Source organism: Lolium perenne, chromosome 7, assembly GCF_019359855.2.
Source record: "Lolium perenne isolate Kyuss_39 chromosome 7, Kyuss_2.0, whole genome shotgun sequence".
Classification (NCBI taxonomy): domain Eukaryota; kingdom Viridiplantae; phylum Streptophyta; class Magnoliopsida; order Poales; family Poaceae; genus Lolium; species Lolium perenne.
The window spans coordinates 38,050,193-38,122,281 of NC_067250.2; positions in this window are offsets into that span (position 1 = coordinate 38,050,193).

The window sequence follows — 72,089 nt, forward strand, 5'->3', positions numbered from 1 at the left end:
CTTGGGCTTTACTCATAATATTCATGGCAAAGTTTCTTCTTCGTTAAATTGTTGTATGGTTGGAAACGGGAAATGTTGCATGTGGTAGTGTATAATAAAATACTTGTAGAACATTGAGCTTTGATAACTTGATTCTTTGCAAATGTTTTGAGATATTTAGATGGTAAGGCTTGCTGGATAAATGAGTTAAAATTAGTAGTGGATTGTTGTCTTTAAGCTTGTGCCGTACTACAAACTCTATTTAAATAGTTGAAGGCGTAGTTGGACTTGATAGCTTTCCATGTCTGAGAGTTCATCGTAATAACTAAGTTGTGCTGAAGGTCGAGGGAGCTAGCGGGGTACTTGTGCCACCGTGAACGGCCCTCCTTGGAGTAAATTTTAATCATGCTCTTAATGATGAACCTGCTAGTTGTTTGCAATAAGCTTGTGAGTTCTTTTTGACTAATGTTAAGCTACGGTTTTTGGCACTTCCACCATCCAAATTTGCTAGCCTCTTCGGTACTGTGCATTGCCTTTTGCTCACATTGAGAATTGTGCATACTTCGCCGGTACATCCAAACCCGTGGGAGAACTTTCTCTTGTTCTCCTACACATAAGCCCATACATCTCCTCAAAACATCCACCATACCTACCTACCACAGCATTTCCATAGCTGTTCCGAGATATATTGCCATGCAACATCCATTTTTACATTACATGCCATGTTGTCATTTATTATTTATATATTGCTTTGCATGATCATATACAGCTGATGTGTGGTTTACCCATGTTACGCTAGATCATTGCACATCCTGCTACACTGGCAGAGGCATACAGTTTCATACATCATGCTTCATTCATTATGAGTTATTTGTACCAAAAAGTGTGTTGTCATATTAGGATGTTGCCCCTAAAAATGGAAAGAGCCGTGGAGGCCATCAAAAAGAAAAGAAAAAGAGAAGAAAGAAAAAAATGAAAAGAAAGAAAAAAAAAGAAAAAAAAAAAAGGAAAAAAAGAAAAAAAAGAGAATAAAGAAAAAGGGGGCAGCATTACTATCTTTTATCCACACTTGTGCTCATGTTTTAGCACCAGCATTATTCATAGTCATCATTTGTGCTCATGTTCAGCACCTACATTCATATGAGAGAGTTTTCATGTTTTACTAGTATAACTATGTGGGGAATTTACACTATAGAACTTGGGTTGTATATTCCAATGATGAGCCTCCTCAAAAGTGCTCTAGGTCTTCGTGAGCAACCAAGTTGGATGCACCCCCACTAGTTCCATTGGAGAGCTTTCATACACATATAGCTCTATGTGCATCAGTTGCATGGCAATCACTACTCCTTGCATAGCTTCGATCATAAGGTTTCCTCTTGTCTAATGGTCATTTACAGCTTTGCAAGCCTTTCTTCCATTTGGCCTTCCAAACCCCCATTAACGTTCTTTATGCCATAACATCCTGGTGCTAATACCAAATGCTTGCGCTCACCGGTTGAGTAGACTTCGAAACAGTTGATTCATGATGTTCATGTTTATGTTTACTTGACTGAATCCTTCTTATGTTGTGAAAATTTACTTGATGCTTGGAATGAAGGATAGAACTTCTATGCTGAATACTTAATACATCTTTAATGAACTTTGTACGGTTGCATGTCTTTAAAGCAATAGTTCATGAAAACTTTTAGCTTGTCTAACTCTTGCATTATCATCTCTTATGTCAATATAGATACTTGCTTTGAATGATTTGATCTCAGCTCATATGCTTTACAAATAGTATGATCAAGATTATGATGGCATGTCACTCCGAGAAATTATACGTGTTTATCGTTTTACCCGCTCGGGACGAGCGAGAACTAAGCTTGGGGATGCTGATACGTCTCCGACGTATCGATAATTTCTTATGTTCCATGCCACATTATTGATGTTATCTACATGTTTTATGCACACTTTATGTCATATTCGTGCATTTTCTGGAACTAACCTATTAACAAGATGCCGAAGTGCCAGTTGCTGTTTTCTGCTGTTTTTGGTTTCAGAAATCCTAGTAAGGAAATATTCTCGGAATTGGACGAAATCAAAGCCCAGGGGCCTATTTTCTCACGAAGCCTCCAGAAGTCGGCAGGAGAGACGAAGAGGGGCCACGGAGGGGCCACACTATAGGGCGGCGCGGCCCCCCCCTTGGCCGCGCGGCCCTGTGGTGTGGGGCCCCCGTGCCGCCTCTTGACCTGCCCTTTCGCCTATAAAAAGTCTCCGTGACGAAAACCCCAGTACCGAGAACCACGATACGGAAAACCTTCCCGAGACGCCGCCGCCGCCGATCCCATCTCGGGGGATCCAGGAGATCGCCTCCGGCACCCTGCCGGAGAGGGGAATCATCTCCCGGAGGACTCTACGCCGCCATGGTCGCCTCCGGTGTGATGAGTGAGTAGTCTACCCCTGGACTATGGGTCCATAGCAGTAGCTAGATGGTTGTCTTCTCCCCATTGTGCTATCATTGTCGGATCTTGTGAGCTGCCTAACATGATCAAGATCATCTATCTGTAATTCTATATGTTGCGTTTGTTGGGATCCGATGAATAGAGAATACTTGTTATGTTGATTATCAAAGCTATGCTTATGTGTTGTTTATGATCTTGCATGCTTTCCGTTACTAGTAGATGCTCTGGCCAAGTAGATGCTTGTAACTCCAAGAGGGAGTACTTATGCTCGATAGTGGGTTCATGCACATTGACACAGGACGATGTGAGAAAGTTCTAAGGTTGTGTTGTGCTGTTGCCACTAGGGATAAAACATTGATGCTATGTCTAAGGATGTAGTTGTTGATTACATTACGCACCATACTTAATGCAATTGTCTGTTGTTAGCAACTTAATACTGGAGGGGGTTCGGATGATAACCTGAAGGTGGACTTTTTAGGCATAGATGCAGTTGGATGGCGGTCTATGTACTTTGTCGTAATGCCCAATTAAATCTCACTATACTCATCATGATATGTATGTGCATGGTCATGCTCTCTTTATTTGTCAATTGCCCAACTGTAATTTGTTCACCCAACATGCTGTTCGTCTTATGGGAGAGACACCTCTAGTGAACTGTGGACCCCGGTCCAATTCTCTTTACTGAAATACAATCTACTGCAATACTTGTTCTCTTGTTTTCTGCAAACAATCATCTTCCACACAATACGGTTAATCCTTTGTTACGACAAGCCGGTGAGATTGACAACCTCAGCATTTCGTTGGGGCAAAGTACTTTGGTTGTGTTGTGCAGGTTCCACGTTGGCGCCGGAATCTCTGGTGTTGCGCCGCACTACATCCCGCCGCCATCAACCTTCAACGTGCTTCTTGGCTCCTCCTGGTTCGATAAACCTTGGTTTCTTTCTGAGGGAAAACTTGCTGCTGTGCGCATCATACCTTCCTCTTGGGGTTGCCCAACGAACGTGTGAAATACACGCCATCAGTGGGGTCCACCATATAGCAAGTGGGCCGGGCCAAAAACACAGGTGGGTCCCACTTTCCAGTTAAAGGGTCGGCCCATTTAGTATGTGGGGTCCACCATATAGCAAGTGGGCCGGCCCAACAAGATAGTGGGCCGGGCAAAAAACACAGGTGGGTCCCACTTTCCTGTTAAAGGGCCGGCCCATTTGGTGTGTGGGGTCCACCATATAGCAAGTGGGCCGGCCCAACAAGATAGTGTGCCGAGCCAAAAGCACAGGTGGGTCCCACCTTCCTGTTAAAAGGTCGGCCCATTTAGTATGTGGGGTCCACCATATAGCAAGTGGGCCGGCCCAACAAGATAGTGGGCCGGGCCAAAAACACAGGTGGGTCCCACTTTCCAGTTAAAAGGCCGGCCCATTTAGTATGTGGGGTCCACCATATAGCAAGTGGGCCGGCCCAACAAGATAGTGGGCCGGGCCAAAAACACAGGTGGGTCCCACCTTCCTGTTAAAGGGCCGGCCCATTTACCATGTGGGACCACCATATAGCAAATGGGCTGGCCCAACAAGATAGTGGGCCGGCCCAATAAGCATGTGGATCCCACTATCGTGTAACCGGGCCGGCCTACTAAAGAAGTGGGCTCGCCCAAAATGAAAGTGGGTCCCACACTACTGTAAGTGGGCCGGCCCAATCTGTTGTAGTGCCCTACTTGTTTGACTAGTCAACTTGCATTAAATTTCATGAGCCTAAAATCTGATATCAATGATACACACAATTACATACACAAATAAAACAAGTAGGAAAATTACAAGGCAATTAATGTGCCCAAATAAAAAAATTACATAGAATCATTGAGGACTTCTATTAGCATCATCAATAACACGTTGACCTTTGGCAATCGCCTTGATTGAATCTGTGTACTCTTTGTCAACATATCAGCTACAGATCTTAAAGCAGCAATACCATGTCTTTTATAAAGTACAGCCTTGAGATATTTACTGTTTGATGAAAGCAATGGTCTAGGTTGACGGCTATGAGAAGATGCATCAGAAGAAATATCAGAACTTTTTGTGGGCCTCACTTCTAATGAAGATTGCTTCATCACAACTGCATTCTGATAATAATGCAAAAAGAGTTAAACGATGAACTATGCAAACATTTATTATGCAATGTAGATATAAGATAATAACAAGTTGCATAAATAAGACAATGTATGGAACTTGTACTAAGCACAAACTTACATCATAATGTTGCACAGGGTCGCTACAGATACTTTTTTGGCGACTATCTTCTAATGATGACTGCTTCATTAAAACTGCATTCTGGTAACATTGCAAACATAGTTACAACAATTAACTATTCAAACATGTATTACGCAATGTAGAGATTAGATAACAGCATGTAGCAGAAATAAGCACAAGATAAGATCAGATGCATGTACTAAGCACATACTGGCTCGCTGCAGGTCCTTCTCTTGCGTGCACTAGTCGTGGTCAACATGTCTGTCATTTTAGGTTCAGCCATCAAGTGAAATGCTAATCCTCCTGCTCCATTGTCCTTAATCTGTGTTTAGATATCACATTTAAGACCAAGTCAGCTGGTTTCAAATAACAAAAAACTTGAGCTGCCAAATGAATAAGCCAATATTTACCAGATATCAGATTAAAACCAACTAGATGTTGCTTTGCATGAGATACGAATTTTCGACATTCAGATTTAGAGTAGGGTAATGCCAAGGTTTTCCACATAAAGTAAACTGGCATTAAGAATGACCAAATGTCAGGTTCAAATCACCTTCGCAGTTTCTCCAAGACAAGCATATCAAATAGGCAGAAACATAGTAAAGCATGAATGGCATTGCTATGGCAGGGTTCCAAGTGTTAATCTCTTGCATAAGGAACAATGTGTAACATCCCAACCTTGTGTTTATAAATAAATGAGTGATCATGTGCATCTCATGCATGTAGTTTGAATTTGAACAAATTTGCACCTTCATTTTCACTATGCAAATCCCTCTCTATTTCTTTCTTAACTCAAATTATCTCAAGTTTTGAACATTAGGCCACATGGAAATGTTGTTATTCAATAAGGCCATGTGTGTTTAATATCCTCTCTGCAAAATTTGATTTCAAACAAAATTCAAAACAGATTTGAAATTAGAATTTGAGAAGAGAAACAAAAAAATCAAAAAAAGGGGAGAAACCCTCTCTCTCCCTAACCTGGGCTCAGCCCACCCCCTTCTCTCTCTTTTCCCTCACTGGCCGCAGCCCAAACATGGCCCAAGTCGGCCCAGCCAACAGCAACCCACCAGCCCAACCCCACCCACAGGGGGTTTTTCGCAAAAGTGCAAACTGTCTTCAACCTCACGATGGAGGGAAGCAGCTCGCTGTCGAGCTTCGGATGCTCGCCGGCGCCAAGATTCGCGCCACCGCCCGCCGACGCCTACAAAACCCCCTACGCCGCCGCCAAGGAAAACCCTAGCCCGCCACTTCTTCTTCCCCTCTCTCTGGCTCTCTTCTGTGCGCGCGCCTGAAACCCTAGGTCCGGCCAACTCGCCGTCGCTCTCGCTCAGCGCCTCCCCGCGCTCGTCCGACCGGCTCAGGAGCTTCACCGCGCCGCCCTGGTTCTTCCTCGACAAACAGCGCAAGCCGGCGAGCCTTCAATCGTGCGAATCGGGCCATCGTTTCCGTCTCCGGCAACCACCGTTCGCCGCCGATTTCGACCTCGTCGGAGCTCGCCGACCCTTCCACAAGCTTCGGGGTGAGCTCCTTGTCCTTCCAGCGCCCTCGCCCTGTCCGATTTTGCTCTGTAACGCCGCCGCCATGTCCACCTGCCCCGGCCTCCGCCGCTCGTCGCCGGTGGCCGAGCTTCGGCGACCAAACGTGGGCGGCGCCGCCCCCAAATGGCTCCCTGCGCCGAGCCGCTCATTTTCCCCCTCATGCGCGCCCCTGCAACCCGCCCAAACGGCCGATTGAGCTCAGCCCGAGCTCAATTGCGAGCTCATGGCCAGCTGACGTCAGCATGACGTCATGCTGACGCCATAATCCTGTTTTTGTATTTTCTGTATTTCTTTTCTGTAATTTCTTTAAATAGGAAATACTATGACAGGTGGACCCCATCTGTCAGGATTTTATTAATTTAGGAAATGTTTAGAAAATAATAAAATTATGACAAGTGGGTCCAAATTATTAAACTTTTATTATTTTTATTTAATTTTCAGAAATTGTTTTAAAATGAATTAAACTTGGGAAATTCATAAATAATTCATTTTAAATCAGAAAAATATAAAATTATATATCAAAATGATCAGAAAAACGAATCCTAGTTGTTTATCCATGTTTCATACATCTTTGAACCAATTAAATATGAGCCTTAGTAGAAACCCTAATTTGACCCCTCTCATATGTCGGGGTTCGAAGCCGAACCCCTTTAATTTCCATCGATGCACCTAGGGTTACCCAAACCCCTTTAATATGACATGTCATCATATTTTATGTGCATTGCATTGTACCTTGTCTTGATTGTGCTCTTCCTTTCCGGTATTTGGTTCTTCTCGATAGGGACCGAACGCGAGCCTGAGATCAACGCCACCGAAGAGCAGCACCAGAACAACGAGGGACAAGGCAAGCCCTAACCTGGTTCATATATGGTTTCGAAATGCTTTTACTTCTGGTTATTACATATTGCATACGCTTCAAATATGTTTTATCAGCAGATGTAGATATCCTATGTGTGCACAATCTATCCTTGTAGCCTAAAGTTCCTGATCCACCGCTCCCAGCAAAACTAGGTTGAGCTTGATCGCATCGCTAGAGCCTTATATATGATATGCTTAGCCATGCTTAGCTGTTGAAGTCTGATCCATCCGGTTGATGAATCAGAGCTACGAATGAACCTAGTTTGTCAGGATGACGTGGTAAGATCAGAGATGATGTTAATAAACATGCTAAAGGCTTGGATGGGCCGCCACATGGGTATGTGGTGATTTGACTCGTTCTCGCCGATACTAGGACCTGAGTTCTCGCCTTCGGAACCAAGACTGAGCGTACAGCCACACGGGGCCCATGGGAACCCCTTGGCCCGAACTTACCTAGCTTACCCATGAGTCAATTAGTTTGCGAGTTCCATTTGCCATACGCATGGGGAAAGGTGGAAAAGGTTTTCAAAGTGCATCATACAGGGCGTGGCCGGGGTGAAGGATGCTGGAGGCATTGAACTGGATCCCCTGCGCACAATGACCAGGACCGCCTCGGAGAATGGCTACCTACGATGACGGAGCTCCCCAGTTAGTTTGACTCATGGAATAGGCGAAGTAAGGGAAAGGTTTTGGTCGACCACCCTCTGCCGGCACACCAAGGAAGTGTGCTAACGTTCTGGCATTAAGAGTCGGTCGGCGCGTGTGGGTAAAGTTGTACACCCCTGCAGGGTAAATCTTTTCGAAAAGCCGTGTCCACGGTTATGGACGACTTGGTGATGGATTCTGTGATCATAGACAACTTGAACCTGATCGTAAAACTTGATATCTATGTGTGAATAAGGATCCCTTCTCAGGGTGTCGAGGGGTGATCCTAGGTAACAGGTTCAGGTAATGATGAAGATTCGGTGGATTCAACATGATGATATTAGAGCTAGAGTTGATATCGCTCTCTTACCCCTTTTGAAAATGGTCTGAATAGACGAGCTTCTGCTCCCTCCTGTTTACAAAGGAAAACTGGCTTTCTGCAAAATAAGCTCCACATAAAGCCTAGCAAACCCGCTTTGCTAACAGGTTGTACTAAGTCTTGCTGAGTCCCTGTACTCAGCCTTGCATGCTTTGTTTCAGAGGAAATTCTTCCAACGGATGGTGGCTTCTACCTCGACGTCGACGAGTAGTTCGGAGTTCCTCAGGCGGCAGCCTGAGACTTATGGGCTGGGACGTCACCTTATGTTATGGCCTCTTAGGCCCTTTGCAGTCTTGTTATCTAGATAACATAATTTGCTTTCCGTTGCTTGTTGAATTGTGGTCAGTGACCTCTGCGTGTAATAAATTTGGATCTTAACTCTGCTAAGAGTTGTAATATATTTGTCTTCAGTCGTACAGTCACTGTTGTGTTACCGATTCTCACCCTGTAGGCCCTAGAGATCTAGGTTAGGCTTATGCCAGATGTGATATCTGGGTTTGTCTAGCCTTGACCTCCGGGGTTGCCGACACAATGCATATAGGTTATAGATAATAACGGAAGTAAACTGCCAAAATTACCAACCAAGAACTCAGATTCCAACCTTCCCTAGCGTCCCCGCTGTTAATGTTGGATGTTCTAATAAGTGGTTCGCATGATCAATCCCTAGGAAAAATAACATTGACAAGTCAGTCTACGATAATACAAAGACCAGACATGCACGCAACAATAACTATATAAGCTAAAGACGAGGTATAAGAGCAAGCAGATTGGAAATGCACATAGCATGATTATAAAAGCAGTGTGAGAATAGCAGACACGAGAAAATAGCTAGCAGCTAGCGGTGAGCTAATGACGTGGTATAAGAACAAGCAGATTGGAAATGCCCATAGCATGACTATAAAAGCAGTGCGACAATAGCATGCAGTACAAAAACAGTTGGCAGCAAATGAATGGGTATAAGGCTATAAATATGTGGATGCACACAGTGTCGATAGAATGAACAGGCTGGTAGCGACCGGATAATGCTTTTGTACTGTACAATATTTAAACAAACTTCATGCGAAGCAACACATCAAGAAAGTTAACGGCATATGAGATCTGCAAATAACTACACAAAACATGGCTAAAGAAACACCGCGATCTAACGGGCCAGCGTACTAACCAAGCTGCGGCGGGGTGGACGGGGGCGGCAACTTGCATTCCAGCGGCGGCGAACGCGGGAGACGATGAAACGACCCTATTTCAGTAGAAGCGGGCGTTAGTGAAGCAGATCTGGTTGGCTGGCAAGGGATTCGGTGAAGTTGATACAGCCGCTGCGCCGAGGTAGTCGGTGGCGAGGTCGGCGGTGAAGTAGATCCGTCGGTGGCGAGGTCGGCGGTGAAGCAGATCCGTCGGTGGCGAGGTCGGCGGTGAAGCAGATCCGTCGGTGACGAGGGCGGCGGGGGAGCGGATCAGGTGGGTGGACAGCCAACACGATCAAGGCTACGCTGTGGAGGAGTATGCCGGCGGCGAAGCAGATCTAGTACTGTAGAGAGTCAGAGCTTTGGCGTGTGAGAGTATTTTTGAGCTAATGGGGCGAATGGTTGGTGGGTGGGTGTGGGCCTGTGGGGAGGGTTCGGGATCTAGGCAAGATATTTCATTGTTACCGAATGAGCCCTCCATGGTCGGTGGGTTGTAGCTTCCGGACCAGGGTTAAAAGGGTAAAACTGGTCACGGGATTTTCGAATGGATGCGGCGGGATGATTTGGCACGCGGCCAAAATTTTCAGTTTCAAGCTACGAGCAGAACGACAAAAATAATGTTCTTCCCCAGGGAGCTCTCATTTCTTCCTCTTCTCTTTCTCTCTCGAGTCTCTCCCACTCCCCCGGCTCCTCTCCCCCTTCTCTCCGGTGGCCTCGCCGGCCGGAGACGAGGCCGACTTCTCTCTGTATATTGTACACCCTCCGAACTAAATTAATTGATTCAACTTTCCTTAGACGTGTATGTATCTAGAGTAAAAACATGTGTGGATACATCCATATTTAGATAAGCAAAGTTGAGTCATCTAATTTGGATCCGAGGGAGTTAGTGTTGTTGTAAGCTTAGATCCAGTGTTTCCCATGAGCAGAATGGCGCAATGGAGTCGGGGATCTCGTCATCTGCTTCAGATCTGGCCTATGGTGAATCTGGCGGATCTTGCCAGCCAAACCCCGATCTGGTGCCATCAATGTGATGGCGCTAACGGTGAGGCTTGCTTTGGTCAGTGCTTCAGATCTGGCCAATGGGGAAGTCAAGCTGCTAAAGTTCACAAGCTCGGGCATACGACGGCGTCATCCGTCTTGCCCGTGCACATCTTGGCCTTTCAGCGGCCCTTCTCAGAGCCAATATGCCGTTGCTGAGGCCCTTCTTCTCCTTCGTCCTGGCGACTACCGGCGACACCGTCCCAAGTGGTGCGTCCCCGGCGACGGAGTTGCTGGAAAGGATGCGGAGCAGAGATCTGATGTGCGGCCGAGAAGGACTCGATTGATTTTCTTCTATATGTTTTGGGGTCCTTTTTGTAAAGTTGCAGGTTCTGTTAGTTATTGTCTAGTACTTTTGGTCCTCTATGTAATTTTTTGGACTAGTTTCCATTGGCACTGATAAACTTGAATTTTGACAAGTTCACAGGGAAAAAAATTCCTTTGCACATATGGCCTATCATGTATAAACATTCTTGAGATTTAAACTATATGTAATGTGCCATGCATTAACCCTAAACCATATATATGTAACTAACCCTAGCTGATCAAACCCTACTTAATTAAAACAAATAACCCTAAACTATATGCATGCATTTTATGCGCAAAGGCGCGGGTGCCTCTAATAATGTGTGTGCGCACTCGATCGATGATCCCTAAACCTTATACAACCCTGAAACCCTAATCCCTAATCCCTAAACCCTAAACACCCTAAACACTAAACCCTATACCCTAAACCCTAACCCTAACCCTAAACCCTAATTAAACCCTATATATAGGCCAACGACACTTAATTGTGCATCAAGCAGGCCAGGGGTGCCTCGCGGTCCTCTAATTAAATTAAATGTGCCATGCATTAACCCTAAACCATATATTTGTAACTAACCATAGCTAATCAACCCTACTTAATGAAAACACATAACCCTAAAGTATACTAGCTATAACCCGATCTAATAAAAACATGCTCTATATATAGCAGCTAGCTAGCAAACCTTAGATTAACACCAATTAATATATACATGGCCTATATCGATCATGTTGTATAACATATCCCTGAGATTCATTAATTAATTATATAATTATTGTGATAAATTAATTAACTCTAATTTTGACAAGTTCTCTCGAATGAAAACACATTTGATTAAGTTGCCTCATAATATATATATAATTAGTGTGCATGCATGGCCTACCATGCATTCGTGCATATATTTTAATGTATATTTGAACATATTCTTGGGGATTTCAATCTCTCTCTCTCGATCATCTATATATCGTTGGTGGCCAAAAAACACACATATGTATGCATGCAATTTATGCGTAAAGGCGCGGGTGCCTCTAATAATGTGTGTGCGCACTCGATCGATGATCCCTAAACCTTAAACAACCCTAAAACCTTAAATCTCTAATCCCTAATCCCTAAACCTAAACACCCTAAACACTAAACCCTAAACCCTAGACCCTAAACCCTAACCCTAACCCTAACCCTAACCCTAAACCCTAGCTAACCCTAAACCCTAATTAAACCCTATGTATAGGCCAACGACACTTAATTGTGCATCGAGCAGGCCAGGGGTGCCTCGCGGTCCTCTAATTAAATTAAATGTGCCATGCATTAACCCTAAACCATATATATGTAACTAACCCTAGCTAATCAACCCTACTTAATTAAAACACATAACCCTAAACTATACTAGCTAGCTATAACCCGATCTAATAAAAACATGCTCTATATATAGCAGCTAGCTAGCAAACCGTAGATTAACACCAATTAAAATATACATGGCCTATATCGATCATGTTGTATAACATATCCCTGAGATTCATTAATTAATTATATAATTATCGTGATAAATTAATTAACTTGAATTTTGACAAGTTCTCTTGAATGAAAACACAGTTGATTAAGTTGCCTCATAATATATATATATAATTAGTGTGCATGCATGGCCTACAATGCATTCGTGCATATATTTTAATGTATATTTGAACATATTCTTGGGGATTTCAATCTCTCTCTCGATCATCTATATATCGTTGGTGGCCCAAAACACACATATATACGCATGCACTTTATGCGTAAAGGCGCGGGTGCCTCGATCTAATAATGTGTGTGCGCACTCGATCGATGATCCCTAAACCTTAAACAACCCTAAAACCCTAAATCCCTAATCCCTAATCCCTAAACCCTAAACACCCTAAACACTAAACCCTAGACCCTAGACCCTAGACCCTAAACCCTAACCCTAACCCTAACCATCTGCCCTAGCTAACCCTAAACCCTAATTAAACCCTATGTATAGGCCAACGACACTTAATTGTGCATCGAGCAGCCCAGGGGTGCCTCGCGGTCCTCTAATTAAATTAATTAAATGCGCCATGCATTAACCCTAAACCATATATATGTAACTAACCCTAGCTAATCAACCCTACTTAATTAAAACACATAACCCTAAACTATACTAGATATAACCCGATCTAATAAAAACATGCTCTATATATAGCAGCTAGCTAGCAAACCGTAGATTAACACCAATTAAAATATACATGGCCTATATCGATCATGTTGTATAACATATCCCTGAGATTTATTAATTAATTATATAATTATCGTGATAAATTAATTAACTTGAATTTTGACAAGTTCTCTCGAATGAAAACACATTTGACTAAGTTGCCTCATAATATATATATATAATTAGTGTGCATGCATGGCCTACAATGCATTCGTGCATATATTTTAATGTATATTTGAACATATATATTCTTGGGGATTTCAATCTCGATCTCTCTCTCTCGATCATCTATATATCGTTGGTGGCCCAAAAAACACACATATATACGCATGCACTTTATGCGTAAAGGCGTAGCGGGTGCCTCTAATAATGTGTGTGCGCACTCGATCGATGATCCCTAAACCTTAAACAACCCCTAAAACCTTAAATCCCTAATCCCTAATAATCCCTAATCCCTAAACCCTAAACACCCTAAACACTAAACCCTAAACCCTAAACCCTAACCCTAACCCTAACCCTAACCCTAACCCTAAACCCTAGCTAACCCTAAACCCTAAACCCTAGACCCTAAACCCTAGAACCTAAACCCTAACCCTAACCCTAACCCAAACCCTAACCCTAAACCCTAGCTAACCCTAAAACCCTAATTAAACCCTATGTATAGGCCAACGACACTTAATTGTACGTGCATCGAGCAGGCCAGGGGGTGCCTCGCGGTCCTCTAATTAAATTAAATGTGCCATGCATTAACCCTAAACCATATATATGTAACTAACCCTAGCTAGCTAATCAACCCTACTTAATTAAAACACATAACCCTAAACTATACTAGCTAGCTATAACCCGATCTAATAAAAACATGCTCTATATGTAGCAGCTAGCTAGCAAACCGTAGATTAACACCAATTAAAATATACATGGCCTATATCGATCATGTTGTATAACATATCCCTGAGATTCATTAATTAATTATATAATTATCGTGATAAATTAATTAACTTGAATTTTGACAAGTTCTCTCGAATGAAAACACATTTGATTAAGTTGCCTCATAATATATATATAATTAGTGTGCATGCATGGCCTACAATGCATTCGTGCATATATTTTAATGTATATTTGAACATATATATTCTTGGGGATTTCAGTCTCGATCTCTCTCTCTCGATCATCTATATATCGTTGGTGGCCCAAAAAACACACATATATACGCATGCACTTTATGCGTAAAGGCGCGGGTGCCTCTAATAATGTGTGTGCGCACTCGATCGATGATCCCTAAACCTTAAACAACCCCTAAAACCTTAAATCCCTAATCCCTAATAATCCCTAATCCCTAATCCCTAAACCCTAAACACCCTAAACATTAAACCCTAAACCCTAGACCCTAAACCCTAACCCTAACCCTAACCCTAAACCCTAGCTAACCCTAAATCCTAAACCCTAGACCCTAAACCCTAACCCTAACCCTAACCCTAACCCTAACCCTAAACCCTAGCTAACCCTAAACCCTAATTAAACCCTATGTATAGGCCAACGACACTTAATTGTGCATCGAGCAGGCCAGGGGGTGCCTCGCGGTCCTCTAATTAAATTAAATGTGCCATGCATTAACCCTAAACCATATATATGTAACTAACCCTAGCTAATCAACCCTACTTAATTAAAACACATAACCCTAAACTGTACTAGCTAGCTATAACCCGATCTAATAAAAACATGCTCTATATATAGCAGCTAGCTAGCAAACCGTAGATTAACACCAATTAAAATATACATGGCCTATATCAATTTTAATATATATTTGAACATATTCTAGGGGATTTCAATCTCTCTCTGTCGATCATCTATATATCATTGTTGGTGGCAAAAAACACACACGTACATATATACGCATGCACTTTATGCGCAAAGGCGCGGGGTGCCTCTAATAATGTGTGTGCGCACTCGATCGATGATCCCTAAACCTTAAACAACCCTAAAACTCCCCTAAACCCTAAACACCCTAAACACTAAACCCTAGACCCTAAACACCCTAAACACTAAACCCTAAACCCTAGACCCTAAACACCGTAAACACTAAACCCTAAATCCTAAACCCTAAACACCCTAAACACTAATTAAACCCTAAACACCCTAAACTAAACCCTAGACCCTAGCTAAACACCCTAAACACTAAACCCTAAACCCTAGCTAACCCTAAACCCTAATTAAACCCTATATATAGGCCAACGACACTTAATTGTGCATCAAGCAGGCCAGGGGTGCCTAGCTCGCGGTCCTCTAGTTAAATTAAATGTGCCATGCATTAACCCTAAACCATATATATAACTAACCCCTAGCTAATCAAACCCTAGTTCATTAAAACACATAACCCTAAACTATACTAGCTAGCTATAACCCGATCTAATAAAAACATGCTCGATCTATATATAGCAGCTAGCTAGCAAATTAAACGGTAGATTAACACCAATTAATATATACGACATGGCCTATATCGATCATATGTTGTATAACATCTCCCTGAGATTCATTAATTAATTATATAATTATCGATGATAAATTAATTAACTTGAATTTTGACAAGTTCTCTCGAATGAAAACACATTTGATTAAGTTTCCTCATAATATATATATAATTAGTGTGCATGCATGGCCTACCATGCATGCATTCGTGCATATATTTTAATATATATTTGAACATATTCTTGGGGATTTCAATCTCTCTCTCTCTCGATCATCTATATATCGTTGTTGGCCAAAAAAACACACACATATACACATGCACTTTATGCGCAAAGGCGCGTGTGCCTCTAATAATGTGTGTGTGCGCACTCGATCGATGATCCATAAACCTTAAACCCTAATTAAATAAACCCTAATCCCTAATCCCTAAACCCCTAAACACCATAAACATTAAACCCTAGACCCTAGACCCTAAACCCTAACCTCCTAACCCTAAACCCTAAACCCTAATTAAACCCTATATATAGGCCAATGACACTTAATTGTGCATCAAGCGAGGCCGGGGTGCCTTAGCTCGCGGTCCTCTAATTAAATTAAATGTGCCATGCATATATATATGTGTTTAATTTGGGGATTTCAATCGCTCTCTCGTATGTAGATCTCTCTCTACCTCTATCTCTCTGTCTCTCTCTCTCTCTCTCGTTAATTGGTGGCCAACAACACACACATGCACTTTGTGCGCAAAGGCATGCGCCTCTAATAATGTGTGCGCAGTCGATCAATCTAGTTTTGATTAATCATAGCACACAAATAAAGAAGTTGTATTTGAATCCACACAACCTAATCTAAAACACATAACCCCTAACATGGCCTAATTAATTAACCCCTTCTCTCTACCTAATTAGTGGAAATTGCACAAAATCAAAAGGGGTCCCTCACTAATTGTGCATATCTGCTAGATTGTGATAAACTTTTGCCCCATATATATTTGGTGGATGGGTGCATCTTGGCATGTAAAACAATTAGTGTTTGCAAATTGCGTTGTCAAAATTTATGTACAAATGATTTCTTTCCATCCAAAGTGCATAAAATGGGAGTTTTAATGAAGAAAGTACAAATAAAACAGCTCAACATGCTTCCACACCCCGATTTCCACATGAAGTAGAGCATATTTAAAGGATAATTCCAGAGTTTTACTATTTTTCAAGCAACTTTGCTAATTTTCCCCCACTCACATGACTTTATGTCGATTTAACGAAAATATGGCGAATTTAAACTACATGGGCGGGATAGTTTGAATTGTGCGCGCGGCAAAGGGAACCACCTATTCCTCAACCTTGTGCATGGCAAATTACACACGCAACTCCATTAAACTCCACCTACCGACCTTAATTATCACCCCGGCGGCCCGGCCGCATGACCCCCCACCCACCCCTACACAAATTATCCCCGTCCGTGCGAAGAGCTTCCCCTCCCCGTCCCGTCCGTGCGAAGAAGAAGCTTCCCCTCCCCGTCGTTCTTCTCGAGACGCACCGGCGGTCAAGTTGATCCACGGTAGGGCTGCTATCTCTAGCTCAATCATGTATCGGGCAAGACGGCCTAACGATTTATATTTTCTTGATGCTGCTAAAAAAATTCGTCAGTATGCTCGAACTAATTGGCACTTTATAGTTTTCTGCTCGATTTGTCATCGATCAATTTGTTCATTTGCGTGGGCATATAGAGTCAGTTCTGCACTCGATCCGTTAATTTGCTGAAATGCCATGGCAGAGTTTTGTACACGATTTGTTTATGTCGATGGGCATTTTTTGTTTTGTACTCGACATGATTGCTGAAATGCATAATCATGTATTATAGTTTTGTACTCGATGGATATACATTTCCTACTTCGCCTTAAATTAATCACCAACCACTGTATCTCATAATTAAACAGATGGACAGAACTTGGATACTGCATGGACACTTATGTTCCCCTTCATATATAAATGGTGTTCAACCCTTTATGGGGTTTATTAGAGCTCATGAAGGTCACAACCTGGACGTGTATTGCCCGCGCTGCACATGTATGAATGGTGAGAAGAGGCCTCACCCTGTAGTGGCAGATCATTTACACATTTTTGGGATGGACCGCACATATGTTAGGCGGGTTTAGCATGGTGAACCATATAATGATCCTTTAGCAGGAGAAGCAGATCTTGCTCACACTGTATGTGTGCTGGCATATGTAGTTAATTATTTATATTGATGCTGCCGCTGTTTCAATCAATAGTTTGCATTGCTGTGCAAGGTTCTGTACTCAAATTTAACTTGTTGCAGATGAATGGACGGGAAGGAGAGAAAAAGCGCTTGCTTCAGGAAACGGGTTTCAGCTCTGGGACATGTGCTGTGCCAGATGAGAAGGTAAATATGTAAAACGGCATTTGTTCAGGTTGCATCCCTTAGATGTTTGTCTAATCGGTTGATGTACTAATTGCAGAAGCATAGAGTTGAAGAGGTCTCTCAGTTTGATGGGAGATTTGAAGATGAATCTCAGTTTGATGCACCTGTGGATGGTGCCGATGACGAGCCTTTCATAGACGAAGGTCCCGCACCCGAGATTATCCAGCCTACGAAGGAGGCCGTGGACCGAGTACACAGCTTTGCGTTGAAGTGGATGCACGCCGGAGATCATCGGGGCGTCGGGTAGTCTCAAGACCAACCAGCCCTGATGCACCTGTGGATGGTGCGATGACGAGCCTCTCATAGACGAAGGTCCTGCACCTGAGATTATCCAGCCTACGAAGGAGGCCGTGGACCGAGTACACAGCTTTGCGTTGAAGAGGATGCACACCCGGAGATCATCAGGGGCGTCCCGGTAGTCTCAGGACCACCCAGCCCTGATGCAAAATGTTGAGCTACTTTATGATTCGTACTCTTATGTTCTGGTGCTGTAGTATGTTATGATTTGTACGCCTTTGGCGCTAGATTAAGCATTCAGTGGATGATCGCATTGCAAAATTCGACACCCACACAATCAGTTCATCGTATGAGTAGTAGCACAATTACTTCTACAGTGATTCCTGCCAGCGCATTAGTTGGTAGCATGAAACACTTTCAGGTACTCCCCTCTGATTCATATTAATTGACTCAATTCTGTCTAGATATGGATGTATCTAGATGCATTTGTTAACTAGACTAACAAACTTGAGTCAGTTAATATGAATCCGTGTAAACCGCCCAGTCCTCGAGCAGCTAGTTTATTGACTCTGGACTCCAAGCCTCTCGCGGCAAGCCATCGATGAAGCTTTGACCAGATCTTGGCCCGCAATTTTTTGTGTGTGGCGAATAGCAAAGCTTTGACCAGTTTCTCTCGGGATGCAGCACGCCGGTGAGCTTGCACGGTTGCCATGAGCACTTTCCGGCGGAACTTCCTCTTCAGCGCCCTCAAGCCGCTGCTGCGAGACAGCACGCAGTGCCTCGAGGTGGACGGAATTCTGGATCTCAGGGCGGGGGGTCTGCATCATCCGGGAACGATCTCCAGCGGGTTAACGAGGACATGCATGGCGGCCAGGGGATTTGTTTTTTTTTTTTTTGGTTTGAGCTTGGGATTTGGGGTTTTTTCGGATAGGGGAGGAGGAACCGAGGAAGAGGAAGGAATAGCCGCGTGCTTGGCGCGTAGCGGTGTGCTTGAATTTCGAATTTTTGTGAAATGTTTCATTTCCCCACTACAATTCGGGGGTTTCTTGACGCGCCAATGCGTCCCGCCGGGCAGCTTCAAGTGAATTTGGGGTGCCACGCTATGGGCCCTAGTTTCAGTGAGACATGTAATGACTAGTCACATCAGTAAGTTCACTGTGTAATAAAATATGTTACCCCTCCCCTTTATGTAGCACCCCTTCTCTCCCGATCGAGTGCCGATTGCCGACGGATGCAAGCCGCTAGCTCGATCCCCTCCTTTCGCCTCCACCGTCCAGGCATCCAGCTTGGAGGGGCAAGCTGCATCTAGACCAAGCGGATTAGGTAGGACTAGTAATGTTCTTTCCTTTCTCGAGATCGGTTCTTTTTTCCTCTCCTCGATATCTTGCGCATCTCTTTCCTATTCTGGGCGAAGGGGTGTCTTTCTGGTCACCCTCGAGCTGGGAGTGATTGATGGGGGTGGGGGCGGGGGCTACCTTTGCTTGGATTGGGGTGTTCTTCCTTTATTTGTCGACATTTGCAACCTTTGTAGTTTCTGCTGATCCTCACTGTATCTTTTGTCAGCTTGTACAGGAAAGGTAAGACCTCGGCGGTGGGGGCAATGGAGCGTAAGGCCACCACGCATGTGGGCGGTTGGCTGAGCTTTGAGCTGCGTCCCCATCCCCTTGAAGCGGTACTCCGTTTGCTTATCCACTCTTTACCTTTTAAGTGTCTCTATGCATCCTCAATCTGTTCTGTTACGGAATATGCTTAAAGTAGCACATGTCTTCAGGTGTTTGTGCGTAAAGCCTCTGTGACACCATGCTCTATATTCTCTGTATCAGGTTGGTACCTCCAGGGTTCCGTGCCGAGGCTATGGGGAACGAGAATAGCGCCCCACCTGCTGCGGGAGCATGGCCCGATCTGCAGCACAAGAAGCGAAATGCCACTTTGCCGAGCTGGGCAGGGACCGCCTGAGGGTAATTTTTTTAACCAACTTACCATGATGTAGTCTGAATCTGATACTCCCTCAGATCCAAATTAATTGACTCAACTATCTATAGATACGGATGTATCTAGATGTGTTTTAGCTCTAGATACTACTGCCTCCATCCTAAAGCTTTGGGCTTATATTATTTTTAGAAAGTCAAACTATACCATGTTTGACTAAGCTTTTACCAAAAATCAGTAACATGCAAAATACAAAATTAATATCATTAAATAGATAATAAAATATATTTTCCTACGGTATCTACACAGTATTATATTTGTTGATAGAATGTTCTAAAATTTTGGTCAAACTTTGCTTGTTTTGATTTCTCAAAAATAAATAAGGCTTAAGCTTTTGGATGGTGGTAGTACATTCATATCTAGACAAAGCTGAGTTAACTAGTTTTTTGTCTGTCCATAGCTAGTGTTCACGCTGCAAAAGGCTAAGAGCATCCACTATATGCATCAGTCTATCTCATACAGTAATTCAATATCACTGCTGAGGTCTGCCTTTTGTTTTGCTATTCATATGCAGACTGAAACTTTAGGGCCTTTACTCAAAAGGAAGATCAAAACTGCGGCTGATCAGGCTGCCAGTATGTTGATGCCGCCCCCATCTTCTAAATGCCTCTACAAGCACAAGGCCACGCGCCAGCTGGGTGGTGATCTTTTAATGAATGTGGTATATTTTCTTAATCCACAAAACATGCCTTGATTTTTCTCTGTTTATTGTCGGTTTTTTCTATGCTTGCCAAAAGTTTACAACAACAACAACAACAACCAAGCCTTTCAGTCCCAAACAAGTTGGGGTAGGCTAGAGTTGAAACCCATAAGATCTCGAAGCCAAAAGTTTAGAAACACCAAATTCGTTTGCTTACAATCATCATACAGTAATGTTCATCTACTCCAGTTCCCCTAACCCAACAAAAAATGATGTTAATTACGGGTTTTAGATTAAAAGAGCACCATTAGGCGTTGTTAATTATGACTTTGAGATTAAAATGTCATTTGCAATTGTTAATTACAATTTTGAGACAAATGGTTAGTTTAACCTCGATCTCTTCTGCTCTCCATTTATCCCAACCGAACAAAAATTTAACCATTCCATTCCTCTGAAATGGAACCATTCCATTCCATTCCACGCTGTTTCAGAACCGAACACACCCTTGCATTGTTGTGAACTGTTGTCCATACACGGCCATACCCTTCCACTTACATCCAGCACTATATGCATCGATGCTGTCTCGAGTCATTCAATATCACTGCTGAGATCTGTTCCCATTCTTATGCAGGCTGAAACTGCTGCGCCTTTACTCAAGTGGATGCAAAATGAGGCTAATGAGGCTGCTGTGAGGACGATGGTGCCGGCACCATCTTCCGAAAACCTCTACAAGCACGAGGCCATGGGCTAGCTGGGTGGTGACCTTTTAATGAATCTGGTATATTTTCTTAATCCACATACATGATTTCATTATTATCTATTTAATTACTGTTGGCTTTGTCTAATGCTTACCAAAAATTCAGAAACACTGCGTTTGCTTACAATCATCATACACTAAATTTTCACTTTTCAGTCTGTCTCATCCAGTATATAAACTGTTGATTTCCATTGGCTTCTTTTGTAATCATTTGCATTGTTGTCAACTGTTCTCTATGCACAACCCTATTCTTCCACTTACACCCGCACTATTTGCATCAGTCTATCTCATAGATTTATTAAATATCAATGATGAGTTCTGTTGCTATTCATATGCAGGATGAAACTTCGTGCCTCTACTCAAATGGATAAAAAATGATCCCGATGAGGCTCTTTGTGAAGACGATGGTGCCGCCACCATCTTCTGAAAACCTCCTTAAGCACAAGGCCACGGGCCAGCTGGGTGGTACCCTTTTCAGTAAGCAGGTATATTTTCTTAATCCTCATACATGATTTGATTTTTGTCTGTTTATTGCCGGCTTTGTCTAATGCTTACCAATAGTTCAGAAACACACACACCTATTCTTACACTTACATCCAGCACTATATGCATCAGTGTCTCATAGATTCATTTTATATATCACTGCTGATGTCTGTTGCTCTTCAATTTTCATATCCAGACTGAAACTGCTAACCCTTCATTGGTCAAAAGGATTGCAACTGCTGCTGATGAGGCATCTGCAGAGGCTGCCACCAAGTTCTTGTCGGCCCCACCTTACGGATGCTTATATAAGCTCAAGTCCAAGGACCAGCCGGGCCGTAACCATCCAAGGGTTCGGGTATATTTTCTTAAGCCACATATACATGCCACGATTTATGTCTGATATTATCACCGGCTCTGTCTAATGCTTTTTGGAATTCGGAAACACCAAATTAGCATGCTTATATTCATCATACACTAATTTTTCACTGTTCGGTTTGTAACATAGTGTTATGCACTCGCTTGTCAACATTTGCATTGCTCTGAACTATGCACTTTACACAACCTAATTCTTCCACTTACATTCAGCGCTACGCACCGGTAGTACCTCCCATGTTTCCTTCACCATCCCAATGCCGAGCTTGCGGGAATATGGCGGGCCCATGTACATACCCCGCATATAACACCTCCTATGGCTCTATCTACCTTTCTAGTAGCTCCTTCACGAGTTACGGGTATGTATTCTCGGTGGTTTAGCATGAATTGGCATATAGTAAAGTCTTGTTTTTAGTCTTCCTGCTTCTTACATTTGTATCAATTTTCACATGCAGATCGTACCTTGTGAACTTCGTCCAATGATTAACCGAGATGTGTCCGCATGAAGGGTCTTTCACTATGCATGGCAATGGCAAATTGATGAACACCTACACGGTCTATGAGGTGTATGTCTACAGACGCAGGCCATCACATATTTGTATGGACATGATTGGAGAAAGTTTGCTTTTGACTACGGTGCGAAGAAGGGCGACGAGCTGAGGATCGAAACTCAAACGGGCGGATATACGTAGCGCTTCTGAGTTGGAGACACTTCCAAATATATAATATGTAACTTTTTTCTACTCATATCTTTTGATAAGCTGTTACGAGCAGTTGTTCTAAACCATTCCCTCTGTTCTAGCTTGCTGGGTTTAACATGATCAAAGCTGCAGATCACCCGATGGAACATGAGCGGATGTCACAAAGGGCAACCACACCAGCACCGGCACCGGCTTCCCACTCTCCCCGCATCAGCACCGGTTCCTGTACCAGCTCCGTTTCTTGCATCTACCCAGCAGTCCCCTACATCAGCATTGGTTCTGTAGAGGCCCCATATACTACACCTGCCCAGCGGGCTCTGCATCAAGACCTTTGGTTCCTCTAGCTGCACCGTTCTTGCACCTGCCCAACAGTCTCTGCATCGGCACCGGTTCCTCTAGAGGCACCGTTTATCGCACCTGCCCAGCAGTCTCTGCATCGGCACCAGCTCGTGTACCAGCCCCGGGCTCCTGCACCGCCCCAGCGGATCACCGAGGTCTCGGCTCATTCTGTGGCCACCCGTGTGGTGACCAGGACGCATCTGAAGGCTATGTTCGTGAGTATATGACAGCATAACTGCTCTTATCTTGATGTCTTCTCTGCTCAAAGTCTCACATGGTTCAGTGCATTGGTGCCATTGACTAATTTTTGGTGGTATCTTTTGCTTTGAATCAGAAATTGCCTAAAAGTATCTCCAAGGATCTCAATGCTGGCCGAAGGGGCAAGATATCCCTCGTCATGGAGAGTGAAGGTCTCACCGTGGAGGGACGGTACTCCGTCAGTCCCACAGATGGCCGCTTGGCTGTTACTTCCAGGTAGAAAAAGTTCATTGACGGTGCCAAACTTCGCATTGGATCAAAGTTGAAGGTCAAGATCTTTCGATGCCGCTGTGACATGCTGGTCATAAAGTTCGCGGTTGTCTAGTTCTGTTGCCCCATGAGCCCTTAGCAAATGCATTTGTAGTTATACTTATATAAGGTTATCTTATCTGAACTGCTAATTAATTGTATGGGTGGTAAAATTCTGGCAAGCTTTTGCTCTTAGCAAGTATGTATGTATGATCAGCTACTATGATAACTAATGTTTGTGTTCATCTTAATTTGCATTTCCGTTTTAGAAAAAAACTTAATTTCTATTTTGGCTGACCTGTTAGAGAACTATCAGATTGAACCCACAACATGATTCAAATAGATTCATTACACCGAGCCACATGTCTTGACCTTGCTATACACTACTTCCATTAATCAGTGCAAGAAGGCTTACCTGAGCTGCCTGAACCATGGCAGATTCGAATCCACCTTATCTATCTAGAAATACAACCTTTGCGAAAGAGGATTTGCGGTATGGGGAGGCTGACATTGGGGACCCATGAGCCGACAGCGTCGTCAACGTTTTAAAGGTGGCAGGAGATCGAAAGAAAAAATAAGCCAAAAATCAGTTGGTAAACAAATTCAAGAAAAGAAACATTTACCTTTCTGAGAGGATGACATGCGGGACCCATGAGGCAGCAGCATCCTCAACTATTTCAAGGCGGCAGGGGATCAAAAGAAAAAAGGAAATAGCCAGAAATTAATTAGGGTAAAAAATAAATCCATCAAAGGAAACTTTTATTGTTCATAGAGGATGACATGTGGGACCGACTTGCCAGCTGCGTCGTCATCGTTTCAAAGGGGGCAGGGGTTCAAAAGAAAAAGGCAAATAGCCAGAAATTAGGGGAAAAAAATAAATCCAACAAAGGAAACTTTTATTGTTCATAGAGGATGACATGCGGGACCCATGAGCCAGCAGCTTCCTCAACGTTTCAAAGTCGGCATGAGATCGAAAGAAAAAGGCAAGTGACAAAATATCAGGAGCCAAAGATAATCCAAGAAAAAAACTTTATTGTACATAGAGGATGACATGCGGGTCCCATTTTGTAGCAGCGGTCTCAACGCTTCCAAGGCGGCACAGGACCGAAAGAAAAATGAAGTAGCCAGAAATCAGGGTGTGAAAAAAATCCAAGAAAAGAAAGATTTCAATTGGGCTGTATCTGGACATCTGGGCCTTCGAACTATCCTGCTGGGCCTTTTGACTCGTACAATTTCAGCCCACTCCAAAACAGGAAAGGTCGGATTTTTCTCAAAAAAAAAAAGGAAAGTCCTATGCTTCGCAAAAACAAAAAACAAGGAGATTCAACATATAAGTTTGTTTATGTAGATATAAAGATTTAATTTATCCGTTTGCAATAGCTCAGAGCGAAATACAACGTTTATTGTCTGCAAAATAAAATATCACATGTTTCTTGTACGGGGAGGCTGACATCGGGGACCCATGAGCCAAAGCGTCGTCAACGTTTCAAAGGCGGCGGGGATCGAAAATAAAAAAAGCCAAAAATCAGTTGGTAAAAAAATACAAGAAAAGAAAACATTTATCGTTCTGAGAGGATGACATGCGGGACCCATGAGGCAGCAGCATCCTCAACGTTTCAAAGTCGGCATGAGATCGAAAGAAAAAGCCAAGTGACATAATATCAGGAGCCAAAAATAATCCAAGAAAAGAAACTTTATTGTACATAGAGGATGACATGCGGGTCCCATTTTGTAGCAGCGGTCTCAACATTTCCAAGGCGGCACAGGACCAAAAGAAAAATGAGGCAGCAGCATTCTCAACAATTCCAAGGCGGCAGGGGATCAAAAGAAAAAAGGAAATAGCCAGAAATTAATTAGGGGTCAAAAATAAATCCACCAAAGGAAACTTTTATTGTTCATAGAGGATGACATGTGGGACCGACCTGCCAACAGCGTCCTCATCGTTTCAAAGGGGGCAGGGGATCAAAAGAAAAAGGCAAATAGCCAGAAATTAGGGGTCAAAAATAACTCCAAGAAAGGAAACTTTTATTGTTCGTAGAGGATGACATGCGGGACCCATGAGCCAGCAGCTTACTCAACGTTTCAAAGGTGGCATGAGATCGAAAGAAAAAGGCAAGTGACCAAATATCAGGAGCCAAAAATAATCCAAGATTTATTGTACATAGAGGATGACATGTGGGTCCCATTTTGCAGCAGCGGTCTCAATGTTTGTAATGCGGCTTGAGATCAAAAGAAAAAGAAAGTAGCTAGTAATTAGGGGGTGAAAAAAATCCAAGAAAAGAAAGTTGATGGACATAGAGGATGACATGCGGGTCCCTTGAGCCAACAGCTTACTCAACGTTTCAAAGGGGGCAGGGGATCAAAAGAAAAAGGCAAGCCAAAAATTAGAGGGTGAAAAAAAATCCAACAAAGGAAACTTTTATAGCACATAGAGGATGACATGCGGGTCCCATGAGCCAGCAGGTTCCTCAACGTTTCAAACGTGGCATGAGATCGAAAGAAAAAGGCAAGTGACCAAATATGAGGTGCCAAAAAAACTCCAAGAAAAGAAAGTTGATTGCTCATAGAGGATGACATGCGGGTCCCATTTAGCTGCAGCGGTCTCACTGTTTGAGAGGCGGCAGGGGATCGAAAGAAAAAGGCAAGTGACCAAATATCAGGAGCCAAAAATAATTCAAGAAAAGAAAGTTTTATAGTCCATAGAGGATGACATGCGGGTCCCATTTAGCAGCAGCGGTATCACCGTTTGAGAGGCGGTAGGGGATCGAAAGAAAAAGGCAAGTGACCAAATATGAGGTGCCAAAAAAAATCCAAGAAAAGAAAGTTTTATAGTACATAGAGGATGACATGCGGGTCCCATTTAGCAGCAACGGTATCACCGTTTGAGAGGCGGCAGGGGATCGAAAGAAAAAGGCAAGTGACCAAATATGAGGTGCCAAAAAAAATCCAAGAAAAGAAAGTTTTATAGTACATAGAGGATGACATGCGGGTCCCATTTAGCAGCAGCGGTATCACCGTTTGAGAGGCGGCAGGGGATCGAAAAAAAAGGCAAGTGACCAAATATGAGGTGCCAAAAAAAACTCCAAGAAAAGAAAGTTGATTGCACATAGAGGATGACATGCGGGTCCCATTTAGCAGCAGCGGTCTCAATGTTTCCAAGGCGGCAAGGGATCAAAAGAAAAAGGAAGTAGCCAGAAATCAGGGGGTCAAAAAAAATCCAAGAATAGAAAGAATTTTGGTTCATAGAGGATGACATGCGGGACCCATGATCCTGTATCGTAAACGGCTCGATCGGAGAACGTTGAACGAGATGGCGCGATCTAGAAAAAAAACAATGCCAGAGAGGCTGCCATCTGGGCCCTACATCCCTCGGCGGTGCGGATTTGCGTTGACTCGGCCGGCGAACCCGAGATTTCGAGATGCACCACGTCCCGGGCCACCATACGCGACGTTTTGGCCGCTTTCGTCGGGCTAGGTGGCCTCAAAAACGAGAAAAAAAAAGTTTTGACATGCACCACGGAGGGACCCAAAATCGTCGGCCATGGTACACCAGCAACCACAGCGCGACTTCAACTTCGTCGGCCATGGCAACTTTTCTTGTAGTGTATGCTCAGTTTTACCCTCAAGTGGCTGGTCAACAGACAGTCAACAAATGGGATTAACTAGTTAAATGAGTTATTTAATGTGCAAAAAATTCCGAAAAATAGTGGCACATACTCATGGAGTCTTTACCACAAATTGTCAGTTCTCAAAACATAGATAAGTCATAGATAAATCAAGTTTTACCACAAATTGCCACTTCTCAAAGGCCTTCTCAAATCACCTAGTAGCTATGAAGGTGCATGGTTTTCCACAATAAGCCCTTTGCAAAACAGCTTTCCCCAAAACATACTTTGTCTAAATGAGGCCACAATTCTCACACTCATGTATATTTGTATTGCAAATAGTTTGAGGTAGGCCAAGATGGGTTTCATTGTACAAAACACGCATTTTCCATTTTTTAAATCTCATATTTGAATCCCTTAGTTTGTTTATTACACAGGTGCCCTTGGTTTCTTGATACTACTCAGTTTTGCCCTCTCCCTCCACAAATTATCGCAGACGTGCAACATTGCCCTGATTGGTCTAGCCCATGTCACGCGGATCGTGCCCGCCGACCGTTGATCGTATGATCTAACGGGCAGGATAACCCCTCTCTCTCTCTGTCGGCGGTTACCTTCCACTCTCTAAGTATGCTAAAGGGTGGTTTTCTGTATTCATTTTCACGTGCTAAAAATTATAAACTCTTTTAGGCATTACTTTTCACGCAAAAAATGATAAACCATCACCGATTTGTTGTAGCCATTAATTTTCACGCAAAAAATGATAAACCATCACCGATTTGTTGTAGCCATTAATTTTCACGCAAAAAATGATAAAGCATCACCGATTTGTTGTAGCCATTAATTTTCACGAAAAAAATAATAAACCATCACCGATTTGTTGTAGCCATTAATTTTCACGCAAAAAATGATAAACCATCACAGATTTGTTGTAGCCATTAATTTTCACGCAAAAAATGATAAACCATCACCGATTTGTTGTAGCCATTAATTTTCACAATAAAAATGATAAACCATCACCGATTTGTTGTATCCATTACTTTTTCACGCAAAAAATCTACCTATCTTTGTATAGAAGATCGTCTGTATGATTTTTTAGGTCATTTAGAGAAGGTAGAAAAAAAATCCCTTTTGAGAAGGTCGAAAAAACCTAACTTGTTACAAAAGCTGGTTTCAGTGAGACCTAACCAAATTTGGCATACATGATGCCATATCTATAACAACAAGGAATATCTAAAAGGGAAAGTTTCACAAAATTTGAAATTTAGGGCAAAAATGATGCCATACATGATGCCATAACTTGTTACAAAATCTGAAAATCAATTGGGTATTATAAAGGGAAATAAAAAGTTCGAAAAATGTAAAAATGAAACAATCTATCTATCTATGTATAGAGGATCAGCTGTATGAAATTTGAGGTCATTTAGAGAATGTAGAAAAAATCACCTTGTTAGAAAAGCTGGTTTCAGTGAGACGAAACGGCATGCGTTTAAGCAAAGTGATTTTTTCGAACATCTCCAAATGACCCCAAATTTGCCATACATGATGCCATACATGTAACAACAAGGAACCCTATCTAAAAAGTGTCAAAAAAGTTTGCCCAACCGTATAGCTCTATCAAAAAGAATCTCACCATGGCGCTAGTATAATTTTGGGCTTAGTTACAAACTTTCGTTATCTAACCTTCAACACGAAACTTGTTTCAAATCACTTTTGGCGTACAAGAAACAAATCCCACCTTGATTCGAGCACCACAGCCTCCAAACGATGCCGATGCCGATATCGGCATGGTCGGAATGACTATGCTCGCCGCCACTGCTAGGTCACCGTCGGGATGCACCGTCAATCCCGTCCCCTCATTCGATCACTGACACACCAGAGATACCGCCGAGGCCAATGCCGAATGTACATGCTGATGCCAATGCCGAACATGCATGCACGCCGCTGTGGGCACGGCCACGCCTCCCCGCTATGCTGGACGCCACAGACCACCGCGAGGTCTTTCCCTTCGCCACCACACTCTTCTAGCACCCAGCTATACACGCCAGAAAGGAGAGACACTAGTTTTCTCTACATTGCTCGCGTTCGTGTCGGACACGGTCAGTCAAAGTTTTGAGGTAGTCGTCGATGTCGTCGACCATTTCTTCTCTTCTATGCATGGTTAAACGCGTCTAGTTCATATCTATCTAATGCGTCTGGTCTCGCCTCATGCAGTTCTTTGTGGACGTCGATCTCATCTCGGCACCCCGTAGGCCACCTCCTCCATGCCATCGCTGTAGAGCTCCGTTTAAAAATCTATTCCTACCCGTGTATTGCCCATTGTATCAGCGCCATGGCCCACTTGTCATTCGATATACCGAAGCCCCACTCGTGCGCGTTTTGGTCAGGGATACACCGATGCTTACGGTCAAACAAAGATGGATGGTCTGACGTGTCTTTGCGGGCTCTACGTGGCCCCACTAGTCAGAAGATAATGGTCAACCGTCGGGCAAACGGCCGTTACATCACGTGTGATGGTTTCAGACAAAGGCTTGGGTAAAACTGAGGAAAAACTAAGGAGCTGGGGAAAACTGAGCACAACTAAGGACCAGAGGGCACGAAAATAGAAATCCCTATAATATAATCCACCATCTTTAGCACCGGTTCAAGCCAGGAACCGGGATAAAAGGGGTATATAAACTAACCACAATGACTTTATTGAAATTTAACAAGATACGTTAACTAAACTTAAACTAAAACAACGACAACGACTTTATTGAAATTTAACATTAACTAAATTTAAACTAAAATAACAACTTCTACTAGTTCTTCCGCGCATCCGCTGCTGCCCTCCTGGCTGCCGCCTCCTGCCGCAGCTCCTCCTCACGACGACGGTTATACATCTCCTCACTATCCAGATCCGCCACACGCGGTCGCTTATGCAGCTCCTGGAGACTCTGCCTCTCAAATGCTTCTATGGTAGCCGCTAGGGCCGCCTCCTCCCACTCCTCTATCTCCGCAAGCTGCGGGTCCACCTCATCCGCTGCTACCCTCCTTGCTGCCGCCTCATGCCGCTGCAGCTCCTCCCACTCCTCTATCTCCACGAGCTGCGGGTCCACCTCCACCGGCGGCGGGTGCGGCTTTGGGGGCATTGTGAAATGGGCTAGGGTTCGGTGATGAGTGAAGTGGGAGAGAGGGGGACGTACTATTTATAGAGGGAAAATATCCCGCGCGGCGTCGTGGCGGGAAAATATTCCGCGCGCCGTTGGCGTCATGGCGGGAAAATATCCCGCGCGGCATCGTCGCGTGGCGGGAAAATATCCTACGCGACGTCGTCGCGTGGCGTGAAAATATCCCGCGCGGCGTCGTGGGAAAATAACTTGCGCGGCGTCGTGTGACGGGAACCTACCACGCGCGGCGTCGTGGCGGGAACCTATCCCGCGCGAAAGACCCAAAAAAAAAGGCAGGATAATTGCAAAAGGCAGCGAAAAATGGACCTTTTGCACCGGTTCCTGGCTCGAACCAGTGCAAAAGGGTCTTTTGCACCGGTTCCAGCCACGAACCGGTGCAAAAGGGTCGGAGTATAACTGCCCCCGCACCCACCCTTCTTCTCCCTTTCGCGTGAGGACCATTTGCCTACCGAAACGCTGCCCAAATTTTCGGCCGACCCGCCGCCACCGTCAACCGCGCCGCCCGCGCCGCCGCCTTCTCCGCGCACGTCCCCGCGGGCCACCGCCACTGCCCGCGCCCCGCCTGGCTGCGCGCGTGCGCCGGTCTCCTTCGCCGCCACCGCGTCGCCGCCGACCGCCACCGCCCGCGCCGCGCGCCGCCCCTTCTTCTCCGGCCGGCGCCCCGCGCGGTAAGTCCCCCGGCCGCCCCTTCTTCTCTCCATTTTTTCTTTATTTTTTTTGTTTAATTTTTTTGTTTTAATTAGTTAGATAAATTTTAGTTAGATAAGTAGTAGTGAAATTTAGAAATTTTAGTTAGAAAATATTAGTTAGAAAATTTACTAGTGAAATAGTAGTGAAATTTAGAAATTTTAGTTAGATTTATTTAATAAATTTTAGTTAGATAAATTTTAGTTAGATAAATCTTAGTTAGATTTATTTAGAAAATTTTAGTTAGATAAGTTTTTAGTTAGATAAATTTTTGTTACATAAGTAGTAGTGAAATTTATATGTTAGAAATATTTGTTAGATAAAAATGTATGTGTTAGACAAAAGTAGTAATATTTGTTACTAATATATATATTCATAAGTACTTTATTCAAATTCAATATTATATTTGTTAGTTTGCATACGATGTCGCGCCCTCCGCGTCCTGGAGCTAGGACAATTTTAGAGCAGATGCAGCTGATGGGGGATGTTCGGGACTGGGCTCCCCCGGGGTGGCACTGGGAGGTGTTATCTTCCGGGGCGTGCACCCTTGTGCGGAATCCGGGTCCCGTCGTCGACCCGGATATTCTCTGGTGGAGGTCGCGTGGGCCACAGTCGTTTCAGAGGGAGCCGGCGCCGCCGGAGGTGGTAGCTCAGCGTATTAGAGAGGAGGACGAGCACGCTCGCCGTTACCTGTATGCGTTAGAGACCAGGTATACGGGCGGATGGTCTGTTTTGCAGGGATCTCACATTAGCTATGATCCTGTTAATGTTCCGTGGCTTTGGGTGTTCAGCCGGCGCGGCTCAGGACCCGGTCGCACTAGTGGAAAATAGGCTATGTGGCGCACCAAATTCGAATTCTGTGGCGCATATCCAGGTCGCCACAGTTGCCATGCAACTAGTATTTGAATTCTGTGGCGCATATGTACATGCGCCACAAAATTTTTGAAACTTCTATGGCGCACCATGCCAATATGCGCCACAGAAATCTCTTAAAACTTCTGTGCGCCACAGAATTCTCTTAAAAATTCTGTGGCGCACCATGCCAATATGCGCCACAATTTTTTTTCGAATTTCAAAAAAAGTGGCGGCCAGATCTAGATCTAGATCTAGATCTGGGGCCGCTGGAATTTCTCCGATTTTTTTGGTGGTGGTGGTGGTGGTGGTGGTGGAGGAGGAGAAGGAGGTGGTGGTGGTGGTGGTTGTGTTGGCCGGAGGAGGAGGAGGAGGAGGTGGTGGTGGTGGTGGTGGTGTTGGTGTTGGTGTTGGTGGTGGTGTTGGTGGCGGTGGTGGTGGTGGTGGCCGGAGGAGGAGGAGGAGGTGGTGGTGGTGGTGGCCGGAGGTGGTGGTGGCCGGAGGTTGTGGTGGTGGTCACCGGAGGAGGTGGTGGTGGTCGCCGGAGGAGGAGGAGAAGGTGGTGGTGGTCGCCGGAGAAGGGAGGAGGTGGTGGTGGTGGTGATGGGAGAAGAAGTGAGGAGATGGAGAAGTGTGAGGAGAAGTGGTGGAGGAGAAGTGGTGGAGGAGAAGAGGAGTAGGAGATTGGCGTCGGCCAAATTCAAAATTTCCGGGCAAAACTTCTGTGGCGCACGGACACTTGGTGCGCCACCGATTATTTTTTCCTTTTTTTGTATTTTACAGGAAAAAATCTTTAACTAGCCGTAACTTTTTACTCTTTTCGAATTTGGCGATTCTAAAAATTGTCCAACCGGGCAAGCCCCCTCCCGCGCCGCCGCCCCGCGCGCCGCCCCTTCTTCTCCGGCCGGCGCCCCGCGCGGTAAGTCCCCTGGCCGCCACTTCTTCTCTCCATTTTTTCTTTATTTTTTTGTTTTAATTTTTTGTTTTAATTAGTTAGATAAATTTTAGTTAGATAAGTAGTAGTGAAATTTAGAAATTTTAGTTAGAAAATATTAGTTAAAAAATTTACTAGTGAAATAGTAGTGAAATTTAGAAATTTTAGTTAGATTTATTTAATAAATTTTAGTTAGATAAATTTTAGTTAGATAAATCTTAGTTAGATTTATTTAGAAAAATTTAGTTAGATAAATTTTAGTTTGATAAGTTTTTAGTTAGATAAATTTTTGTTACATAAGTAGTAGTGAAATTTATATGTTAGAAATATTTGTTAGATAAAAATGTATGTGTTTAACAAAAGTAGTAATATTTGTTACTAATATATATATATATTCATAAGTACTTTATTCAAATTCAATATTATATTTGTTAGTTTGCATACGATGCCGCGCCCTCCGCGTCCTGGAGCTATGACAATTTTAGAGCAGATGCAGCTGATGGGGGAAGTTCGGGACTGGGCTCCGCCGGGGTGGCACTGGGAGGTGTTATCTTCCGGGGCGCGCACCTTGGTGCGGAATCCGGGTCCCGTCATCGACCGGGATATTCTCTGGTGGAGGTCGCTGATACGTCTCCGACGTATCGATAATTTCTTATGTTCCATGCCACATTATTGATGATATCTACATGTTTTATGCATACTTTATGTCATTATTATGCGTTTTCCGGAACTAACCTATTGACGAGATGCCGAAGTGCCAGTTCCTGTTTTCTGCTGTTTTTGGTTTCAGAAATCCTAGTAAGGAAATATTCTCGGAATTGGACGAAATCAACGCCCAGGGTCCTATTTTTCCACGAAGCTTCCAGAAGTCCGAAGGGGAAATGAAGTGGGGCCACGAGGTGGGGACACAGTAGGGCGGCGCGTCCCAAGCCCTGGCCGAGCCGACCTAGTGTGTGGCCCCACCAGGACTCCACCGACCTTGCCCTTCCGCCTACTTAAAGTCTCCGTCGCGAAAACCCTACCAGGATCGACGAAACCAGAGAAAACCTTCCAGAGCCACCGCCATCGCGAAGCCAAGATCTGGGGGACAGGAGTCTCTGTTCCGGCACGCCGCCGGGACGGGAAAGTGCCCCCGGAAGGCTTCTCCATCGACACCACCGCCATCTTCATCAACGCTGCTATCTCCCATGAGGAGGGAGTAGTTCTCCATCGAGGCTCGGGGCTGTACCGGTAGCTATGTGCTTAATCTCTCTCCTATGTACTTCAATACAATAATCTCATGAGCTGCCTTACATGATTGAGATTCATATGATGATGCTTGTAATCTAGATGTCATTATGCTAGTCAAGTGGATTTTACTTATGTGATCTCTGGAGACTCCTTGTCCCACGTGTGTAAAGGTGATAGTGTGTGCACCGTGTGGGTCTCTTAGGCTATATTTCACAGAATACTTATTCACTGTTATGAATGGCATAGTGAAGTGCTTATTTATATCCCTTTATGATTGCAATGTGTTTTGTATCACAATTTATCTGTGTGCTACTCTAGTGATGTTATTAAAGTAGTTTGTTCCTCCTGCACGGTGTAATGGTGACAGTGTGTGCATCGTGTAGTACTTGGCGTAGGCTATGATTGTGATCTCTTGTAGATTATGAAGTTAACTATTGCTATGATAGTATTGATGTGATCTATTCCTCCTTTCGTAGTGTGAAGGTGACAGTGTGCATGCTATGTTAGTACTTGGTTTGGTTATGTTGATCTATCATGCACTCTAAGGTTATTTAAATATGAACATTGAATATTGTGGAGCTTGTTAACTCCGGCATTGAGGGTTCGTGTAATCCTACACAGTTAGTGGTGTTCATCATCCAACAAGAGGGTGTAGAGTCTAGCATCTATCTATTTATTCTGTTATGTGATCAATGTTGAGAGTGTCCACTAGTGAAAGTATGATCCCTAGGCCTTGTTCCCAAATACTGAAATCGCTGCTTGTTTACTGTTTTACTGCTTGTTTACTTCCTACAATATTACTACCATCAACTGCACGCCAGCAAGCACTTTTCTGGCGCCGTATTACTGCTCATATTCATTCATACCACTTGTATTTCACTATCTCTTCGCCGAACTAGTGCACCTATTAGGTGTGTTGGGGACACAAGAGACTTCTTGCTTTGTGGTTGCAGGGTTGCATGAGAGGGATATGTTTGACCTCTTCCTCCCTGAGTTCGATAAACCTTGGGTGATCCACTTAAGGGAAACTTGCTGCTGTTCTACAAACCTCTGCTCTTGGAGGCCCAACACTGTCTACAAGAATAGAAGCACCCGTAGACATCAGTCGCGTGGGCCACGGTCGTTTCAGAGGGAGCCGGCGCAGCCGGAGGTGGTAGCTCAGCGTATTAGAGAGGAGGACGAGCACGCTCGCCGTTACCTGTATGCGTGATGACCCACAAGTATAGGGGATCGCAACAGTCTTCGAGGGAAGTAAAACCCAATTTATTGATTCGACACAAGGGGAGCCAAAGAATATTTGTAAGCCTTAACAGCGGAGTTGTCAATTCAGCTGCACCTGGAAACAGACTTGCTCACAAGAGTTTATCAGTAGCAACAGTTTTATAGCAGTAGCAGTAGTGAAATATAAGCCGCAGTGTAACAAAAACAGCAGTAGTGATTATAGTAAACAGCAGGATTAAAATACTGTAGGCACAGGGATGGATGAACGGGCGCTGCATGGATAAGAGAACTCATGTAACAATCAAGGTAGGGAATTTGCAGATAGTAATAAAACAGTATCCAAGTACTAAACAATTATATGCATGTGTTCCATATATAGTCGTACGTGCTCGCAATGAGAAACTTGCACAACATCTTTTGTCCTACCAGCCGGTGGCAGCCGGGCCTCTAGGGAATCTACTGGAAATTAAGGTACCCCTTTTAATAGAGCACCGGAGCAAAGCATTAACACTCCGTGAACACATGTGATCCTCATATCACCGCCTTCCCCTCCGGTTGTCCCAATTTCTGTCACTTTGGGGCCTCGGGTTCCGGACAGCAACATGTGTATACAACTTGCAGGTAAGATCGTAAAACAATGAATATCATCATGAAACAATAACATGTTCAGATCTGAGATCATGGCACTCGGGCCCTAGTGACAAGCATTAAGCATAACAAGTTGCAACAATATTATAAAAGTACCAACAACGGATACTAGACACTATGCCCTAACAATCTTATGACTATTACATGATCAATCTCATCCAATCCCTACCATCCCCTTCATCCTACAGCGGGGGAATTACTCACACATGGATGGGGGAAACATGACTGGTCGATGGAGAGGCGTCGGTGGTGATGATGGCGATGATCTCCTCCAATTCCCCGTCCCGGCGGAGTGCCAGAACGGAGTTTCTGGTCCCGAGACGGAGTTTCGCGATGGCGGCGGTGTTCTGGATGTCTTCTGGCGATTTCGTCTCACCCCCGTGCGTTTTTAGGTCGAAGCCCTTAAGTAGTCCAGAGGGGGGCACCTGGGGCTCCCCGAGGCGCCGCCGTCATAGGCCTGCCGTGCCGCCTGGTGGGGTGGCTGCCTCGTGGCCCCCCTCCTTCTGGTCTTCTGGCTCCGTTATTCTTCTGTGAAAATAGGCCCATTGGCATTAATCCCGGGGATTTTCCTGAAAGTTGAGTTTCTGCACAAAAACGAGACACCAGAGCAATTCTACTGAAAACAGCGTTAGTCCGTGTTAGTTGTATCCAAAATACACAAATTAGAGGCAAAACAATAGCAAAAGTGTTCGGGAAAGTAGATACGTTTTGGACGTATCAACTCCCCCCAAGCTTAGCTTATTGCTTGTCCTCAAGCAATTCAGTTAACAACTGAGTGCGATAAAAGAACTTTCACGAACACGTTTGTTCATATGATGTAAATATTCTCATGATATGGACAAGTACTTAGGCAATTCATAATAAGATATATGCAAATAAAGTCATCTAATAGCTATGTCAATCATGGAAAAGGTACCAACAAATTAATAATAAGTATCATGAATCATGTCTATCAGCAAGATTGCAATGTTCATAAAAGGATATGATAAAGTGGTATCTCGCTTGCCCGTATTTGTACATCAAAACATAAATGCTCGGGCGCCTTTGAAGTTCATGGGAAGATTGGAAGTAGAGATTATCAAAGATAAAAGCATCAAAGTTATACCACAATTAATCACATTTTGGGACAAGCATGTTATACTAAGAATGACAGTTGTGCTCTCAAGAAAGTGCTCAAAGAAGAGATGGTGACTCAACATAAAAGTAAAAGATTGGCCCTTCGCAGAGGGAAGCAAGGATTACCATGTGCTAGAGCTTTTCATTTTTCTAAAGACATAAGTAAAATGGTTTTGAGAGGTGTTTGTTGTTGTCAACGAATGATAGTGGGCACTCTAACTACCTCATCAACCAGACTTCCAAGAGCGGCTCCCATGAAGGACGTTATCTCTACCATAGATCATCCCTCTTCTCTTTTGTTTACACATGTATTTTAGTTTCATTATGGATGACACTCCCCCCAACCTTTGCTTACACAAGCCATGGCTAACCGAATCCTCGGGTGCCCTCCAACATTGCAAATTAAGTTGCTTACTGATAAATCAGGGCAAAGCATGTGAAGAGAATTATTGATGAAAGTTAATTAATTGGGGCTGGGAACCCCGTTGCCAGCTCTTTTTGCAAAATTATTGGATAAGCGGATGTGCCACTAGTCCATTGGTGAAAGTCCGTCAGGAGTAAATGACAAGGTTGAAAGATAAAACACCACATACTTCCTCATGAGCTATAAAACATTGACACAAATTGAGAAATACTTTGAAGGTTTAAAGGTAGCACATGAGAATTTACTTGGAATGGTTTGAAATGCCATGCATAGGTATTAAAGGTGGAAACTTTGGAATAACTTGGTTTTCAGGGGTATGGAAGCACGAGCAGCGTTCCCGCTCAGTACAAGTGAAGGCTAGCAATAGACTGGGAAGCGACAATCAAGAGAGCAATAACTGTCATAATCATGCTTGCGACAAAATAAATTAACAGAGGCATAAAAGTGATACAAGAACTCTGAGGCAAAGTAAATCGTCGAGGCTTAATTAACTTTTGTTCAGTCATACGCATGCGTGAGCATGTGCCAAGTCGATTTAAGTGAATTATTCAGAGGAGGATACCACAATGTCATACCTATCTATGAATAAAACAATGCAAGCAAATATTTATGACATGCTACTCATATTAATAAATTGGAGCTAAACATGAGAGATCATGAACTACTAGACTTCATTAAATGACATATACCTCACATGAACCAACTAAGCATGCTCACATGGATGAGTATATGTACAAAAATGAAAACAAATAGAGTTCATACCAGCCTCTCACCACAGTCAAATTGTCGTAGATCGTCATTATTACCTTTTACTTGTGTAGCTTGAATAATATGAAATGAAAACCATGCTCTAGCCACTGGAGACCGCTGAACTCCATAATGAACTTTACAAAACCAAAGAAGAACAACAAATATTTTTGATGTTTTCGAATTGGAAACAAGAACAAAAGAAAACAAGCAAACAAAGCAAAATCTTTTTGGATTTTCTCATAGCAAACCAACGATAGCAAATAAAGCAAAATAGGAACAAGAAAGCAAGATAAACAAATGGTAAAGAGAAACAACAGAAATATTTTTGGTCTTTTTGTATTTTAGAAAAGGAACAAAGCAAAAACAAGGAAATGAAAACTAAAAGAGTCACATAAACACAAAGTAGCAGAAATTCGTCAAACTTGACAGCAGTACAGTAATCTATTTTTACGAAAATCTTCCGCTGCTCAACTCGAAAAGTGCTCAACTAATGAAAGTTAGATAATAACCTGGGGAACGCGCACAAAAATTGGCTTCGCAAAATAACGTTCTGGCTGTTTTTGGTAATTTTTTTGGTGTCAGTCCAGAATCTGTTTTCAATCAGCACTTTCCCAAATATCATCTTCCTCTTATTAGGAAACCATTTTAAGAAGCTAAACAAGTATGTACAAGTATCCAGCAATTATAATATGCAATGAATGAGTGATGCCGGTATACCTCCCCCCAAGCTTAGGCTTTTGGCCTAAGTGGAGATCAACCCCAGCGAGGATCAGGGTTCCACGCCGGTGCATCATACATGGTGTGGTCATAATAAGGTCCCTGTGCAGAAGAAAAGGGTGAAGGCTCCACATGCCCAAAATGTTGATGTGAAGAGCTCGCTGCATCGGATGACAAGTCGAGGTGTTCCTCGGCCTCCTCCGTGCCGTCCCTTGCATGATGGCCATCCCCCTCTATGTATGCATTTAGTTCATCTTCCTTGACCGACCAATTTCCCCTGGAAGCAAGGTTAAACAAAGCAGGTGCAGGCAATCCTACTAGTTTTTCAGTTATTTTAGTTGTTCTCCAATTTTTCTTGTAAAATGTTATCTCATAAGACAGGTTACTCAGATTAGATTGGTTAGAAACAAAGTCATGTTTTATCATTGAAACAATATCGAGTTTCTCTACAGAGAGCTGAACATCAAGAGGGTGAGGTTCTACACCATGCATAGCTAATAAACGAGAGGCGATGAGACCTCCACAAATTCCTCCCTTCTCACGGTTAGTCGCAAGTCTAAAGGCTATCAAAGCACCCAAGTTATAAGTCCTATCACCTTGCAATGCGGCAGCTAGGAAAGCTAAATCCTGGATAGATAACTTATTTGCATTCTGTCTAGCAAGAACGCACTTGGTGATGAAATAAGCAAAGTAGCGAATAGCTGGGAGTTGAATGCTACGAATTTTACCACTCTCTTCTGAGAAGCTTCTCCCTTGACAGATCTTCTTGTATAGACTCGAGAGTTCCTGCGGCGTCCCCCTAATCTTCTCACAAGATCCCCATTGTGGCACTCTAATAGCTGTACAAAAATCAGCAAAAGGCAAGTCGATGGTTTTATTATAAATTTTATATCGAACCATGGGGTTAGGTTGGGACCAATAGAATTCAAAATCCTGCACCACCGACATGGTTAGTTTTGCATATTGGTAAGGTTCACCAACAACAAAATTTTCCAACCCTGCATTGGAAATCAGATTTTGAACATCTTGCAAGATTCCTGCACTCCTTATAAAATCAGTGCATGGGTAGTACGAGGGGTATACTCCCTCTTCGCGGTGAACTCTCATAACCTGTTGCACCTCCAATTCTTGTTGGTTCAGTTGGTGTCTATTCCACTCCATTTTCTGAATTTTTTTAACAAACATTATAAAAGTTGATTTGGAGACATATAATTGAGGGAAACTACTATAGGAACTTGGTAGAGTACTAAACATGCATCAAAACTAATTTTTACAACTTAGAACAAGCATGCAAGCTCACTTAACATGTTACCTACAGCAGCAAATTACTCAAGATATACTCAACCAAACAAAATTCTATTTGGATAATCGGAGGAGTCACATACCGGAGAGCAAATGTGCCAAATTTCAGACAGAAATCTAGGCTGAGCAAAGAGATCGAGAAATCTTGAGCTCTTGAGCAGAAACGCGAGTGAGAGAAAGTGAGTACGAGTTTTTTTGGGAGAGAGAGTGAGATGGGAGGAAGAGATGAGTTAGTGGGGCAAGGAGGGGCCCACACCACAGGGTGGCGCGCCACCCTCCTTGGCTGCGCCGGCACATGGGGTCCAGCCCCAGGGTGCCCCACTGGTCAGCCCCTGGTGCTCCCAGGTAGCTCTTCGAAAAATAAGACCAACAGTATAATTTTTGTAAAATTTTGAAAACTTTGAAAAATGCACATTTCTGGGTGTCAAAATTATTATTACAGGGCAGAAAAAGGTTTTCAAACCTCTAAACAACTAAGCATCTTGCAAAACAAGTAGTGCTACAGCGCGTAAAACAAGTGGAGGAAGAAAGAAATGTTGTTTAGCTCTTCTATGCATATAAAATATACTTGTTAACAAGGTTGATCAAGTCTTGCTACAAAATAAATCTTACACGTCATAAGAAGAAATAAACCTCAAATCAATCATGTTACCTTATATTGTATTGATATAGATCCAATCACAAGAGTTTGATATTCTTCTTTAGGCTCATATATTGGACAATCAATATCTCCCACTTTGATAGATCTCAAATTAGAAATTGTATTAACTCCACATACTTTATCAATCCTCTTGGGAAAATAAACAGCATGTTCCTTGTCATCAACATTGAAAGTAACTTTTCCTTTATTGCAATCAATAACAGCCCCTGCAGTGTTAAGAAAAGGTCTCCCAAGAATAATAGACATATTATCATCTTCAGGCATTTCCAACACAACAAAATCAGTTAATATTAAGCAGTTTTGAGTAACTTGAACAGGAACATCCTCACATATACCAACAGGAATAGCAGTAGATTTATCAGCCATTTGCAAAGATATATCAGTTGGTATCAACTTATCTAAATAAAGTCTCTTATAAAGAGAAAAAGGCATAACACTAACACCTGCTCCCAAATCACATAGAGCAGTTCTAACATAATTATTCTTGATGGAACAAGGAATAGTCGGTATACCTGGGTCGCCCAGCTTCTTTGGAACTTTGCCATTGAAAGAGTAATTAGCAAGCATAGTGGAAATCTCCTCATTAGGAATTTTCCTCTTGTTAGAGACAATATCTTTCATATACTTTGAATAAGGAGGCAATTTAATAGCATCAGTCAAAGGGATTTGCAAAAACAAAGGTTTCATCCAATCACAAAATTTATTATAGTGTTCTTCTTCCTTTGATTTTAGTTTCTTAGCAGGAAAAGGCATTTGCTTTTGAACCCAAGGTTCTCTTTCATTACCATGTTTCTTAGCAATAAAATCTTCTTTAGTGTACTTTTTATTTTTAGCATGCTTTTCAGGTTCATCTTCAACCTCTTCTTTATCAGAAGCATCATTCTTATCATTATCTTTATCATGTTCATTACCACTTTCAGTTTCAGCATCAGAAATAGAAATACTATTAGGATCATTAACAGGTTCAGAGGATTCTACAACAGTTTTATGTTTCTTCTTCTTTTTCTTAGAAGGAGCACTAGTTTCAATTCGTTGAGAATCTTGTTCAACTCTTTTGGGATGCCCCTCGGGATATAGAGGATCCTGAGTAGAAACACCACCTCTAGTTGTTACTTCATAAGCATGTTTTTCTTTAGAACTATTTTTCAACAAGTCATTTTGCACTTTCGTGAGTTGATCAATTTGAGTTTGAACCATATGAAAATGTTTAACAAGCATCTTAACATCATTGGAGGTTCTCTCCACAATATCATGCAATTCACTAATAGCTTGAGAATTTCTCATTAAATGATTCTCTACTCTCATATTAAAGTTATCTTGCTTAACAATATAATTATCAAACTCATCTAAACATTGATCAGGAGGTTTTGAATACGGAATATCTTCCCTACTAAAGCGTTGAAGAGAATGTACCTCAATCATGGATGAAGGGGGAGTTATCTTACATAAATCTTCTATGGGAGGTAAATTCTTCACTTCTTCAGATTTAATACCTTTCTCCTTAAGAGACTTCTCGGCTTCCCTCATATCTTCATCATTTAATTTAATCATACCCCTCTTCTTCAATATTGGTGTCGCGGTTGGTTCAGGTGTAGTCCAATCATCATGATTCCGGCCTATTCTAGCCAATAATTCTTCAGTGTCGTCTGGAGTTCTTTTCCTAAAAACACAACCAGCACAACTATCCAGGTATGCCCTAGACTCAATGGTTAGTCCACTATAAAATATATCAAGTAAATCATGCTTTTCCAGATCATGTCCAGGCCGAGCTCTGATAAGAGAGCAAAACCTCGCCCAAGCTTCAGGCAATTTCTCTCCATCTTTCTGGTCAAAATTATAAATTCTCTGCAAAGCAATATGTTGAGCACTAGCAGGAAAGTATTTCCGAAAGAAAACATCAAGCAAACCACTTGGACTATCAATAGAATCAGGAGGCAAACTATTATACCAAGTTTTAGCATCATCCTTTAATGAGAAAGGAAAAAATTTAGCAACAAAATAAGTACGCTTCTTGATATCATCAGAAAACAAGCTACTCAAGGTTGAAAGCTCATTCATGTGCTCTACAGCACTTTCTTTTTCAGTACCACAAAAAGGTGTTTTCTCAACAATAGATATATGAGATAAATCAAGAGAAAAATCATAATCCTTATACTTAATGTTTATAGGAGATGTGGCAAATTTAGGATCAGGAGACAGTTTATATCTAACAGCATGTTGTGCAAGAAGCTTTTTAATATTACTTATACCAGTAGTAGCATTGTATTTATCAATGAAATCATCATCAAGTTCTACATAATCTTCATCAAGATCATCACTAGAGTATTCAACAGACTCAGGTGAATTAACAGGTGTAGCAGCATTTTCATTAGGAGTTTCAGTATTTTCAATTTGTCTAGACCTAGCAATCGTAGCATCTAGAAAAGATCCTAATGAACCATCATTATCAAGCACAGTAGAAGCATCATCAAAATTATAAGAGCAATTTTCAGATTCAGCAGAAGTACCAGCATTTGAAGCTTGTGGTGGTGAAACAAGTTTACTTATCACAGATGGTGAATCAAGAGCAGCAGAGGTACTCAGAGTTGTACCTTTTCTTGTAGTGGATGGTAATATGGAGACTTTAGTATCGCGAGGTTTACCCATGATGGAGAATTTGCAGCGAACAATATCAATCCAAGTGAACTTGCAAATAAAGCTATGCTCCTCGGCAACGGCGCTAGAAAATAGTCTTGATGACCCACAAGTATAGGGGATCGCAACAGTCTTCGAGGGAAGTAAAACCCAATTTATTGATTCGACACAAGGGGAGTCAAAGAATATTTGTAAGCCTTAACAGCGGAGTTGTCAATTCAGCTGCACCTGGAAACAGACTTGCTCGCAAGAGTTTATCAGTAGCAACAGTTTTATAGCAGTAGCAGTAGTGAAATATAAGCAGCAGTGTAACAAAAACAGCAGTAGTGATTATAGTAAACAACAGGATTAAAATACTGTAGGCACAGGGATGGATGAACGGGCGCTGCATGGATAAGAGAACTCATGTAACAATCAAGGTAGGGCATTTGCAGATAGTAATAAAACAGTATCCAAGTACTAAACAATTATAGGCATGTGTTCCATATATAGTCGTACGTGCTTGCAATGAGAAACTTGCGCAACATCTTTTGTCCTACCAGCCGGTGGCAGCCGGGCCTCTAGGGAATCTACTGGAAATTAAGGTACTCCTTTTAATGGAGCACCGGAGCAAAGCATTAACACTCCGTGAACACATGTGATCCTCATATCACTGCTTTCCCCTCCGGTTGTCCCAATTTTTGTCACTTTGGGGCCTCGGGTTCCGGACAGCAACATGTGTATACAACTTGCAGGTAAGATCGTAAAATAATGAATATCATCATGAAACACTAACATGTTCAGATCTGAGATCATGGCACTCGAGCCCTAGTGACAAGCATTAAGCATAACAAGTTGCAACAATATCATAAAAGTACCAACAACGGATACTAGACACTATGCCCTAACAATCTTATGACTATTACATGATCAATCTCATCCAATCCCTACCATCCCCTTCCGCCTACAGTGGGGGAATTACTCACATATGGATGGGGGAAACATGGCTGGTCGATGGAGAGGCGTCGGTGGTGATGATGGCGATGATCTCCTCCAATTCCCCGTCCCGGCGGAGTGCCAGAACGGAGTTTCTGGTCCCGAGACGGAGTTTCGCGATGGCGGCGGTGTTCTGGATGTCTTCTGGCGATTTCGTCTCACCCCCGTGCATTTTTAGGTCGAAGCCCTTAAGTAGTCCAGAGGGGGGCAACTGGGGTTGCCCGAGGCGCCGCCACCATAGGCCGGCGCGGCCCAGGGGCCCGCCGCGCCGCCTGGTGGGGTGGCTGCCTCGTGGCCCCCCTCCTTCTGATCTTCTGGCTCCGTTATTCTTCTGTGAAAATAGGCCCATTGGCATTAATCCCGGGGATTTTCCTGAAAGTTGAGTTTCTGCACAAAAACGAGACACCAGAGCAATTCTGCTGAAAACAGCGTTAGTCTGTGTTAGTTGTATCCAAAATACACAAACTAGAGGCAAAACAATAGCAAGTGTTCGGGAAAGTAGATACGTTTTGGACGTATCAATGCGTTAGAGACCAGGTATACGGGCGGATGGTCTGTTTTGGAGGGATCTCACATTAGCTATGATCCTGTTAATGTTCCGTGGCTTTGGATGTTCAGCCGGCGCGGCTCAGGGCCCGGTCGCACTAGTGGAAAATAGGCTATCTGTGGCGCACCAAATTCGAATTCTGTGGCGCATATCCAGGTCGCCACAGTTGCCACGCGACTATATATTGAATTCTGTGGCGCATATGTACATACACCACAGAATTTTTGAAACTTCTGTGGCGCACCATGCCAATATGCGCCACAGAATTCTCTTAAAACTTCTGTGGCGCACCATGCCAATATGCGTCACAGAATTCTCTTAAAATTTCTATGGCGCACCATGCCAATATACGCCACCGAATTTTTTTTTGAATTTCAAAAAAAAGTGGCGGCCAGATCTAGATCTGGGGCCGCCGGAATTTTGCCGATTTTTTTGGTGGTGGTGGTTGATACGTCTCAAACGTATCTATAATTTCTTATGTTCCATTCTACTTTTATGATGATACTCACATGTTTTATACACATTATATGTCATTATTATGCATTTTCCGGCACTAACCTATTGACGAGATGCCAAAGAGCCAGTTGCTATTTTCTGCTGTTTTTGGTTTCAGAAATCCTAGTAAGGAAATATTCTCGGAATTGGACGAAATCAATGCCCAGGGTCTTATTTTTCCACGAAGCTTCCAGAAGACCGAGGGATATACGAAGTGGGGCCACGAGGCGACGCCACACTAGGGCGGCGCGGCCAGGCTTGGGCCCGCGCGGCCCTAGCGTGTGGGTTCCTCGTGACGCCCCCTGACCTGCCCTTCCGCCTACTTAAAGCCTTCGTCGCGAAACCGTCTGTACCGAGAGCCACGATACGGAAAATCTTCCAGAGACGCAACCGCCGCCAATCCCTTCTCGGGGGATTCAGGAGATCGCCTCCGGCACCCTGCCGGAGAGGGGAATCATCTCCCGGAGGGCTCTTCATCGCCATGATCGCCTCCGGATCGATGTGTGAGTAGTTCACCCCTGGACTATGGGTCCATAGCAGTAGCAAGATGGTCGTCTTCTCCTCGTTGTGCTATCATGTTAGATCTTGTGAGCTGCCTATCATGATCAAGATCGTCTATTTGTAATGCTACATGTTGTGTTTGTTGGGATCCGATGAATATTGAATACTATGTCAAGTTGATTATCAATCTATCATATATGTTGTTTATGTTCTTGCATGCTCTCCGTTGCTAGTAGAGGCTCTGGCCAAGTTGATACTTGTAACTCCAAGAGGGAGTATTTATGCTCGATAGTGGGTTCATGCCTCCATTAAATCTGGGACAGTGACAGAAAGTTCTAAGGTTGTGGATGTGCTGTTGCCACTAGGGATAAAACATCGATGCTTTGTCTAAGGATATTTGCGTTGATTACATTATGCACCATACTTAATGCAATTGTCTGTTGCTTGCAACTTAATACCGGAAGGGGTTCGGATGATAACCTGAAACTGGACTATTTAGGCATAGATGCATGCTGGATAGCGGTCTATGTACTTTGTCGTAATGCCCTGATTAAATCTCATAGTACTCATCATGATATATGTATGTGCATTGTTATGCCTTCTTTATTTGTCAATTGCCCAACTGTAATTTGTTCACCCAACATGCTATTTATCTTATCGGAGAGACACCACTAGTGAACTGTGGACCCCGGTCCATTCTTTACATCTGAAATACAATCTACTGCAATTGTTCTTTACTGTTCTTCGCAACCAAACATCATATTCCACACTATACATCTAATCCTTTGTTACAGCAAGCCGGTGAGATTGACAACCTCACTGTTACGTTGGGGCAAAGTACTTTGATTGTGTTGTGCAGGTTCCACGTTGGCACCGGAATCCCTGGTGTTGCGCCGCACTACACTTCGCCGCCATCAACCTTCAACGTGCTTCTTGGCTCCTACTGGTTCGATAAACCTTGGTTTCTTACTGAGCGAAACTTGCTTCTATACGCATCATACCTTCCACTTGGGGTTCCCAACGGACGTGTGCTTTACGCGTATCAAGCTAAATTTCTGGCGCCGTTGCCGGGGAGATCAAGACACCCTGCAAGGGGAGTCTCCACTTCCAATCTCTTTACTTTGTTTTTGTCTTGCCTTGCTTTACTTTATTTACTATCTTGTTTGCGTTCTACATATTAAAAACACACAAAAAATTAGTTATTTGCATTTACTTCATCTAGTTTGTTTTATTTACTATTGCTAAAATGAATACTCCTGAAAACACTAAGTTGTGTGACTTCACTAGCACAAATCTATACCTAATAATAAAGGAGCTAAGGTTTCTGCCAAAATTTTCGTCCAACCCTAATAAAAAAGGAGCTAAGGTTTCTGCCAAAATTTCCGTCCAACAAATTTTTGGACAGATTTAGCCTCCCACCAAATCGCATAATACATCAAAGTGACATGGTACCGGTTGGCTATTTTTCCTCCCGCCGCCGCCCTCGCTCGCGCTCGCTCCAGGCCGCACGCCTACCGCCGCCGGTCCAGCCTCTGTTCGCCTCGCCCTCTTCCTGGCTCCGGATCTCCGCTCCGGTTGACTGCTGCTGCGCGCGCGCCCACCAGGCCATGCCAGGAGACGTTCGCTTGCCTCCACTCGCCCCCGCGCGCCTCCCACCGGAATCCACTCAGAATACGCGCCCACGAAAATACCTTAGCAGTTGATTTGTTCCACGGAAATCAATTGGACCAATACCGAGATTGATTTGGCTTTCTGAATCTTTAAGTTTCGACCGATTGATTTGCCCCTTATCTGGTCAGATTGGTCCAAGCTATAGATCAAAATCGAGTTTTCGGACATCAGCGACCACATCGGGGCGGACAGAAGCTTATAACTCCGGTGCCACCAGATCTATCCTGGCCACCACGACCTGCCACCAGGAAACCACCAGCAAACATCGTCCGGGCGAGGGTGAGACGTGGCCCAGATCGCCGGCGCGGCGGCCGCACTGGTCGTGGGTGTGAGATTTCATCCTATTCGCGTCCCCAGCGTTGGAGCAGCGTAACAGAGCCGTCAGGTTGCCCAAGTTCCTGGTCTACCGACACTAGCATAGCTCATGGATTTGGATGTTTCTTTCGATTTGTTTCTTCGTGGATTGATCATGGATTCTCATCCTTTCAAAACTGAAAAGAGAAGATACAAGGGATGGCCGCATGAAGTACTGAATTTTGCGTGTGCTTGTACTGTGAGCGTAAACTACAATTTCTGGAACCGGACAGATCTTTTTCAGTCATTTATACTTCTACTCTACTTTTGGATTAATTGTTTCCTTAGAGACCTTTGAATTTGGTGCATTTTATAATATACTCCGTATCACACTTTTCTTTCGTCACAGAAGATGCATACAGACCGGAACTTCAGCTATCTCACTCCGTGCCATGGTCACGTTGTTGTGCTACCGTGGCCATGTTCTTCTTCGCAATATTTTACACTGGAGCGTGCCTTTGGATTAATCTGCATTAGCTTATGATACTGAATTGTCTCCTACCACACTGAATCTTACAATGAAGAAGACTGAAGAATTTTTGTCGTATGCCTCAGGATTTGTACTTAAAATCATAGATGACATTGCCTAGGTGCTGATTTCTTAGTATATGTAAGTGATGTTAGTAATTTCTGAAAAGCATTGGTGTTGCGATCTCCAATTCCAATGTAGTTTTCCGTTGCTGGTAGTACAGCCTTTGTATAGCGTTAGTTCATGGTTATCCTAAAATTACATTGCCGTGTTTCTACAGTGTAAAACTTGAAATAATTATAATCAGACATATCAATTGATTCTGTCATATTGTCATATTCAGTAGTGTGTCACTTGTTTGTCTGAAGAACTACGTGCCATTGCCAAAATTGCTTTCTCTCAGACTTTTGCAGAATCCAGGAAATCTCCACAAATAGCCATTTGAATGTCTTCATATGGAACCAAATAAACACCTTGCAGGCCAAGACAAGGGCTGACATCCACTACATGGGACAAAGCACAAAACATATAGTCTACAAAGATGTCTTGGTTTAAAGGTTTGTTTACATATATAATTTTTTGTAATTATGTAGCAGAAAACTCACTAACGTCACATTTGGTTTATTTCAAAGCCACATGATGGATTACAGATTGAAGACAACTAATTATCCGCAAGTTCATACCTGCTGGTGGTCTGCTGCATATATTTCTTCACTAGCAACTAACAAGGTATATTCTTTTTTACTTTCATTCTCAACTGTACTAAATAATGTATTGCTGTTGTATCATCTTAGGCAATATACTTTGTTTTCACTATATTGTTTACCAAATTTGTGTTGAATTTTGGACGAACTATGCTTGGCTGATCTTACAATTTCCTTTCTGACCGTGATTGCTCTTACAATATGGGAATCACTGTACATATGACAACATTAATATTCTAAGCGCTCAAACGCACAGTTTCGAAGAACGGTGTGGACAGTAGTGATATACTCCCTCCTTGCCATAATGTAGTGCATATAATATTTTTAAAAAGTCAAACGATGCCAACTTTGACCAAGTTTTTTGATAAAAATGTCTACATCTACCATACCAAATATATACCATATGAAAATATACATCATGAGAAATCTAATGGTATTGATTCGATATTCTAGATGTTGATATTTTTCCTAAATACTTGGTCAAACTTTACATCGTTTGACCTTTAAAAGTTCTAATACGCACTAATTTTGGTAAGGAGGGAGTACTAATTAGCACACTGGTTTTAGATGTGTCAGTATAAATTGAGCTGATGTTGGAGTAGAAGAATTGCGGGCCAAACAAACAATTGAATGACATATGAGGAGGGATAAAGTTCAAGGGAAAAAAGATAGGCGAGGCCGAGGGTCGGTAGCGTTAGCAATATATATATGGGGATTTCTTTGTTGCGTCAGCCATGTTGGAGGAATATGGCAAGGTCTTTTTAGTATTTCAAGTGGAGTGGCGGGTCACCTAACTGCGAAGCGTAAGGCTGGTTGGTTTCTATATGCAAAAAAAAGAGATTAACTCCCGATGCAACGCATGGGCACTTTTGCTAGTAATAATGATTTCTTATGCACACCTATTGCTCCACCTGCTACTGCAGCAGAGTTCTTTGAAATTAAACCTGCTTTACTAAATCTTGTTATGAGAGAGCAATTTTCTGGTGTTAGTTCTGATCATGCTGCTGCCCATCTTAACAATTTTGTTGAACTATGTGAAATGCAAAAGTATAAGGATGTAGATGGTGACATTATAAAATTAAAATTGTTTCCTTTCTCATTAAGAGGAAGAGCTAAAGATTGGTTGCTATCTTTGCCTAAGAATAGTATTGATTCATGAACTAAATGTAAGGATGCTTTCATTGGTAGATATTATCCTCCTGCTAAAATTATATCTTTGAGAAGTAGCATAATGAATTTTAAGCAATTGGATAATGAACATGTTGCTCAAGCATGGGAGAGAATGAAATCTTTGGTAAAGAATTGCCCAACCCATGGACTGACTACTTGGATGATCATCCAAACCTTCTATGCAGGATTGAATTTTTCTTCGCGGAACCTATTGGATTCAGCTGCTGGAGGTACCTTTATGTCCATCACTTTGGGGGCGGCTACAAAGCTTCTTGATGATATGATGATAAATTACTCTGAATGGCACACGGAAAGAGCTCCACAAGGTAAGAAGGTAAATTCTGTCGAAGAAACCTCCTCCTTGAGTGATAAGATTGATGTGATTATGTCTATGCTTGTGAATGGTAGATATAATGTGGATCCAAATAATGTTCCTCTAGCTTCATTGGTTGCTCAAGAAGATAATGTTGATGTGAACTTCATTAAAAATAATAATTTCAACAACAATGCTTATAGGAATAATTCTGGTAACAACTATAGGCCATATCCTTCTTCTAATGGTAATGGTTATGGTAATTCTTATGGGAATTCTTAAAACAATAATAGGAGTGTACCCCCTGGTCTTGAAGCCATGCTTAAAGAATTTATTAGTACACAAACTGCTTTTAACAAATCTGTTGAGGAAAAGCTTGATAAAATTGATATTCTTGCTTCTAAGGTGGATAGACTTGCCTCTGATGTTGATCTTTTAAAATTGAAAGTTATGCCTAATAAGGATAATGATAATAAGATTGTTACTACAGAAAATGCCATCCAAGTTCGAATTAATAAAAATATAAGATTGATGGCTGAATTGCATGCTAGGTGGGAAAGAGAAGAAAACGAAAAACTTGCTAAAGAGAATAATGTAGCTAAAGTTTGGACTATTACCACCACTAGTAATGATAATGCTTTACATATTGCTACACCTCCTACTATCAATGGTAAAATAATTGGTGTTGGCAATGTTTCTACTCCTAGTGCAAAGCGTGCAAAATTACCTGAAATTGCTAAAACTGCTTGTGATAAAACTGCTGAATTTTTTTCCAACATTGGGGACAATGATCCCATTGCTGTAGATCATAATGGTTTAGATTTTGATGATTGTCACATCTCTGAAGTTATAAAGTTCTTACAAAAACTTGCTAGAAGTCCTAATGCTAGTGCTATAAATTTGGCCTTTACAAAACATATTACAAATGCTCTCATAAAAGCTAGAGAAGAGAAACTAAAACTTGAAACTTCTATTCCTAGGAAGTTAGAAGATGGTTGGGAGCCCATCATTAAGATGAGGGTCAATGATTTTGATTGTAATGCTTTATGTGATCTTGGTGCAAGTATTTATGTTATGCCTAAGAAAATCTATGATATGCTTGACTTGCCACCATTGAAAAATTGTTATTTGAATGTTAAACTTGCTGATAATGCTATAAAGAAACCTTTGGGGAGGATTGATAATGTTCGTATTATGGTTAACAATAACCTTGTCCCCGTTGATTTTGTTGTCTTGGATATTGAATGCAATGCATCTTGTCCTATTATATTGGGAAGACCTTTTCTTCGAACTGTTGGTGCTACCATTGATATGAAGGAAGGTAATATTAAATATCAATTTCCTCTCAAGAAAGGTATGGAACACTTCCCTAGAAAGAGAATGGAGTTACCTTATGATTCTATTATTAGAACGAATTTTGATGTCAATGCTTCTTCTCTTGATAATACCTGATTCACACTTTCTGCGTCTAGCTGAAAGGCGTTAAAGAAAAGCGCTTATGGGAAACAACCCATCATTTTACTACAGTACCTTTGTTTTATATTTGAGTCTTGGAAGTTGTTACTACTGTAGCAACCTCTCCTTATCTTTATTTTATTGCATTGTTGTGCCAAGTAAAGTCTTTGATAGTAAAGTCAATACTAGATTTGGATTACTGCGCAGAAACAAATTTCTTGCTGTCACGAATTTGGGCAGGGTTCCTGTAGGTAACTCAGAAAAATCTGCCAATTTACGTGCGTGATCCTCAGATATGTACGCAACTTTCATTCAATTTGAGCATTTTCATCTGAGCAAGTTAAGTGCCCCTGGAAAATTCATCTTTACGGACTGTTCTGTTTTGACAGATTCTGCCTTTTATTTCGCATTGCCTGTTTTGCTATGTTTGATGGATTTCTTTGTTCCATTAACTTTCAGTAGCTTTGTGCAATGTCCAGAAGTGTTAAGAATGATTATGCCACCTCTGAATATATGAATTTTCAATTATGCACTAACCCTCTAATGAGTTTGTTTTGAGTTTGGTGTGGAGGAAGTTTTCAAGGGTCAAGAGAGGAGGATGATACAATATGATCAAGAAGAGTGAAAAGTCTAAGCTTGGGGATGCCCCGGTGGTTCATCCCTGCATATTTTAAGAAGACTCAAGCATCTAAGCTTGGGGATGCCCAAGGCATCCCCTTCTTCATCGACAACTTATCAGGTCACCTCTAGTGAAACTATATTTTTATTCAGTCACATCTTATGTGCTTTACTTGGAGCATCTGTTTGCTTTTATTTTTGTTTTTGCTTGAATAAAATCGGATCCTAGCATTCTTTATGTGGGAGAGAGACACGCTCCGCTGTTTCATATGAACACATATGTTCTTAGCTTTATTCTTAATGTTCATTGCGAAGGTTGAACTACCTCGTTCATTGATATATGGTTGGAAACGGAAAATGCCGCATGTGGTAAATGGTATAATGTCTTGAATAATTTGATACTTGGCAATTGTTGTGCTCATATAGATCATGTTTAAGCTCTTGCATCATGTACCTTGCACCTATTAATGAAGAACTACATAGAGCTTGTTAAAATTTGGTTTGCATGATTGGTCTCTCTAAGTCTAGATATTTTCTGGTTGAGGTGTTTGAACAACAAGGAGACGATGTAAAGTCTTATAATACTTACAATATGTTCATATGTGAGTCTTGCTGTACCATTTATACTTGAGTTTGCTTCAAACAACCTTGCTAGCCTAGCCTTGTATTGAGAGGGATTCTTCTCGTGCATCCAAATCCCTGAGCCAAAATCCATGCCAATTGTGTCCACCATACCTACCTACCACATGGTATTTCTCTGCCATTCCAAAGTACATTGCTTGAGTGCTACCTTTAAACTTCCATTCTTTGCCTTTACAATACATAGCTCATGGGAAAATAGCCTTAAAAACTATTGTGGTGAAGAATATGTACTTATGTATCTTATTTCTTAATAAGTTGCTTGTTGAGCGGTAACCATGTTTCTGGGGACGCCATCAACTTTTACCTTTGTTGAATATCATGTGAGTTGCTATGCATGTTCGTATTGTCTGAAGTAAGGGCGATTTTCATGATCAAATGGTTTGAGTATGCATATTGTTAGAGAAGAACATTGGGCCGCTAACTAAAGCCATGAATCATGGTGGAAGTTTCAGTTTGGACAATCAATCCTCAATCTCTTATGAGAATATTACCTGTTGTTGAATGCTTAAGCATTAAAAGAGGAGTCCATTATCTGTTGTCTATGTTGTCCCGGTATGGGTGTCTAAGTTGAGAATGATCAAAAGCGAGAAATCCAATGCGAACCTTCTCCTTAGACCCTTGTACAGGCGGCATAGAGGTACCCCTTTGTGACACTTGGTTGAAACATATGTTATGCAATGATAATCCGTGTTAATCCAAGCTAATTAGGACAAGGTGCGAGCACTATTAGTATTCTATGCATGAGGCTTGCAACTTATAAGATGTCTTATACATAACGCATATGATTCATTACTACCGTTGACAAAATTGTTTCTATGTTTTCAAAATGAAAAGCTCTAGCACAAAAATAGTAATTGATGCTTCCCTCTACGAAGGGCCATTCTTCTACTTTATCGTTGAGTCAGTTTACCTATTCTTTCTATCTTAGAAGCAAACACTTGTGTAAACTGTGTGCATTGATTCTTACATGTTTACCTATTGCACTTGTTATATTACTTTGTGTTGACAATTATCCATGAGATAAACATGTTGAAGTTGAAAGCAACCGCTGAAACTTATATCTTCCTTTGTGTTGTTTCAAAGCTTTCTACTAAGAATTTATTGCTTATGAGTTAATTAACTGTTATGCAAGTCTTATTGATGCTTGTCTTGAAAGTATTATTCATGAAAAGTCTTTGCTATATGATTCAGTTGTTTACTCATTGTCTTCATCATTGCTTTGAATCGCTGCATTCATCTCATGTGCTTTACAATAGTATTGATCAAGATTATGATAGCATGTCACTTCGGAAATTATCCTTGTTATCGTTTACCTACTCGAGGGCGAGTAGGAACTAAGCTTGGGGATGCTTGATACGTCTCAAACGTATCTATAATTTCTTATGTTCCATGCTACTTTTATGATGATACTCACATGTTTTATACACATTATATGTCATTATTATGCATTTTCCGGCACTAACCTATTGACGAGATGCCGAAGAGCCAGTTGCTGTTTTCTGCTGTTTTTGGTTTCAGAAATCCTAGTAAGGAAATATTCTCGGAATTGGACGAAATCAACGCCCAGGGTCTTATTTTTCCACGAAGCTTCCAGAAGACTGAGGGAGATACGAAGTGGGGCCACGAGGCGACGCCACACTAGGGCGGCGCGGCCAGGCTTGGGCCTGCGCGGCCCTAGAGTGTGGGTCCCTCGTGACGCCCCCTGACCTGCCCTTCCGCCTACTTAAAGCCTTCGTCGCGAAACCCTCTGTACCGAGAGCCACGATACGGAAAACCTTCCAGAGACGCACCCGCCGCCAATCCCATCTCGGGGGATTCAGGAGATCGCCTCCGGCACCCTGCCGGAGAGGGGAATCATCTCCCGGAGGGCTCTTCATCGCCATGATCGCCTCCGGATCGATGTGTGAGTAGTTCACCCCCTGGACTATGGGTCCATAGCAGTAGCTAGATGGTCGTCTTCTCCTCGTTGTGCTATCATGTTAGATCTTGTGAGCTGCCTATCATGATCAAGATCGTCTATTTGTAATGCTACATGTTGTGTTTGTTGGGATCCGATGAATATTGAATACTATGTCAAGTTGATTATCAATCTATCATATATGTTGTTTATGTTCTTGCATGCTCTTCGTTGCTAGTAGAGGCTCTGGCCAAGTTGATACTTGTAACTCCAAGAGGGAGTATTTATGCTCGATAGTGGGTTCATGCCTCCATTAAATGCAGGGACGATGTGAGAAAGTTCTAAGGTTGTGGATGTGTTGTTGCCACTAGGGATAAAACATCGATGCTTTGTCTAAGGATATTTGTGTTGATTACATTACGCACCATACTTAATGCAATTGTTTGTTGCTTGCAACTTAATACCGGAAGGGGTTCGGATGATAACCTGAAAGTGGACTATTTAGGCATAGATGCATGCTGGATAGCGGTCTATGTACTTTGTCGTAATGCCCTGATTAAATCTCATAGTACTCATCATGATATATGTATGTGCATTGTTATGTCTTCTTTATTTGTCAATTGCCCAACTGTAATTTGTTCACCCAACATGCTATTTATCTTATCGGAGAGACACCACTAGTGAACTGTGGACCCCGGTCCATTCTTTACATCTGAAATACAATCTACTGCAATTGTTCTTTACTGTTCTTCGCAACCAAACATCATCTTCCACACTATACATCTAATCCTTTGTTACAGCAAGCCGGTGAGATTGAAACCTCACTGTTACGTTGGGGCAAAGTACTTTGATTGTGTTGTGCAGGTTCCACGTTGGCGCCGGAATCCCTGGTGTTGCGCCGCACTACACTTCGCCGCCATCAACCTTCAACGTGCTTCTTGGCTCCTACTGGTTCGATAAACCTTGGTTTCTTACTGAGGGAAACTTGCTTCTATACGCATCATACCTTCCACTTGGGGTTCCCAATGGACGTGTGCTTTACGCGTATCAGTGGTGGTGGTGGTGGTTGTGTTGGCCGGAGGAGGAGGAGGTGGTGGTGGTGGTGGTGGTGTTGGTGTTGGTGGTGGTGGCCGGAGGAGGAGGAGGAGGTGGTGGTGGTGGCCGGAGGTGGTGGTGGTGGCTGGAGGTGGTGGTGGACGGAGGTTGTGGTGGTGGTGGTCGCCGGAGGTGGTGGTGGTGGTCGCCGGAGGAGGAGGAGAAAGTGGTGGAGGTCGCCGGAGAAGGGAGGAGGTGGTGGTGGTGCTGATGGGGAGAAGTGAGGAGATGGAGAAGTGAGAGGAGAAATGAGAGGAGAAGTGGTGGAGGATAAGTGGTTGAGGAGAAGAGGAGTAGGAGATTGGCGCCGGCCAAATTCAAAATTTTCGGGCAAAACTTCTGTGGCGCACGGACACTTGGTGCGCCACTGATTTTTTTCCTTTTTTTGTATTTTACAGGAAAAATTCTTTAACTGGCTGTAACTTTTTACTCTTTTCGAATTTGGCGATTCTAAAAATTGTCCAACCGGGCAAGCCCCCGCCCGCGCCGTCGCCCCGCGCGCCGCCGCTTCTTCTCTGGTCGGCGCCCCGCGCGGTAAGTCCCCCGGCCGCCCCTTCTTCTCTCCATGTTTTCTTTATTTTTTTTTGTTTTAATTAGTTAGATAAATTTTAGTTAGATAAGTAGTAGTGAAATTTAGAAATTTTAGTTAGAAAATTTACTAGTGAAATAGTAGTGAAATTTAGAAATTTTAGTTAGATTTATTTAATAAATTTTAGTTAGATAATTTTTAGTTAGATAAATCTTAGTTAGATTTATTTAGAAAATTTTAGTTAGATAAATTTTAGTTAAATAAGTTTTTAGTTAGATAAATTTTTGTTACATAAGTAGTAGTGAAATTTTATGTTAGAAATATTTGTTAGATAAAAATGTACGAGTTAGACAAAAGTAGTAATATTTGTTACTAATATATATATATATTCATAAGTACTTTATTCAAATTCAATATTATATTTGTTAGTTTGCATACGATGCCGCGCCTTCCGCGTCCTGGAGCTAGGACAATTTTAGAGCAGATGCAGCTGATGGGGGAAGTTCGGGACTGGGCTCCGCCGGGGTGGCACTGGGAGATGTTATCTTCCGGGGCGCGCACCTTGGTGCGGAATCCGGGTCCCGTCGTTGAACCGGATATTCTCTGGTGGAGGTCGCGTGGGCAACGGTCGTTTCAGAGGGAGCCGGTGATGGGATTCGTAGCATAGAAAACAAAAAAAAATCCTGCCGTAAAAACGAATAACAAGCCAAGATCTAATCTAGTAGATGGTAGCAACGAGAAGATCATGAGACTAACCCTTGAAGATTTCCAAAGCCTACGAGATTAGATCTCGTTGTGGATGTAGTCGATCACTTGCCGCTTGCAAAAGCGCGTAGAAGATCTTGACGGTGCCACAGTCGGGTAGCACCTCCGTACTCGGTCACACGTTCGGTGTTGATGACGACGTCCTTCTCCCCGTTCCAGCGGGCAGCGGAAGTAGTAGATCCTCCTCGGAATCCCGACAGCACGACGGTGTGGTGGCGGTGGTGGTGGAGATCTCTGGCAGGGCTTCGCCTAAGCGTTGCGGGGAGGTATGAGGAGGAGGGACGGCTAGGGTTTGGGGAGAGGGGAGGCTGGGGCGCCGGCCTCTGGTGGCTTGGGTGGTGCGGCCAAGGGTGTGGCCGGCCCCTCCCTCTCCTCATCTATATATAGGTGGAACACATCTAGAGTTGCCCAAAGTACGAGTAAGAGTCCAACTCAAAAACCTTCCTTATGGGCGAATCCAACTCAGGGTGGGACTCCCCCCTTTCCCTTTGATGGTGGCCGGCTGATACGTCTCAAACGTATCCATAATTTCTTATGTTCCATGCTACTTTTATGATGATACTCACATGTTTTATACACATTATATGTCATTATTATGCATTTTTCGGCACTAACCTATTGACGAGATGCCGAAGAGCCAGTTGCTATTTTCTGCTGTTTTTGGTTTCAGAAATCCTACAAAGGAAATATTCTCGGAATTGGACGAAATCAACGCCCAGGGTCTTATTTTTCCATGAAGCTTCCAGAAGACCGAAAGGATTACGAAGTGGGGCGACGAGGCGCCGCCACACCAGGGCCGCGCGGCCAAGGGTGGGCCCGCGCCGCCCTGTTGTGTGGGGCCCTCGTGCCGCCCCTAAACCTACCCTTCCGCCAACTTAAGGCCTTCGTCGTGAAACCCCCAGTACCGAGAGCCACGATACGGAAAACCTTCCAGAGACGCAGCCACCGCTAATCCCATCTCGGGGGATTCAGGAGATCGCCTCCGGCACCCTGCCGGAGAGGGGAATCATCTCCCGGAGGGCTCTTCATCGCCATGATCGCCTCCGGATCGATGTGTGAGTAGTTCACCCCTGGACTATGGGTCCATAGCAGTAGCTAGATGGTTGTCTTCTCCTCATTGTGCTATCATGTTAGATCTTGTGAGCTGCCTATCATGATCAAGATCATCTATTTGTAATGCTACATGTTGTGTTTGTTGGGATCCGATGAATATTGAATACTATGTCAAGTTGATTATCAATCTATCATATATGTTGTTTATGTTCTTGCATGCTCTCCGTTGCTAGTAGAGGCTCTGGCCAAGTTGATACTTGTAACTCCAAGAGGGAGTATTTATGCTCGATAGTGGGTTCATGCCTCCATTGAATGCAGGACGGTGGAGAAAGTTCTAAGGTTGTGGATGTGCTGTTGCCACTAGGGATAAAACATCGATGCTTTGTCTAAGGATATTTGTGTTGATTACATTACGCACCATACTTAATGCAATTGTCTATTGTTTGTAACTTAATACTGGAAGGGGTTCGGATGATAACCTGAAAGTGGACTTTTTAGGCATAGATGCATGCTGGATAGCGGTCTATGTACTTTGTCGTAATGCCCTGATTAAATCTCATAGTACTCATCATGATATATGTATGTGCATTGTTATGCCTTCTTTATTTGTCAATTGCCCAACTGTAATTCGTTCACCCAACATGCTATTTATCTTATGAGAGAGACACCACTAGTGAACTATGGACCCCGGTCCATTCTTTACATCTGAAATACAATCTACTGCAATACTTGTTCGTTATTGTTCTTCGCAAACAAACATCATCTTCCACACTATACGGTTAATCATTTGTTTTCAGCAAGCCGGTGAGATTGACAACCTCACTGTTACGTTGGGGCAAAGTACTTTGATTGTGTTGTGTAGGTTCCACGTTGGCACCGGAATCCCTGGTGTTGCGCCGCACTACACTCCGTCACCAACAACCTTCACGTGTTCCTTGACTCCTACTAGTTCGATAACCTTGGTTTCTTATTGAGGGAAAACTTGCTTCTGTACACATCACACCTTCCTCTTGGGGTTCCTAACGGACGTGTGTTAACTGCACGCATCAAGCTCTTTTTCTGGCGCCGTTGCCGGGGAGATCAAGACACGCTGCAAGGGGAGTCTCCCACATCCAATCTCTTTATTTTGTTTTTGTCTTGCTTTACTTTATTTTATTTACTGCTTTGTTTGTTCTTTATATCGAAAACACAAAAAAATTAGTTGCTAGTTTTACTTTATTTACTGTCTTGTTTGCGTTCTCTATATTAAAAACACAAAAACAATATTATTAGTTACTTGCATTTACTTTATTTACCTTTTGTTTATTTCATCATGTTTCCTCCTAAGTTCACTTTGAAAGACATACCGGTAGGACAAGGGTCTATCATTGGAAGAGATAATATAGAAGATTTTTCACTCATGTTAGTATAGCTGAAGATTTTGAAGATAGACACTTAGTAGAACTTGCTCCTACTTATGAAATTGCTGCCGCTTCTTTAGTACACATGTTGGAAGCTAGATTTGTTAATCTCAACCCCATAATACAACATATGTTTCTTACACTCTCTGATATGGAGGAAGAGGAAAAGAAAGATTTTGTCTTATAAACCCTTCTTAAAGAATTTGGTGATGTAGCAAGAGAAGCTAGAAAAGTCTTTATTAAATATAAGATGCTTGGCCTTTATACCAATTTTGCTAATACCCTTGAAAAAATGGAAAAGGATAGATTAAAGTACACTAATAAAGTTAATTGTGAAGGGGAGATTAAGACATCAATACCTTGCAAGCTCTTAGGAATGTTCGAGGCACTAGAAAAGAATTATGGTTGGATTGTTCCTGAAAATTTGTTTGATGAGAATAGCAAGCCTAAGAGTAATGAAAAGGGGGCCTCTGAAACTTACATAGATAATATACAATGCATAGTTGAGGAAACTCCAAACCCCTCTGTTGATGCTTCATCTCTTGATAATACTTGATTCACACTTTCTGCGCCTAGCTGAAAGGCGTTAAAGAAAAGCGCTTATGGGAGACAACCCATTATTTTACTACAACACTTTTGTTTAATATTTGAGTCTTGGAAGTTGTTACTACTGTAGCAACCTCTACTTATCTTTATTTTATTGCATTGTTGTGCCAAGTAAAGTCTTTGATAGTAATGTTGATACTAGATTTGGATTACTGCGCAGAAACAGATTTCTTACTGTCACGAAATTGAGCAGCCCCGTCTGTAGATAACTCATAAAATTCTGCCAATTTACGTGCGTGATCCACAGATATGTACGCAACTTTCATTCAATTTGAGCTTTTTCATCTGAGCAAGTTAAGTGCCCCAGAAAAATTCGTCTTTACGGACTGTTCTGTTTTGACAGATTCTGCCTTTTATTTCGCATTGCCTGTTTTGCTATGTTTGATGGATTTCTTTGTTCCATTAACTTTCAGTAGCTTTGTGCAATGTCCAGAAGTGTTAAGAATGATTATGTCACCTCTGAATATATGAAATTTCAATTATGCACTAACCCTCTAATGAGTTTGTTTTGAGTTTGGTGTGGAGGAAGTTTTCAAGGGTCAAGAGAGGAGGATGATACAATATGATCAAGAAGAGTGAAAAGTCTAAGCTTGGGGATGCCCCCGTGGTTCATCCCTGCATATTTCAAGAAGACTCAAACATCTAAGCTTGGGGATGCCCAAGGCATCCCCTTCTTCATCAACAACTTATCAGGTCACCTCTAGTGAAACTATATTTTTATTCAGTCACATCTTATGTACTTTACTTGGAGCGTCTGTTTGTTTTTGTTTTTGTTTTTGTTTGAATAAAGTTGGATCCTAGCAGTCTTTGTGTGGGAGAGAGACACGCTACGCTGTTGCATATGAACACATGTGTTCTTAGTGCTACTTTTAATGTTCATGGCGAAGGTTGAAACTGCTTCGTTCATTGTTATATGGTTGGAAACGAAAATGCTTCATGTGGTAATTGGTATAATGTCTTGAATAATTTGATACTTGGCAATTGTTGTGCTCATATAGATCATGTTTAAGCTCTTGCATCATGTACTTTACACCTATTAATGAAGAACTACATAGAGCTTGTTAAAATTTGGTTTGCATGATTGGTCTCTCTAAGTCTAGATATTTTCTGGTTGAGGTGTTTGAACAACAAGGAGACAGTGTAGAGTCTTATAATGCTTACAATATGTTCATATGTGAGTCTTGCTGCACCGTTTTATACTTGAGTTTGCTTCAAACAACCTTGCTAGCCTAAGCCTTGTACTGAGAGGGAATTCTTCTCGTGCATCCAAATCCTTGAGCCAAAAACTATGCCATTTGTGTCCACCATACCTACCTACTACATGGTATTTCTCTGCCATTCCAAAGTACATTACTTGAGTGCTACATTTAAAATTCTATTCTTTGCCTTTACAATATATAGCTCATGGGAAAATAGCCTTAAAAACTATTGTGGTGAAGAATATGTACTTATGTATCTTATTTCTTAATAAGTTGCTTGTTGAGCGGTAACCATGTTTCTGGGGACGGCATCAACTTTTACCTTTGTTGAATATCATGTGAGTTGCTATTCATGTTCGTCTTGTCTGAAGTAAGGGCGATTTTCATGATCAAATGGTTTGAGTATGCATATTGTTAGAGAAGAACATTGGGCCGCTAACTAAAGCCATGATCCATGGTGGAAGTTTCAGTTTGGACACAAATCCTCAATCTCTTATGAGAATATTATCTGTTGTTAAATGCTTAAGCATTAAAAGAGGAGTCCATTATCTGTTGTCTATGTTGTCCCGGTATGGATGTCTAAGTTGAGAATAATCAAAAGCGAGAAATCCAATGCGAACTTTCTCCTTAGACCTCTGTACAGGCGGCATATATAGAGGTACCCCTTTGTGACACTTGGTTGAAACATATGTTATGCAATGATAATCCGTGTTAATCCAAGCTAATTAGGACAAGGTGCGGGCACTATTAGTATACTATGCATGAGGCTTGCAACTTACATAACACATATGATTTATTACTACCGTTGACAAAATTGTTTCTATGTTTTCAAAATGAAAAGCTCTAGCACAAAAATAGTAATCCATGCTTCCCTCTGCGAAGGACCATTCTTTTACTTTATGTTGAGTCAGTTTACCTATTCTTTCTATCTTAGAAGCAAACACTTGTGTAAACTGTGTGCATTGATTCTTACATATCTACCTATTGCACTTGTTATATTGCTTTATGTTGACAATTATCCATGAGATAAACATGTTGAAGTTGAAAGCAACTGCTGAAACTTATATCTTCCTTTGTGTTGTTTCAAAGCTTTCTACTAAGAATTTATTGCTTATGAGTTAACTGTTATGCAAGTCTTATTGATGCTTGTCTTGAAAGTACTATTCATGAAAATTCTTTGCTATATGATTCAGTTGTTTAACCATTGTCTTCACCATTGCTTCGAATCGCTGCATTCATCTCATGTGCTTTACAATAGTATTGATCAAGATTATGATAGCATGTCACTTCAGAAATTATCCTTGTTATCGTTTACCTACTCGAGGGCGAGTCGGAACTAAGCTTGGGGATGCTTGATACGTCTCAAACGTATCCATAATTTCTTATGTTCCATGCTACTTTTATGATGATACTCACATGTTTTATACACATTATATGTCATTATTATGCATTTTCCGGCACTAACCTATTGACGAGATGCCGAAGAGCCAGTTGCTGTTTTCTGCTGTTTTTGGTTTCAGAAATCCTACAAAGGAAATATTCTCGGAATTGGACGAAATCAACGCCCAGGGTCTTATTTTTCCATGAAGCTTCCAGAAGACCGAAAGGATTACGAAGTGGGGCGACGAGGCGCCGCCACACCAGGGCCGCGCGGCCAAGGGTGGGCCCGCGCCGCCCTGTTGTGTGGGGCCCTCGTGCCGCCCCTAAACCTACCCTTCCACCTACTTAAAGCCTTCGTCGCGAAACCCCCGGTACCGAGAGCCACGATACGGAAAACCTTCCAGAGACGCAGCCGCCGCCAATCCCATCTCGGGGGGATTCAGGAGATCGCCTTCGGCACCCTGCCGGAGAGGGGAATCATCTCCCGGAGGGCTCTTCATCGCCATGATCGCCTCCGGATCGATGTGTGAGTAGTTCACCCCTGGACTATGGGTCCATAGCAGTAGCTAGATGGTTGTCTTCTCCTCATTGTGCTATCATGTTAGATCTTGTGAGCTGCCTATCATGATCAAGATCATCTATTTGTAATGCTACATGTTGTGTTTGTTGGGATCCGATGAATATTGAATACTATGTCAAGTTGATTATCAATCTATCATATATGTTGTTTATGTTCTTGCATGCTCTCCGTTGCTAGTAGAGGCTCTGGCCAAGTTGATACTTGTAACTCCAAGAGGGAGTATTTATGCTCGATAGTGGGTTCATGCCTCCATTGAATGCAGGACGTGTGACGAAAGTTCTAAGGTTGTGGATGTGCTGTTGCCACTAGGGATAAAACATCGATGCTTTGTCTAAGGATATTTGTGTTGATTACATTACGCACCATACTTAATGCAATTGTCTGTTGTTTGCAACTTAATACTGGAAGGGGTTCGGATGATAACCTGAAAGTGGACTTTTTAGGCATAGATGCATGCTGGATAGCGGTCTATGTACTTTGTCGTAATGCCCTGATTAAATCTCATAGTACTCATCATGATATATGTATGTGCATTGTTATGCCTTCTTTATTTGTCAATTTCCCAACTGTAATTCGTTCACCCAACATGCTATTTATCTTATGGGAGAGACACCACTAGTGAACTGTGGACCGCGGTCCATTCTTTACATCTGAAATACAATCTACTGCAATACTTGTTCGTTACTGTTCTTCGCAAACAAACATCATCTTCCACACTATACGGTTAATCCTTTGCTTTCAGCAAGCCGGTGAGATTGACAACCTCACTGTTACGTTGGGGCAAAGTACTTTGATTGTGTTGTGCAGGTTCCACGTTGGCGCCGGAATCCCTGGTGTTGCGCCGCACTACACTCCGTCACCAACAACCTTCACGTGTTCTTTGACTCCTACTGGTTCGATAACCTTGGTTTCTTATTGAGGGAAAACTTCCTTCTGTACGCATCACACCTTCCTCTTGGGGTTCCCAACGGACGTGTGTTAACTGCACGCATCACCGGCCCCCTTAGGTGGAGTCCACCTGGGACTCCTCCTCCCTTTGGCTGGCCGGCCAAGGTTGGTGGAGTCCCTCCGGGACTCCACCTTCCATGGAGATTTCTTCCGGACTTTTCTAGAACCTTCCCATAAATACACCGGATCATTTTCAAACTTAGAAAATGACTTCCTATATATGAATCTTATTCTCCGGACCATTCCGGACCTCCTCGTGATGTCCTAGATCCCATCCGAGACTCCGAACAAACATTCGAACTCCATTCCATATTCCATATCTACTTAAAACGACATCAAACCTTAAGTGTGTCACCCTACGGTTCGTGAACTATGCAGACATGGTTGAGACTTCTCTCCGACCAATAACCAATAGAGGGATCGGGAGATCCATAATGGCTCCCACATATTCAACGATAACTTAGTGATCGATTGAACCATTTACATACGATACCGATTCCCTTTGTCACGCGATATTTTACTTGTCCGATGTTTGATCATCGGTATCTCCATACCACGTTCAACCTCGTCTCCGACAAGTACACTTTACTCGTACAGTGGTATGTCATCTCTTATGAACCATTCGTATGCTTGCAAGCTAATCAGACGACATTCCACCGAGAGGGCCCAGAGTATATCTATCCGTCATCGGGATGGACAATATCCCACTCTTGATCCATATGCCTCAACTCATACTTTCCGAATACTTAATCCCACCTTTATAACCACCCATTTACGCAGTGGCGTTTGATGTAATCAAAGTACCCTTTCGGTATAAGTGATTTACATGATCTCATGGTCGAAAGACTAGGTAACTATGTATCAGAAGCTTATAGAAAATTGAACTTAATGACGTGATCATATGTTACACTTATTTTGGTGTGTGTCCATTATATCATTCATCTAATGACATAACCTTGTTATTAATAACATCCAATGTTCATGATCACGAAACCATGATCATCTATTAATCAACAAGCTAGTTATACAAGAGGCTTACTAGGGACTCCTTGTTGTTTACATAACACACATGTATCAATGTTTCAGTTAATACAATTATAGCATGGTATGCAAACATTTATCATAAACACAAAGATATATAATAACCACTTTATTATTGCCTCTTGGGCATATCTCCAACAGTCTCCCACTTGCACTAGAGTCAATAATCCAGTTTACATTTGTAAAGATATAATACCTTAGCCTTCTGGTGCTTTATCATATTTTGCTTACGGGAGAGGTTTTAGTCAACGGATCTGACACGCTCAGAAACGTATGTATTTTGCAATTCATTTGCGTCTCAACGCATCACTCATTTCCAAATGAGTCGGCATTTATCGTATATGTTCGGTCTTCTGGTGGAACCTTAATTCCGCGGTTTGAAATATGTCACTAATATTGTCACACACAATATAGCTTCAAAGTTCTGACACTATCGGAACTACACCAAGTTCTCAAAGAACTCCTCGACTTAAACATCCTCAGTCATTGTCAAAACAATGACATACTCTGCCTTCGTTTGTAGAATCCTTCACAATATTTAGAACTTTTCTAAATCTAGCATTGTGCTACCTTTTAAACAACACTTAGCCTAATTGAGATTTGAAATTTTATATGTGACCAAACTAATATCGGTGCAACACTTTACAGCGATTTGTTTGTCATTACCCCATACAAAACTATATATATCCTTGGTTTTTCTAAAGTACTCAAGGATATTTTTACTGTCGTCCAATGATCATCACATAAATCATTCTGGTACATGCTCATAACACTTTAGAGCACAGGACATCTGATTGTGTACATATTATTCGTGATCTAAAATCACTTATGTGATTTTACTCATTGAGTGTCAAATACACTCAAGTCTTGTTAAACCTTTTCATGGAAAGAACACCTTCTTAATATTTCTATATTGAACTACTTCAATATCCATTCTATGTACTTTGACTTAAACTTATTATGTGTTTCAATCTATCTTCATAGATCTTGACACTAAATATGTTTTAGTCCATATCCTTTCATTGAAGTTAATTCTCAATGAAACCTTTTATTCACATCAAGTATATAATTACATCATTTATAATCAACGATATGTAATCTACATAAAGTATTATAAATATGTCTCAGCGCTCCCACTTAATTTCTTGCAAATGCAAGCATCTTCATCGTTTCTGATGAAATCAAAAACTCTTTGACTATTTCATCCGGTGAAGATTCCAACTCCACGATACTCACTTCATCTAATTGAAGTTCGTATACCTATCTAGTATTCCACGGACCAGCAAAACTCTTGGTTTGTATCGAGTATACTTCCTTCATACACACTTCTGGTAAGGAATGTATTTCTGCCATCCTACTATCATATCTCATAAAAGAAATATGTAGCGATTACTAGAATAATCCACATAGACTATAAGCATTGCTACGGAAGATCTAATTTTATCGTAGTCAACTCTTTGAACTTTATCGTAAACAACTTTTTGACAAGTCGAGCTTCTTCAAGGATATTCCATCCAAGTCCATCAATTTTATAGATCCATTTACTTTCAAAAAGTATTCACCTATCTTGGATTTCATGGCGCATAGCCATTTAATGGAGTCAGGGCCCATCATAACTTCTTTGTATGTAGTTGGTTTATTATTGTTCCAAAAACAATTCTTTGCCCACAAATAATTTATTTGATCACAAAGTAAACCATTACTACAAGGTTCAATAGGTACTTTAATCTCCATGACTATAACATTTTGTAGACATGGGAGCCATGATCGTCGTGGCCGCTTCCGGAACCATCTCCGATGCTGCGCTACTCTGATCATCATGCTCAGGTTCATCAACCTTATCAAGTACAATTGTCCTCCCACTCAAATATTTCGCTAGAAAACAATTTCTTGGAAATAAGCAAGTAACATTAACAAACACTTTTGTCTTTTACTTCATAGTGGAATGAATTCCCAATCAATTTTCTGGGATAACCAACAAAGACATTCATCCGATTTTGGTTGTAAACTTATTTACATATGCTACGTACATACCAAAATTTAAGAAAGGACTATAGGATTTATACCCATGCCATAACTCGTATGGTGTCATTTCAACGGATCATGATGATGCTCTATTCATTGTAAAAGCGCTAGTCTCTAAAGCATAATCCACAAAAATATAATGGCGTCATTTTATTTTATCTCATCATTGACCCAACAAGGTTTGGATACATCTCTCGAATACTCCATCATCACTATGATACTCCAAGAAATGTGAGTTGTAGAACAATTTCATAACTCTCTTAGATGTTCGCTAAAACTCGTAATTCAAATATTTCCACCATGATCCAATCATAGATATTTGACTTTTCTATTACGATGATTTCCACTTCATGCTGAAGTTTATTTGAATCCATTCAAATGTTTCAAACTTCTTCCTTATCGAATAAATATATCCACATATATATACTCAATTCATTGTTGGAAGTTTTCATGAAGTAGAAGAATCTCCCGCACACAACTATGCCCAGTGAACCACATACATCATCATGCATGTTTCAACACTAAGTTAGTTTGCCCATTCAACTCTTGGCCTGTGAACGGTATTTCAGTCATTCTCTTTTTTAGAATTTTTTTGCAAGTGCCAAACGATTCAAAAATCAAATGACTCCAAAAATCCATCTGCATGGAGTTTCTTCATGCGTTCCTTTCTAACATGACCTAAATGGCGGTTCCACAAATGAGTGGAATTCAAATCATTTGCCTTATGGTATTTTAGCGTCAGTGTTATGCATGTGTTTTTCACCATAAAGATTTATCATAACTTATCCATCGTACATGGAATACTGTCAAAATTTGAACAACTCATTGTTTTCATTTGACCAGAACAAAATAACAATTATAAAGTTCTTTATTATAAATCTGAAGGGCTAGACAGAATGCCAACGACAAACATAATAACACTTTATTTTTGTTCCAGACGTGCATTCATGTCATATTCCTTGTCATTCACTTAGGCCATTGTATTCTTGTATTGCGTTGTTTTGTATGATACTTCATACCAACCAGTATGGTACAGATACCCAAGAATTTCATTGTGTGACCAAACAAGAAATACATTCATAACATGTATATCATCTATATACACCTGAGCTAGACTTTCTAGTCTTTTCTTTCTTTCTGCCAAAAAATATTTTGTAGTTTCTCTGTCAGCTTTCCTCATTCTCAGAAAACATTTCACCTTAAATAACTTCTAGGTCCATTGGTCAATTACCAATAACCTTGAGGTTCTTACTTTGAAGTTGATCATCACATGACAAGTGTTCTAGATTTCACTATTAGTAACTTTTAATGTGATGAACAATTTCACTCATAATTTTATCCATCAAATCATGACGACTTTCCGAGACCATGTCTGTACATGCTAGGCTCGTAAAGTTTAACCTTAGTATTTGCATGTGCAAATCTGGCTTGTACCCGTTGTATGCGCACGTAGAATCTAGAACACCCGATCATCACGAGATGCTTCGAAACGACGAGTCTTAGCAACGGTGCATACTAAGGACGATCACTTCATGGATATGCGAATATCGTTAGTGTCCAACTAGTTGGAGGATCGGGACTCCTGGCGTCTTCAACCTTCGTACATTCCCATAAAACTTATGAGTTTATGTAGTCTCACTAGATTATATTCTATCATCTTGCAATAAGGTCTCAGATATCACATATATCTCATACCTTGCTTATTTCTGAAAACAAAATTTCCAGCTCCTTACTTTTCAAACGGATTTGAACATCAAGTTTCATGGATACAAGATGATTTTAGGTACTAATTGAAAACATTGTTCTTTGAATCAGCAATGTGAGGTTTACTAAAAGTTTGCAATAGGACTTAATCATTTCTTAATTCTTTAACAATACAGTACCAGTCCGTAAAGTTACTTGTCAGACTTAACAGTATTTCTATCTCAATTACAAGACTAGCGCATGGTAGAAAACATATGCCAATTCTACAAATTTAATTCAAAATACTATTCAGACTATGTTCATGATAATTAGTTCAAGTTTTAATCTAATTACTAATGAACTCCCACTTAATACAACATCCCTCATAGTTGTTATGTGGCACACGATCCATATTCACTACACCAAAACCGATCATCACATGAGATGATGTAGCTTCAATGGTGAACATCAACATGTTTATCATATCATCCATATGACTCGTGTTCAACCTTTCGGTTTCCGTTGTTCCGAGGCCATGTCTGTACATGCTAGGCTCGTCAAGCAAACCCAAGTATTTCCGCGTGTGCAACATGGCTTACACCCGTTGTATGTGAACGTAGAATCTATCACATCCGATCATCACGAGATGCTTCAAAACGACGAACTGTAGCAACGGTGCATACGAGGGGAGAACACTTTATTATCTTGATATTAATGTGAGGGATCATCTTATAATGCTACCGTCACGATCTAAGCAAAATAAGATGCATAAAGGATTGACATCACATGCAATGCATAATGTGATATGATATGGCCCTTTAGTCTTTGCACCTTTGATCTTCATCTCCAAACCACGGACATGATCTCCATCATCAACGGGCATGATCTGCATCATCGTCGGCGTAGCGTCAAGGTCCATGGCGCCGTCTTCATGGTTGTTCACCACATGTAGCAACTATTACAACTACTTTGAAATAATACTACTACATGAAATATAAAGACAACCATAAGGCTCCTGCCGGTTGCCATAATACAATAATGATCATCTCATACATATTCATCATCACATCATGGCCATATCACATCACCAAACCCTGCAAAAACAAGTTAGACGTCTCTAATTTGGTTTGCATATTTTACGTGGTTTAGGGTTTTCGAGTAAGATCCAATCTACCTACGAACATGAACCACAACGGTGATACTAGTGTTGTCAATAGAAAGAGTAAATTGAATCTTCACTATGGTGGGAGAGACAGACACCCGCAAATCCACTTATGCAATACAAGTTACATGTCAAGCGTGGAGCAAATCTCATGAACGCGGTCATGTAAAGTTAGCCCAGACCGCTTCATCCCACCATCCCGCAAGATGCAAAGTACACAACTAAAGACAACAAAGCATCAATGCCCACAAAACCATTGTGTTCTACTCGTGCAACCAATCTATGCATAGACACGGCTCTGATACCACTGATAGGATTCGTAGCATAGAAAACAAAAAAATTCCTACCGCAAGAACGAATAACAAGCCAAGATCTAATCTAGTAGATGGTAGCAACGAGAAGATCATGAGACTAACCCTTGAAGATTTCCAAAGCCTACGAGATTAGATCTCGTTGTGGATGTAGTCGATCACTTGCCGCTTGCAAAAGCGCGTAGAAGATCTTGATAGTGCCACAGTTGGGTAGCACCTCCGTACTCGGTCACACATTCGGTGTTGATGACGACGTCCTTCTCCCTGTTCTAGCGGGTAGCGGAAGTAGTAGATCCTCCTCGGAATCCCGACATCACGACGGTGTGGTGGCGGTGGTGGTGGAGATCTCCGGTAGGGCTTCGCCTAAGCGTTGCGGGAGAGGTATGAGGAGGAGGGACGGCTAGGGTTTGGGGAGAGGGGAGGCTGGGGCGCCGGCCTCTAGTGGCTTGGGTGGTGCAGCCAAGGGTGTGGCCGGCCCCTCCCTCTCCTCATCTATATATAGGTGGAACACATCTAGGGTTGCCCAAAGAAGAGTAAAAGTCCAACTCAAAAACCTTCCTTATGGGCGAATCCTACTCAGGGTGGGACTCCCCCCTTTCCCTTTGATGGTGGCCGGCCCCCTTAGGTGGAGTCCACCTGGGACTCCTCCTCCCTTTGGCTGGCCGGCCAAGGTTGGTGGAGTCCCTCCGTCCATGGCGATTTCTTCCGGACTTTTCTAGAACCTTCTAGAACCTTTCCATAAATACACCGGATCATTTTCAAACTTAGAAAATGACTTCCTATATATGAATCTTATTCTCCGGACCATTCCGGA